This window comes from Ambystoma mexicanum, chromosome 6p, assembly GCF_040938575.1.
Source record: "Ambystoma mexicanum isolate Mex_15411 chromosome 6p, UKY_AmexF1_1, whole genome shotgun sequence".
Lineage (NCBI taxonomy): Eukaryota > Metazoa > Chordata > Amphibia > Caudata > Ambystomatidae > Ambystoma > Ambystoma mexicanum.
Window position 1 is genome coordinate 707,641,728 of NC_090935.1, and position 72,089 is coordinate 707,713,816.

Here is a 72,089-nt window from a genome sequence, read left to right on the forward strand (position 1 = left end):
ACTTGTTTCAACTTTTGCTTTTGTTCCAGAGTCACACAGGCATCAGCTAGGTTGACTCTCTCTTCCACCATCTGCCTGAAGCCTGGAAAGACTTCTGGTTTGGCTATTTCAGCGGCCTCCTCCAGCTGGGTGGAGAAGTCCCTGGTCAGAGTGCTGATTTGGACCGGAGGCTTCAGGTGGGAAAGGCAGCCCTCATGTACCTGGAAGATCACCTCATCCCTCCTGAAGTCACACGTCACATCTTCCTTACCATAGGGGCAAGAAGTGTACACCAGGAAGTTCCCCCCATGCCGGGTAAAGATCCTGTCTGGTGTTGTATTGTCATCACTGTCACTGTCAAAGCAGTCCTTGGGGATTGCTCCTAACAGTTCATTTACAAGATCAATGGAGAAATGTCGGTCATCAACCGCCATTCCAATAATGGTGCCTGCGGCTAGAGTAATACTCTTTAAGTCGCTGTTATCCACCTCTATTAGAATGGTGTCATGTTCTATGTTGACTAATGGAGTTGGGTTTACCCCCAACCCTTGCTGTTGGAAAGAAGCATTTAGATGTATGTAAGCATCAGGGTTTTTCAACTCTTGTCCCCTTTTAACTTTCACTTCCAGGGAGAATTGTCGGGTCCTTTCTGGGATGGTGACTTCCTCTTTAACCTGAATTTCAACTGCATAAGGTAGCAATTGAGCTGACCTAAATGCTTTTTCTGGATCATCAAAGCCCATGGGATTATCCGCTAATCGGGACCAAGCTTTGAAGTTTATTAGGTCCAAACTACTGGCAAAGCGATTGAGAATGTCACTGCCTAAGTAAAAGGCGGCGGGGACGTCTCGCACGACCCAACAATTGTGGACTATGCTCTTGTTGCCAATGGAGATTTTGAGCATACACCTGCTTGGCAGGAGATGTTTTGAATTGGGTGCTTCCAGGTCCATTTCCCACATGTCTATCAGTTTGAAGGTGGGAATGGCTGGATCTTTTGGGAGTTGGCGGAACATGGCTTCGCTGATGAAGCTCTTACCGTTGTTCACACACACTCGAGCGAGAACAGAGTCCTTCCCATCATTTAACTGAACAGGGATGAACAACTGCTCTCCAATTTGCTGAATATCAGCCAGGCTCTGAGCTGATTTCACATCTTTCTGGACTATAGGAGTGGGAGTTTCAGATTGTGGATTGGTATAGAATTTCAAAGTGTTTCCTTCCAGCGTGGAATACCACTTTAGACTGGAAGGAAGGTTGATTTTCAGAAATAGAGAGGACCCCCCATCACCAGTCTGTTGTCCTACTGCTATTACTGTCACGTCTGGAATTTGGCTATTCTGGAAGTGAAATTCTACTTGGTCAGATTTTTGTTCAACCATGTGGCAGGTGCCGTTTAAACTAACATGGTTGACACTCTGTTTTAATTTTATTGGTCGGCTAGTCTGGGTCCAGAGGACCTTGTTTACACAATCTATTAGGGGTGACAACCTTCTCAGGAGGTCATTCCCTAGTACACAAGGGGTGCCCTCTGGGGTCACAACTATGACCGGGTGTTTCAACTTATGTCGCCCAATTTTAATGTCCAAGTCTGCCGTCCCCTCGACGGGAATTTCCTTCCCGTCAAAGTTCTGCAGTTGTCCAGGAAGAGAGGTGAGAGGAATTTGGTAATTCTCTCCCCTTCCTGCATTCAGTTCATCAAAGGCCCTTCTGGACAGAAGGGTAGCTTGAGATCCAGTGTCCACCAGTGCCAAAATTGTACCCTGTCCCTGTACTTGTACCGGGGCATAATATCTTCCCTCCTTCTCCTCAAGGGGGCACAGATAATGTACATTTTTGGACAACTGGTGGGCTAACTTTCTGGTTTTGGACATTGCTAGCGAAGAGATTTGGGCAGAATTCTGTGGAGAGCCTTGGGAATCTGAAAGAAAAATTTGGCAACTGGAGATCAGAGCCATTGTGGGTTCCCCTGGCTCCGGTTCTGGGCCGCCCCCCCCTTTTTGGAGGCAGTCACCAGGATGGGTTTGAACCAGGGGATTTTCTTGCTGTTGGTTCTGGGATGAGATGGTGGGCGGCGGTAGCTCAGTCTCCACATCTCCCCAGTCTGGATTTGCATCCCTAGGGACCCATTTTTCTTTGGAAGGAGTTCCCCCCTCTCTGAAGGAGAAGATCCTTTTCCCAGGATCCTCTGAGGATCCCTCTCCCTCAAATTGGAAGATCTGTACTTCCTCCTCAAACTGAGTCTGTTTGGGTCTTTTGTTTCTCCTACCCCCCCTCTGCTCCTTAGGAGGCAGACTTTCAGGGGCAAGGGATTTTGTTTCCGGTTCCTGGGTTTCCAGGGGCTGTTTACAAGTGAGGAAGGAAGCTTCCTCCAAGGCTTTACACCCCCCTTCCCTTTGTGCCTCCTCCCTGGGAACCGGTGAGTTATCGGGGTGCTGCCCCCGTCATTGTTCTGGAGCACCAGGTCCAGAGTTGGGTGCGTTCTGCGCCGGCACGCCCATATGAGGGTTCTGCTGAGCCCTCAGTATGTGACCCAGATCCCGCGCCATGTTTTGAACCTGGCGCTCTAACTGGGAAACCCGCTCCGGCTGATACGGGGCCCTGTTTTCTCCCCTGGGCTGATCCCGGGAAGGGTAGCTGTCCCTCCTCTGGTAATACCCCGGGTTGGGAAGATTTGGGTACCCCTCCACCCTTGGCCTCCCCTCTCCCGGATTCAGTGGTCTGGGCTCAGGGAATTGGGGAAAGAAGGATGGATGGTTTTGGGGCTGAAAGTCGGGTGGATATCTGGGGAAAAAGTTCTGCCCAGGGTTTGGTAAATTTCTGCCCTCCTGTGGGAAGTTTGGAGGGAGGTTCCCTGGGTTAGGTGCTTGGCTGGACCCCCCCCCCCTTGGGCTGGAGGAGTCCACACATAACCCAGGATGGGTCGATTTCCCTTGTAACGGGGACTTACATAATCAGGAGAGCGAGGGACCCCATTTGTGGGGCTGCCTCCCTGGCTCCCTGTCTGTGACTGGCCCGAGGACCTTCTGGGCCTAGCATTATTAGGTGCAGGTAGGTTTTTAGGCCCCCCCATCTCCAAATCCAAAACGGGGGTGACCTTTACCTCTGCCACCTTGGCAGCAGCAGGGGTGCTGTTGGCTTTGGGGTTTTTCTGGGCATTACTTTTGCTATCTACCGGTTTCTGCACCTCATAGATCCGGGTAGCCTGTTCAATGACCCAGTCTAAAGATCTTTTCTCGTGAAAATCCCTCACGAGCTGGGTCATGATATATTTGGGCAAGGCATGGAAAAACGTATTAATAAATTCCCTGCTATCCGTGCGCACCCTTCTTGTGGTCTGTGCAAAAGCACGCTTTAACTCCTGCACAAATTCTTGTGGGGCCTGATCCTCCCCACATTGCAAATTGTAGGCTGCCTTGCGAGCCTCTTGAGGATTTCTGTGAACAGAAAAATGTTTCAAGATGGCCGCCTTATAGGTGGACCATCTTGAATGATTTTGGTCCTCCAGCCCCGCAAAGAAACTGGAGTATTCCGGGGAGAAGGTCCACTTTACATATTGAATACAGCTTTGGCTGTCCTTCAAATGGAAAGTCTCCATCATTTGTTCAAACAACTCTAAGTGCTCCCAAACAGAATACTTAGCGTTCTTATGGTAAGGCGTGATGACGCTCCTGATCGCCTTAATCTGCTTTAAGGGGTCCTTAAGCAAGGCCCTTTTTGCCTTATTGGCCTTTTTGGTTCGGGTAACCCTTGTCCATTCATCCTCGGACTCAGAGGCACTGCTCCCAGAGGTTCCCGTCTGATCTTCCAGGTTTTCCCGGATTCTGCGAGCCTGGGAATGGCTGGCAGAATGTGGCGACCTGGTCTCCTGTGTCCTGCGCAGTTCAGAGGAGTCTTCAGATTCCTCCTTGCTGCCAGGATTTGATGGGTACCCCCTCCACTGACCTAACTGGGCAGAGGTTTTCAGGATGCCCTTAATGGGCCTACTCTCCTGGGGTTCCCCACTGAACTGTACTGTACTTGGGTGCCCATACCCGGATGCCCACCCCTCCATTCCTGAGTGGTACTGGCCTATGAGCCCCATACTTTTAGCTGGATAGTAATCTGCCATCCCTGTGGCCCTGTGCTCATGTGCACCAGGGGACATGGGGGTGGCAGAGTCCAGGGACTGAGAGGTATGAGGGCCTCTGGTACTAGGGCTCCTGAGGTTATGCTCCGGAGTTTCCATTTCCCAGCGAACCTCATCTCTATCCGCCCCTGCTCCCTGTTGCAATGCAAGAGCCTGCATTTGTGCCTTCAGTTCCTCTGTTAAGGCCTTACTCGACTCTATCAGTTTCTCCTGCATCGCTACCTGTTGCTGGAGCCTATCATTGTGTTGACAGAGGGCCTCATTCTCCCTCTGTGCTTCCTGGTTGGTCCTGGAGAACTGGGCCAGTCTTTGCTGCAGGAGGTTTACCTCCTGGGCAATGTCCCTATTGGCCTGCTCCTTTCTTGCTAGAGCATCTTCCACCCTTCTGGTGTGCTCTACCAAGTTCTGGTTTTCTTTTTGGAGATCACCCAGCCCCTGGAGGGCCAGGTGATTTTCTTCAATTTCCTTTTTTAAGTGGCAGACTTCCTGGCCTATGGCGTCTCTTTCCTGACTAAGAGCCTGCATTTGTGCCGCCAGGTCATCCCTTTGCCGTTGAAGGGCACCAGCTTTTTGGCGCTCCTCATCAAACTCTGCCTGGGTATCCAGGTCTTTCAAGATCAGCTTGTTGCTCTCAACCTTCACTCTATCTAGATGACTTTGCAGGGTGGCGACCTGCTCCGTGCATGCCCTGTTAAAGTCTAATTGTTGCTCCAGCTTTTTCTGGCTCTGCAGTAAGGAGTCCAAACTGTCTTGGTGCTCCTTCTGCAGGGCCAGAAATCTAGTATCCTGTTCTACCTTTTCCTGTTGCAGCACATCCAAATCCTTCTTTATTTTAATGATGTGTTGCCTACTATCATCTTCTGACTCCTGGCTCCTCTGCAGCCTCTGCTCAGAAGAGACCAGGTCAGATTGGGCCTTCTCTAACACCATCTGTTGCCTATTTGCCAGATTTTGGCTTTCAGCACATCTATCCTGCATGTCTCCCATATATAGGTACAGGTATGCTGCTATCCTGGCAATCTTATTGTGTTCCTCTTTGGCTTTAGGAGCCATATATAGTTCACTCAGGGCCACATGTAATGGACCCTGATCTCTCCATAAGTCTGACCCTGTTTCAGTGACCTGTCGCGTGATGGCCTGCAACCAGGCATCCTGGCCCTGCTCAGCTCATTCACCTCTCACAAATAATTTATGTAAGAAGTGCTCTCTGGCTATTTTCATATCTACCAAGGTCGTCATTCTAGAGATTGGTCTCTGTCCTGACTTACAGAAGTTAGTATTTTATTTTTGCAGAACAGAACTTTTCTTGGAGTGTCCCTTTTGAGGAATGCTTTACAGCGTAACACAGCGTGGTGATCCGACCGGATGTATGTATCCCGTCAGTTAGCACACTGTATTAAGCTGCACAAGTGGTATTCTAACCCAAACGTCCGGCCGAGCCCCCAATTTGTAAGAGGATTCAATTCAACACTACAGCTAAGTCAATGCCTAGTCTAGGATACTGAATGGAAACCCTTATTGATATATCTTTATGTCCAGTTCATGCGTTCTGGATGACTACCCCTATATAACACCCCTCTCTTGGACTCCCCCTGACCCCACTGAGCCAAGAAGTAGTTCTGTTTTGCAAGTTTAAAAGGTTTATTTGATAATTTAAAATATATATATATCACACTTTATAATAAATTAATAATTGAATAGCACACTTAATCTGATATGATAAAGATCAACAACGGAGAATCTGGCACTAGCACACTTCTTATAATCACTAATGAGTTGACATGAAATGGATAAGGTAGCACACTGGTAAATAGGAACAAAAGTATAATGTGGTAGAGGATGCTTTATGTAAGATCAGGTGGATGCAATATTCAATGAATGCAGTACAGAAAATACTCAATATGATTTCAACCAAACAATGTAATCACTTTTCTCTGGCAATCCCCTCCCCCCCTTGATGCAAGGCAAGGAAATGGAAGGAAAACACACAGTTCTCAGAAATGCAATCAATGTAAATCAGTTCACCCCAGCAAGCTTACACTACAGAAAACAGATAGGAGTTTTGAAAACACAGGCCCAAATTGCTTTGATATGTGCTGGCAATGAATTGAAAAATATGCTAAAATACTTTTAATTCCCTTTCAGAGGTTCAGGGTGAGTGGTATCTAGTTAATATTAGTCCAGGCTCACACTAGCAAGGATGCAGGGATAGTTAGCAGGTTAAACGAATTTCTGGCAAATGGAAGGCAAGCAGCAGCAGTTTTTACATGTGAAGAAATTTGCAAATCGCGGTAAAATTCGCGGATGCGCCGAGCGCTATTACAGAGGAACCACAAGGACTATCTCTATCGTTTCGGGGTCCTAGGAAAGCCTAGGATCTCAGCTTCAATATGAAAGTTACTGCAAGTCTCTAGCACAAACGGTTGCGGAGATATGAGCGATTAAATAAAGGTCGTTTTTCAGATTTGAAATTTTAAAGTTCCAAAAGACAAGTGCAGCTTGCAACTAGAAATGACAAGTGACAGCTTTACAAATGACAGGTGACAGTTAGGAGACAGTTCTACTTAGATTAAAATAGGATTGAATTATATTATTTTAACTAGGAGATTGGTTCTGCACAGTTTTCTAGGTACTCACACTATATTCTTGAGTGAAATGGGCCTCATCACGGATCTGGTCAGGGTTTTAGACTGGGCTCGGGTCTCTCTCTGGGCACAGCACTGCTTTCTCTCTCTGGTCTGGGTCTCTAGTTCTGGATAGATTGAAGTCTCTAGTTTGGCTCTCTGGAGGTTTGATGGAGGTAAAGTATGGATTTTTCCGGCAGAGCGTCCCGCTGCAGATGGAATTGAAGGTCCCTATCTGTCCTGTCTGTCTGCTTTTATGTGTTTAGAATGTGGGTGTGTTCTAGCATCACTGACCCTACCTCTCTCTCAGCTTCTAATTGGTCAAACTTCCATTTATCATTTGATTGGGGAATGAACTGTGAGTCAGAGGGATGTCATTTTATGGCTTGCAGATAGGACACTCCTCTGTCAGATTGCACACATTCTATATTTGATAATAAAAGACATATTTCACAGTTACACAGTTGCTTGAAATTACACATACATGGTGTGGCTGAATTTAGCCATGTCTCTGTCCAAATATGCTCTTTCTAGGAGCTTGCATTCAAAAATGGCAACTTCTAGCACTTTTTCATGTGCTGAACAACATTGGATCTTCATTAAATTTTATACAACTGTTCCTCACATATCTACCCACATACCAATGCATTTTCGTTTGTCTAGCTGAAACAGGGAGTCTGTAATATTAATAAACAATGGGGTTTTGCCCCAGAACATCACACAAATTCGAGTGTAGGCTTGAATTAAAGGTACATTTTTTAAATTAAAGCTCTCAAAGTTATACATTTCTGTCATTTGATTACAAAGAGTTATCAGTGTTTTTGTAAAATATATATTTTACTTTCAAATCAGTCCTCAGAGTGTTGAAGTCCGCCTCCAAGACTTGGGTGGGTCAGTCACAGATCTCTGCTGGCTGGCAGATCTTTGTTGACAGCAAACATTCAGAATTAACATATTCCTTTCAGAGGAAAGGGTCCTTTGTGTGGTGTCTGGCAAGCTCACATCAGGAGGCCAGGGGGCCACTTTGCATTTAATTAACAGAACCCTGTTATTTCCTGGCTTCTTGTGTTGAGTTCTGAAGTGTCAAGAGTTCTCAGGACAGGCAACCCCTTTGAACCTTTGATGAAATAAGACCCCTTTCTTTGCACTCATGCAGTTTGCAAGACAGCTCTCCTGTCAGAGTTTAGACCGCTAGCGCCACCATCAGGATTTTGTGGTTACTGCATCCATCCTTGGGATTTTTTTCTTTTAGATTGATTCCTTTCAGCAAGTGATATTATATGGAGTAGATTGTCCATGTTCAGGACATGGCATTGGTGTGTTTCTGCAGTAAAGTAATTCTGTGCCCATGATTTTGCCATATTTGACATTCAAGAAAAATGAATTCTCAACAGTATGGGTTTGCTTTTGGCAATCAGCATTGCATCTCTGAATTCACAATATAGGCAAAATGGGATTTTCCTGTGCATTTTCTGGGGAGCTCTGGCCATTATGATGTTTTCAATGCCAGTACTGCACAGTTTTGAGGTAGGGCCCGGATGCATGGGTAAATACATCCCACAATGCTCTCGATGCCAATGATTGTGGCACATATCTCCTCCCACGGCTGCAATTTTATCGGTGACTCTGCTCCTCCACCAGTTGCCATGCCCAGGTTTCTGTTAGCAGACAGTATAATCCTTACGCGGAACCGGAGATCGTCCCACCTTTTCCGGCACTGTCTTGCGTTGTGGGGTGTTGTGCCAACTGCACTGACCTGCTGTGCTACTATGGCCCATATGGCCTTCCTCCGTGCTATCGCCGGTCTTGTCATCTCTGTTGAAAATACGACATCAGCGTTTTCCTGTAGGGTTTTTGGCCAACATGTTGAGCTCCTCCTTAGTGAAGCGCTCCTGCCGCAGCCGATCGCAACTTTTTAAAACAACTTTTGGCATTCTGACGATGGGTGGATGTAGGTGAAGGTTTGTGGTGAGTCTGAGGGTCAGATGTCCACTGGTTGCGGAGGATGGCAATGGATTGTGTTTTTAAAGATGGCCGCCGTGCTCTTTCCCGTTCCGTTGCGGATCCGCTTATTTACGTTCACCGCAAATAGCGGTCACCGCTATTTGCGGTGATCGCTAATATCGGTGGGAGGGGTGGCGGTAGTGCATCTTGCACGGCATACGATGCCGGTAGGTGCCGTTTTTGGGACGTTACCGGCATGGCGCTGATTACATTACCGGCATGGTGCAATGCACATGCCCGAAAGGTCGTAATGTACCGCTTTTAATGGTTTCTGGCCAGCACGGACACGTTAGTTGCGCCATGCCGGTAATGTCCATTACTTACCGCCAGGGTCGTAATGAGGGCCAATGTATAGGGAAACAGACAGGTTTTATAAGAGAAAAAGGAACAAGAGGGAGTAGGGTGACTCTCTGTATCTATATTTTTGTTTAATGTGTTCGTTTTTTTTTTTGGTGTTATATTGCTGTAAAACCAATAAGAACAGTTAAAAAAAAAAAAAGAAAAAGAATACTATAACCTGCATATGCATTAACCCAGGGAGGTATCTGAGATTGTTTAATCTTGTATTGAAAACCCTTGTTTAACTTCAGTGCTATATTACTGCCAGATTTGTTAGCATTGTCCTTTTTAATTGTTGTAAGCACTTCTGTACACGCCCGTTATAAATGACATATTATATCATATCATATCATTGCCACATGACCATCACCTCCCATTATAGATTGTATGGTTCTTCCTCCAATCACAGTAATGCTGTTTGCTTTTAATTATCACAATCTGTTGCTCCACCAGTGCCAATTCTGAATCATGAAGGATAACACATATTGATCTACTTAATTCAGAGGTATTTCATGTATGTTATTGAGTCAAACTACTTATGTTGTTAACCCTGAGTCAGAGATCGATGCAGGTGTGTTTTAGAGGATTATATACATGTTAATGTATTTGTCTTTGTTATGCAGAATCATATGCAGTACCCTTTGGAAACACCACACACAATTAAAATTACAAATGACAGTACAAATTCACCTTTGGTACAAGCCTGTACTACACAGTAAAGTAGTAGCGATGGCTGAGCAGCCAGACTTATCTCAAGAGCAAGTGAGCAGTATCAATAGTTAAACAAAGGACAGCAATTAGTATGATTCAAACAAACAATGACTCAAGGTTTCTGAGTAAAAGAATATACATTTATTTACACATCAGTTGTAAAACAATTCACTAAAGTAAAGCAGTAGAAAAATCACACTCTTAATATATTACACACCACCCAATAGATTCTGCAGAAGTTCAGCTCAAAATGAAGTGTGAGCAAAATGGCACGCCAGCAATTTAAAAGGGAGGGAAAGACAAGGTTAGACAAAAGTTGATCAGCACCAACAAGTAAGTAAGCAGGGCAATCTAGAAAAGGCAACTAGGGTGAGGAAATGAAATCAAGAGGCCTGGGCCAAAGTCAATGGACCAAAGTCTTTGCAGAGGATCACACAGTTCAGAGTAGTTTGTGGTTAAGTCTTTGCCAAGAGTTCAGAACAAAGTTGTTCAGGCGAAAAAGTTACTTTAAAGAATAGAGAAGAACAAGCCCTCAGATTGCCGAAAGATTTCAAACACTTTCACCACGGTCAGACGGAACGAACAACCGGGTTTGAACAGTACCTTAAATGGAGAAGACGGCTGTAGCTGAGGCAGACGTTCCTGGCAGGTCCTGCAGGCCCACGGTTCCTGAAGCGACTGTTGGACTGACATTAAGTAGGAAGACTGGAGGGTCCTGCACTGCCCAGGGGAGAAACCAGCAGCAGAGCAAAGCAACGAATAAAAGGTGCGCTCCTTGAAACCCAAGCAGGGTCCGGTCCTACTGTATATCCGGTTCACTGTAGCTGTGCACAGCAAATTCGACCAGAGGAGGGAGGCATGGCTTGCAGTTTGGCGAACTGGTTGGTCCCACCAGCTCAAGGGGAGAAGATTCCTTGCAGATCTTCCCTGTCGTCAAAGTTTGGAGATTCGGACCCGCATTAGGGCTTCGCGGGGAGGTTCAGTCATAGTAGAGGTCCTGTTCTGTCAGCTTCTCTTCGGTTCTCTTGATTCAGTGGCAACTCTGCCTTTTCAGTCCCAGAGACCTGCTTTTTATACAGTTTTCCCTCATTCACCCAGCCTGGCTGTCAATAACACAGCAGGGTGGCTGTCCTGGTGGGACAGTCACCACAGCCAATCATACAGAGTGTGACATGGGTCTCCAAGGAGACCCTGTGCAGGGAGTCTCAAACCCCTCCCTCACATCTTGTCCCCCTCAGACATTCAGGTGCCTAAGGAGGCCTTCTGTGCAGAAGCCTGCCAAAGGATGGGGAACAAAGGAACCAAAACTGGTTTGGCACGCAGAGTAAAACACGAGAAAGACCTTTACAAAAAGAAACAGCGAATAAACCCAGCCAGAAGTGAATAAAAGTAAATGGGGTCCAGCGGATTTAAGTTTGAGGCTACTAACTTAGCCTAAAACAGTATCAAGGATATTTAAATAGACCGCAGTAGGACAAATAGGGTAGATACCACTGCCACCAGCCAAATCTTAAAGAAAGGGGAACGAAATAATGTTCCATGAGAAAAAGACAAAAAGGGATAACTATTAACCCTTTCCAGAACTCTATGTAAGATAGTTTGTACTGGGTCTGTAAATTGAAAAAGACGAATAAAGTCAGTGGCAACTTTACATGTTCTGGGAGACAGTAGTCAGTCCCAGAAAATGGAGTTTAAAGTGGGAAGTCTGAAAAAAACAACACTGTGTCATTGCACTAAAGGTGCTGTGTAACACACTGTAAAAATGTATGTCTAGGGAGTGGGTGAGGCTCCACAGTCTATGAACAAAAAAAGGTTAAACACCTACAGCAAAACACATGTAAGATTGGGGAAAAAGGCTCACACTCTTACCAGGTGAAAAAAATAAATCCTAGAAATCCAGCAAAGCTGCTGAGGGACTCAGTGGGTAAGGGAAATTAGCCATTCTGGAGAATTCTCCCTAACAGTCTTACTCTTGTAAGCACTTAGAAACTCATATCCATGAAGTAATTCCACTTATCACTTAGAGCCTTAAATTAATCCAGGTAGAATAATGTATCTATTTTAACGAATTTAAACTTAAAATCTGACAATAATATTATTCCCTGGCTTCTGGGGCATCATGCCACCCTTAATAGGTAGCTTACCTTTATTGCTGATTTTGAACAGAAATGGTTGCTATCCTCCCATGGGATTGCAGTACTGTGATATGTCATAGAGGTCTCGCCCCACGGTCAATATGCAGTCCAGCTTTGAGGCAGAATAATCATTAACACAGGCTGATAGGAAGGATTGTCCCCTGTTAATCATTTGTTAATCATTCTAAAATGTAATGATTCAAGAAGAATCAGTCAAAAATGACATCATTTGATTAGATTTTTTTGATCTCACAAGGGAGAGGGTCTATCTTCCATGCGTTATCCAGTGTCATTTTGTCTTCATCTTCACCTAGGGTAGCTGGGCATTCTGTGCTGTTATCTCTCATGATTATGATTGGGTCCTTAGCATTAGAATATTCCCATCCGTCCACCAATTTAAGAAACGTGACTAAATTCCCAATAATTCAGTATTCCATGGCAGTTCATAAAGATTAATCAATAGAATGTAATATATTAGTAGTTAACCTTTCAATGCATTAAAATATAGGGTGTAGGCATTCTCATCAAGCATCTATTTTATTTGTTTTTGTAATATGTTATAGTTGTACAAAGCAACCTTTAATATACAGTACAAAATGCCATAAAAAGACAAAAAACAATTACCAATCAATTAAATTAAAAACAATATGCAGAAAAAACACATCAAAAGAAATAAATAAGAGAGTTAAAATTACCATTTTATAGTGACCAGATCCAATTTACATAACATTTTAAAGACTGCAATAGTGAAAGAAGGCTCATGCCCACTGGAAATGCGACTCCAAAAATCCTCTGTTATTAACCAATCAGAATTTGACAAAAAAGTACCCAATCGTTGGAGTCATTCTGTACATATTCAAACTCAATTAATAAGTGCTTCAAGGATGGAAAGGCTCCTGTTGATTTAAGCAGTGGAAACATGTTTGAAATGCCATTGTGGGATAATTAAACTGATTGTATTTATGATGTTGCTAAAATATTAAGGGCCTCATCATGAGTTGGGCAGCAGCTCTTAAATTTACCGCTCCGCCCAATCTTTAGTCCGGCGTTTTTACCCCCAGCTCAGAGCTGTGGGTGTACACACTGGAAAAATGCTAATTTTCGGTATTAGCACACTGTAATTATGCCAAGAATTCCCCATTGGGTCTAATTGACCCAATGGGGCATGGGGAGTTACGTGTGGCACCCAAACCATGATACGACGGTAATACAGCCATACGGGTGGGCACTAACGGAAATAAATGAGACCCTAAGTCTAAACCATAAAAACATAGACTGCCAATATGCATTTGGAATCTTGCAAAGGTACGAGGGCATAACCCCAATTTGTTATCAACTTTAAAAAAAACTCTGGTATAGGGAATAGCTTTGCATCCCCTCTATGGTAGCTATCTAATTGCCTCGGAAAAAAAGTTTTTGTGAGAGAGTAGGGGAATCCATCACTACAGCCGAAGCTTGATTACTACTAGCTAAGATCCCATCAGAAAAGGATCTAAATTCCTTGACCACATCTAACCTATCACGGCCCATGATCTCATCTAACTCTAAGAAAAGAGAGTTGGTGATCGCACCTTCCTTATTTACTTTGTATGAGGTATTAACATGTAATAATGAGATCAGGTAGGTTAAGGATTGGGGTATCCCTAGGCTAGTCATTTTGTTTCATAGGAGACTTTTAATTACACTGTCAAACACGGCCAATGAGGCCATGTATACTGGAGTGGAACCATTGTATTGTATGCCACCCGGACCCGTGGCTCTGGAAGGATTTAGTTTTCCAATCACCCACACTATGGTCATCATTATGAGCTTGGCGGTAGCCATGCCCTTGATAAGGGCATGGCTACCCCCAAACCCGGGTCTGGGTCCGGGTCTGGGTCCGGGTCTGTGTTCCCTGAATGGGGAAATACCGTGCCATTCCGACCTTGGAGGGCCAGGTATTTCCTCATTCAAGGAACCCAGACCCGGTCCATCCCCATTCCCATTTGAGCACCCATAGGGCTCAATGGGAATGGGAAGCATGCTAACAACGAGTGGACCGTGTAATGAGGCAGTAGTGGGGTATTGGCACCAGCAGCTCTACCGGCGCTGTAAACCCCCTACCGACAGGGTCGTAATGAGGCCCCATGTCTTGTAGGCTCCAATCGAAATTTTGCATAGATGACTTTAGAGGTTTAAGATATGAGATCTCACTGAAAGAAGGAGGGATTCAAAACTTTATGTCTGTGTGTTCTTCCCATACCTCCGCTGGGATGGAAGAATAACAGTCCTCTCTGTGCTGAGGGTTGGTCTGTTTTATTAGAGACCATATGGATTTTGTGTTGTGCTGACAAATGTATTTTATCATGTTTTGGTTTTCAGTTTTATGATATTCAAACTTGAGTAATTTCACCTTGTTTTTGTAGGTTTTTTAAGATGAGTCTTTTGTTTGCATTATATGTGAAAAGTGAGAACCACTGTTCCTCAAGTCTCTTAACTGTTTTTGCAATGTTTTAGCATCTTCAATTTCAAGTTATGCTTGTGAGGGAGGCACCCCTGTTTTTGTTTGCTAGTCAGTTGTTTCAATATTTTGGAGACAATATTGGTGATAGTTTATTCAAATTTTCTTAGGTTGCCATTTTCAAAAACGGAATCCCTCACTTTTTTCATTTCCTGTGAGACCATAACTGTAATTTGGTGGCACAACCTAGAGTTCCATCTTATTGATACATGGCAGCGATCTATTTCAAGCAGTCCCAACACTGCATCCGCTCCATGCTTTGGCAAGGATATGTTTATGTTTAGCTGTATCAAGGAATGATTGCTAGGTTTAATATCGTGAACAACCACAAGATCAGAAACAATGCCAATTGTGCGGAAACTGCAAAGAAAAACAATTAGAGAGCATGCTGAGCCACGCTTGCAAGAGTATTTGTGACCAGATTCTGCTATTTGAACAAACCCTATATCACATTCTGAGAAGTACGCAGCCCATTACCTCCCTCTTTGCTTAGGCAATGTCACGCAAGAGTTAGAGGGTCTTATGAGGGCTTCCTGGTCGTTTTCTAAACAGCATGAGTTGACAATACCCCCAACAATTACATCATAATTAACATTTTGTATTGATGCATTTTCCAAAATTGTGTCTAATTGATTAAAAATGCCCTCCTGAGAAATATTAAGAGGATTCCAATGAAGACTCACCAACAAATAAAACTTCTTTTCCCTCTCCATTGAACAAAGATCGACAGCTAATAAATGTTCTGAGCAAAATATGAGGCTAGTATCACAATTCATTACATTGTTCATGGCAATCGTTAAATCCCCAGAAGGATGCCACCCTTTCACCATAGAGGCTAGAGAACAGTGAGTCGTAAAACCTTCCAAGTGCAATTGATCTACTTTCATAGTTTCTTGGAGTAAAATCTCACAGGGCAATTTTCCAGGTTGAAGTGAGGCAACCATGTTCTCAGGTTGTTGAAGCCACAAGGGTTCCATGATAAAATAGTGCATTTATTGCATAGATCATGCTATGCAGATTTCACAGCTGGTTTAATTATGAACCTCCTGAGATTGCAAGAACTCCTGAGCCTCCTCTTCCCACTTGAAGAGTTGTAGAGTTAGCCCTAAGTCAGTGTAGTCAAATCTGTGAGCCCAGATAAGTTGTAATATGATTGCAGAGTGGTTATTATGGCGGGTTAAGGATATTCATTTAAAGTAGTTATTGTGGCGGGCTAAGGATATCCATTTAAAGTCCCCTGAATTTAAGATTCATAATGAGGGAATTTGTCTTAGTAATTCTAATAGAAATGGACGGTTTAGTCGGGTATTACCCAAAGTGTTAGCATTACCAACCCAACCTATAATATTCAAAGTGGGTTGTGATGCTTCACTAGTGGCAATACTACTTCAGATTGCTCTGTTGGAAGAGTGGCAATGTTTACAGACCCACTTGTGATAAACCCTTCATACACAGCAACCTAATTTGTTATTTCGGGGACCCCAGACATGGATCAGCCTTCTTTCATAGGACTATTGCAAGACCAAGGCAGCGAGGGTTTGACATGTGCAATGTTACTTCTCAACTGATGTGGTTGCGAGCATGGATCAGGTGGTTTATTGTTAGGAAAATGTCCAAGAAACCTGCCACCGGCGGAGGGTAATTGTAGTGTTCACAAACTATGAAAATAAATTTCCGTATTAGAAGGTGTGGTATTTTAATGAATGGTACTACCCAAAAAAACTTGATTGTTGGAAGGAGGCATAGAACAGCCATAGAAAAGGTACATTTAAGCATATTCAAAAGATTTGGGGGTATAGTATTAGTCGATTCAGTTGGTAGCATAGCTGCATTATTAATATTCATAAGTTGACATAAATCTGCATATGAAAGCGGTTTCATATTGAGGTCAACTAAAATGCTTTCAAGTTGCTTGTTTTCGCAAGGGTTAGAAGAGGGAGAACATCTTCCAGACGTTGATGACCTCATTATATGCGACTTCATCCTTCCACTGGGAGGAAAATAATTGATCAGCGTTTGCTGCTTTATTATATCCAACTCTGGCAGTTGTTGGATCGGGCTGGGACCCTCCTCTTATGTTTCTGCAAGTGCTATTCTATGTGGGTTGGTCACCAGAGAATCTGCTTTTTTAAGGCAACCACCCTCCTTATTTTTGGCAGTGCTCAGGGGTTTATGAAAACATTCCTTCAACTGGTTCGATTCACCCTTGAGCTGTAGGTGGGATTTGCACTCTTCACTTAACTGTTGTAAGGCCAAAAGCTCATGCTCACTACTTATCGTGCATAGATTTTTCATGTTAGAATTGTGCATATTGCTTTTAGTCGAGGGCATGTTCTTCATTTGGGACTCTGTTAACTTTTTTCTGTTCGCTCTATGTTTGTCAGCCCTGATTTTATGTCTTCTATTTTGCCGGGAAAGGAAGGCTGAGGAATTGTTGGAAGACACCTCTGCAAGGGCATCTATGTTTTCTTGATCGATAATATCGGTCAGGGCGGAGGGACTTTTAATTAGAACTGCATCCTCTAGAGGAAGCAGACTTACAGCCTCCAATTTGTGGTTGGCCTTCTTTTGTTCATTATCCACCTCCAAACCTGACTCATTTTGCTACTGCATAGTGTTTTTCCTTCAGAGATTGCATTGTGGATTTTATTTCTTTGATGCTGCCAGAGATAAGTGCCAGGGTATGTTGAAGTTCTGATGAGTTATCCAAGGTAGAGGTTATACTGCTATCGGAGGCAATACAAATAAACTGCCCGGGCTTGGAATGCTGTCTATGACTTCCGAACCATCTGATAGAATCTGACATGCTTTATGTCTAGTTGTTATTTGAATTGTTTGTGAATAAACTGAACTACGTGAGGTATTTATAGGACATGATTCCTGACCATTGGATCTACATGTTTCTCTAGCCATAAGAAAGCCTTTCAGACGGTTGATTTTGGAGAGAATTTCAGAGATGGAGAATTTAATATCCCTCTTCTCTAGGTGGGCAACTTCATGCCCTTTGTCAAGTAGGTCTAAAATGCGAGTAATTACAGGAAAATTATAAGGGTCGTGAATCTCAGGAGTAGAAGACAGGTTGAGATTAGATGGGGTTGCTTGAACCTTAGTACCCTTTGGAGATGAGTTGATCTGTCCATTGCCACCAAGTGTAGGAACATCATAGGTGCATTGCAATGACCCTAGAGTACTGTAACCTTTAGTCGGATACAAATAAGGACAGGGGCTAATGGCATTTTTCTTAAATTCACTGCTTTTTAATATGGACAATGCTAGGGTAAACCTAGGAGGTTTGACAAAGAGATTTTTAGCTGAAAATAAACTAATGTCATCCATATCCCTGAAGTGTTGCGCCAGGGGGGGTGATGGGTCCTAGGGAAAGCCTAACACGCTTGTCCAGCTGTGTCATCACCACTGGAGCCAACATCGAGATATCGGTCATTGGAAAATAGTTTGGATCAATCGCATTAAGGGAACTGGATCTCTGCAAAGGGAAGTCCTCATTTTTTGAGTAATTCTGTAGTGCAGACTTTTCAAGATCATATATTTCCAGCAGGGAATATAGCATAGTATCGAAATTTGCTACATCCTTTGCTGCATGATGGACCTCTGCCTGAGTTTGCGCATGTTTATTAATTCCAACCACATCAGTACCATCTTCCATGTCACCATCAGAATTCGAGATCTCGGTTTGATTTTGATTTTTATCAGCTGAAAACATTAATTCTGAAGGGGACCATAATGAAAGACTCTACTAGACACCTACCACTACAAAGACCACCTACCATAGTTGTGAGAATGATTTGTACCAATGAGCTGTATTTCACAATTGAACTTCAAAATAACGGTGTAAGTGGACTTAAACCACCATGCAACAAGTCTGAACTTTCAGAAGGTGAAAACAGAGATATGCCATAAACACTTTATCATATACTTTTTCACAGGCACAGTCTACATAAAAACAATTCTCATGTACTTTTACAAATGAAGACTATTCGAACTGGATGCTCATTATCTTACCCTGGTACCACCAAATAGCAACGTTAGCATTTAGATGGAGCAGAACAGTAACTCACGTGATTTAAGATCGGACACCGTGCTGTAAAAACAAAGAGAAAATATTGAAACTGAGTACCCCAAAAGGAAATACACCGAACACGGGTTACAAAGGAACATACAAAATATCTTTATTTTATACTGAACAGTTTCAAAGGACAAAAGTAACAGATAGCTATCGGCCCTCAGTACAACACAGCAAACTCCAGTGTGGTTCGGTGTGCTCAGTGAGTGGGGCTGTACATTAGAATAGTCGCACCTTTTATACCTTTGAAAACATGATGTCCACCCCCACTGTGGGTTAATATTCATTAATACATTACGGATCTAGGGTTCGTGCCGAGTTCACACATCTATACGTTTAGGGTTTACTTTTAATGTATTCACCAACAAGCCTCAGTGGCTACAGTGTACTTTAGGATTTCTTATATAGACCTTCTCAAACATCTATACAATGTACTTTAAACAAATGTCTCAGCTCAGTATTTGAATACATTGTTCGTAACATATGCTCGCGGATTAGCTTCATTGACACGAGTAACCCTTTACACACAGGTCAACGTAGGACAAGGTCTCAGTTCATGACCCTAACAAGTGGCCTGCAGGCAAGTTACACATTAGTTTATACATAGAGGTCAAGACGGCCATGTTACATTTTCGGAATTACACCATCCACCATTTTAGCTCACATGGTGACTTTGCAGAGAGAACCTAAAATGGCGGTTTGACCTAAAATGGCGGCTTACATTGATTATAAGGTCGGGACCTTGCAACACAGATTTCTTCGCAAGCGGCTTACAAGCAGCTTGGCATAGGCCAATATACAAATATTCATTACAATAGGAGGCATGATATACTTTCCTGTTTGACAGTGCAAGATGGCCATCGGACGGCACTGCGTGAGACGTGATTTAGGTCCAAGAAGTACTCCTGGGAGGTAAAATGAGCAAGCAGATAGAAGGTAGAAACAAAAACTTAGTTTATACTGATAGGAATGTTGTGGCCCATACCCCGCCAATCAGCCAAACAGTACAACAGCACACTTGCGGTGCACTTTAGGTGCGCGTGCTGGTGTGCGTGCACACAACAATTATAGGGCTGCTGGGAGTGTGTGGGCGGTGCCAAACAGTAAATAGAGACGCTGCAATTGAGAAACAGAAGGTGTTCTAAGCCTTTACGAGGGAGACAACAGAAGTCCCAACACGCTAGGCCCAAGTCTCAAAATCAATAGTATTTCGATGTTTAATTAGATCAAACAGCCGACACGTGTTTCGACACACAAGTCATCTTCAAGGCGCGCACCAGTAAAATAAGAGAAATCCTGTAAGCTCCTAATGGAGGGCCGTGAATACACACAGCTCTGTGGACCAAGAAAGTCAAGTAATTGACAAACAAAGGAAATGTCAAGCCGTAATAGCAGAAATGAATATATCGCTCGTCAAATCAAGTGGCACTGAAAGTAACAGGGAAGTCCCAGAAGTGTTCAAAAAATGATGGCTTCCCTTTACAGAGATCCTCTTCCCTTAATGCGATTGATCCAAACTATTGTCCAATGACCGATATCTCGATGTTGGCTCCAGTGGTGATGGCACAGCTGGACAAGCGTGTTAGGCTGTCCCTAGGACCCATCACCCCTCTGGCACAACACTCTAGGGATATGGATGACATTAGTTTATTTTCAGCTAAAAATCTGTTTGTCAAACCTCATAGGTTTACCCTAGCATTGTCCATATTAAAAAGCAGTGAACATAAGAAAAATGCCATTAGCCCCTGTCCATATGAGTATCCGATAAAAGGTTACTGTACTCTAGAGTCATTGCAATGCACCTATGACGTTCATTCACTTGGTGGCAATGGACAGATCAATTCATCTTCAAAGGGTACTAAGGTTCAAGCAACCCCATCTAATCTCAACCTGTCTCCTACTCCTGAGATTCACGAACCTTATAATTTTCCTGTAATTACTTGCATCTTAGACCTACTTGACAAAGGGCATGAAGTTGCCCACCTAGAGATGAGGGATATTAAATACTCCATCTCTGAAATTCTCTCCAAAATCAACTGTCTGAAAGGCTTTATTATGGCTAGAGAAACATTTAGATCCAATGGTCAGGAATCATGTCCTATAAATACCTCAGGTAGTTCAGTTTATTCATAAACAATTCAAATAACAACTAGACATAAAGCATGTCAGAAGTGTTCTGGGACTTCCCTGTTACTTTCAGTGCCACTCGATTTGACGAGCGATATATTCATTACGGCTTGACATTTCCTTTGTTTGTCAATTACTTGACTTTCTTGGTCCACAGAGCTGTGTGTATTCACGGCCCTCCATTAGGAGCTTACAGGATTTCTCTTATTTTACCGGTGCACGCCTTGAAGATGACTTGTGTGTCAAAACACGTGTCGCTGTTTCATCTAATTAAACATCGAAATACTCTTGTTCTGCCGTATTGTAATGGTGTATAGCGCACAACCACCCCATCTTTCTACAAATCATTCTATTTCATTTCCAACCAGGGTGAATTGGTTGGCGGGAGTAGGAGAGCTGCTCGCACCTTTCTAGAACCAATTCTTGACTATAATATAATATATTAGTGATTACTAGCGCACGGATAACTAGCTTCGAATCCACACCTTGACGTTCAAAATCAATAGTTACTTGATGTAGAGTTTCACAGTAGATTTCACCGTGTTTCAGCGTGGCAGTCATTTCCTCTTAAGGACGCATGTTTGATGAGGAATCAGCAGCACCAATACGCCCAGCACAACAGCACACTTGCGGTGCACTTCAGGTAAACCTACAATACTTGTTGTTAAACTTCTTAATGTATCTGGCAAGTTGGGTTGACCTTGTTTAAAGTCAATGTAAAATCAAGCTCTTATTGAAGTTGCATTAAGCTCAAACGCTAGATAGGTCACGCTGTTGGAATAAATGTAGTCTTCCCTATGGACCATGCATATCCAAAGGGCTTATTTTGACTTCTATTGATCTATCTACTGATCACATCATATTTTACTTCACTGATCACTAACTCATTAGTAGAAGCATATGCAACCACTGTGTCAATGTGTCTTTGGGGGCCCCTCAGCTTGTAGTCCGCAATGACCACATCATCGATATATACGCCTACCATGGTACCCTCAGACTACCAATCCAGGAACACACAAAATCTGCAGATGCCAAATGATCACCCAGATCCAAAAGGTAAGGATTGAATGAACACTGGGGCAGGACGCAAAAAGAGTACCATGTCTATTCAACCTCACTTGGAGTCTCATATTTTCATGTAAAACCTGATAATTGATCATAAAGAAGCCAGAATTCCACATGTATTCAGCTTGAACCAGAGAAGACGCTGGTTCATTGTATCAAATGCCTGGCTAAAATGAATCATGGCTGCATACAGTGGAGGGGAGCCATTATACCAGGCATCCTCCTGGAGGCAGCACAAAACAAACCCATTTAACAGCATCCCCGTCCCTCTTTGGAAGCCTGTCTGGTAAGGGCTCAGTTGTCCTACTGACACAGCCCAATCTTCCAGAGCCTTTAGAACAACCAATGTAAAGATCTTACTATCCGCATCAAGAAGTGTGACAGGCCTGTAATTTACATCCAAAGACTGATTGCTCTTCTTGTAAATTGGGATAATAATGTAGAGTTCCCAAGAGTCAGGAGCACACTTAGTCGCTATTATATGAGAGTACAGCAGAAACAAAACATTAGCTCATAGTGTGACATCATTCTTGCAGATATAATTGGACATCCCACTAGGGCCAGCAGCCTTAGACCTGGAGATTTTCCCAATATGTGATTCAAGATCTAGGACATCAAAGTTCAAGGTCCACTCAGTATCCAAGTATACATTTGTCCAGGTTTGATCCAAGGGCCGATACACATTCTGAAAATGTGAAGTCCACAATTCTACAGACACAGAACTATTTTGAAATGTCTGTGAGATAAAGAGCTGATTAATCAGTGCCCACAAAATGAGAGTGTTTATTTGTACTGTCTCACGTAACATACCTTCACCATCTCTTTGCAAGATTGTAAATTTGTGAGCCTTATGTTCTTATATTTTTGCCTAAAACCTTTCCCTCCAATGTATTCAGAGCCACAGACTGAACATTTGTTTTAACCGTCTCAAAGCCCTTCTTAATTCTTTTTTCTTCTCACAAATCAGGGGATCATAAAGAAGTTTTAAAGGGGCAGAGTTGATGGCTCTGACCTTAGAATTAGTGTTGTCTTGCCAAATAAAATACATAAAGAAAGAAACAGACACTGACTTCTTCTTTTCTGCATAGGAAGAGAAATCTAGAAAATGGGTGAACCCAGCATTATTAACCTATTAATCGTCACATCCTGAGATGTTTTGCAATCATATGCCCCCTCTGGGATACTACCAGATTATTACAATTGGACAAGACAGCAGCCTTATCATGAATTAGGAGTCCATCCCTAGGCCATCCCAGACTGCTATGAAATCACTTGTTCCCCAATGGTTATCATTCCATAAAAGTGCATGGATTAAAAGCCTAGAACTCCTGCAGTCCAGAATGATCATGATCCACTTGCTATATATACATTGTTTCAAATGTGAATGCTGCCTTCTATTCCTCAAAAGTACAGTGAATTCAATAAGGCACAATTGTGGGGGTAATTCAATAGTTTTGTTAGGGGTAAAGGCAGCAAACATTCCCATTACAGAACCTCTTTACCCTTCTTCTTATTAGTAATCATTGTACATGGTAACTAGATCTCATGCCCCATGCCTTGTGAACATAATAGTCAGCTTTTGATCACTCAGCTCAGGGTGAGATGCTCACTCTTAAATTCAATGGTGTTGGTTCTCATCCTTTTGGAACTCAGCAAACTCACTTACAGGGTGGCATCACTCTCAATAGGAGCATTAACTACACAATCAAAATCCAGTTTACAGAGTGAATCAACATCGGTGATAATCATATGCAAAACTAATAACCTTTTGAATGTTATCATAGTATTCAAGTCTTAATTATCCTGTAAAGTATCCACTAATTCAACATCTGATGTACTAATGTCTTGTAACTGAGCAATAAAATGAAATAAATCCAAAATGATTCTCTGGTTAAAAGGACTAGATTTGCTCACAGATAATCTTCATCTGGGTTGAAGAAAAGGAAGGCCAATGTGTTTCTGACCTTAGGTGAGATGGAACACTCAATGTCATTACATCCGTAAGGATGGATTTAGATTGTGCCCCCTTGCCATGTTAACGCACCATATTTACTGAGCCTCCATCTTTCAAGCTACTGCTCTCCTTAGGAGTGTCGTGATCTGCCCCAGTGCTGTCTACTAACCTTTCATTGTGTCTTCATACCAACATATTTATTGTGATGTTTCCCCTTTTACAGGATGACATTACTATGTCTACTTTCTGACTTTTCCCTTTCATTTTATCTCTCCCATGGGTTTTTTTCTTCATTAGTACCCGGCGAGGGCTCAATCAGAATCCCTCAGCCGGGATTCCATGGCCATTTTTCCCAGCGGGTGGCTTGGAAGCCCCTCGGCCAATGAGAAGGCTCGAAGCAGGGTTATCCCTGCTCCGAGCATCCACACGGCTGAAAATCTGCCTTCGCCCCCTGCCGAGGACTGAGATATGTTTTTTTCTCCTTTCCTCCCACCTCCCCACCCCACTTACCTTCTGCCTCCTTTGACCACGGCGGGCAGCGTGGCAGCCTCCAGCCGTGTAGAGGCTTTTAGCGGGGGCATCCCCGCTCCGAGTCTCCACACTGCTGGAGGCTGCTTTTGTCCCCTACTGGGGATTCAGGTACGTCTATTTTTTTCTTATTTTTTTCTTTTCTCTCCATCTCCCCACCTCCCCACCCTCCCAACCCCACTTACCTTCTTCTCTGTCGTCTTTTGGGAGCGAACGCGCTGGGAACACTTCTGTTCCCAGGGCGTCCACTCCGGATGGCCGGAATGGGAAGGGGAAACAGACTCTGTTTCTCTGTTTTCCCTTTCCTGGCAGGCATTTTCTTTGTCTTTTTTTTTTCTGTCCCGAAACGCTGCGAAAAAACAGCATTTACTACACCGGTCAGATCTTGCAGGCCGGGATACGGGATACTAATAGCAATATGCCCTTCGCGGCTGGGGCATTACTGAGTCATGTATTGCCTCAGGATCTTCGTTAAGGCCAACGCATTGCTCGTGCCTATAACTATGTGCCCCGGGGCATTACCTGACTCGGTAATGCCCCGCCACTTGGGGCACATTGCTTAATTATTGCCACATTAGTTTTGTTATTTAAATAAAAGATCTTGTTAATTTTTGGCTAGACTGTCAATATTTGTCCAAGCAGGCTTGAAACCTTTTTCTATTTTCTTCTTTTAATTGCACTCTTTCTAATTTGTAAGCTTGGTCACATGGTTTTCCTGCTGCTTTTTCATACTCCCACTGGTTTTTGCTTGGCTCACGGAGAGGGTTCCTTTGGAAATGGTGAAGCAATAAACAACGGTTTGTCAATAGGTGTATGTAACAGAATTGACCCAACTACTTTCTCACTCGGAGCATTTGTATAGAAGGGAAACTTAATTTCTCTGGCACCAGTATACCTGCAACTAGTGTATTTAATCCATCACTTTCTTTCTCAAAGTTGTCCGTTCCAGTTAACTGGCTAAAATCTCCATAAGCCAAATAATTGATTACATGGACAGAATATATTCTCACTATATTGCTCCCTGTGCCTCTTTTCATCTTTAAATTGCCCCAGCCACTAGTTTCACTAAGGAAAGCAGAAGATATTTCGAAAAGAGAGAGAGTGAAAGAGAGGGGGAGAGAGAGAGAGAGAGAGAGAGAGAGAGAGAGAGAGAGAGAGAAGAGTGGTGCAACATAATAATTTACACTTGAGATATTTAACTGAAAGGGAAAATTACTCACCACAGTCAAATCCCCAGTCTGCAAGCGTCAGCTTGGAGTTGCAGATTCAAGTCTAACAAATGTGGTTGTGACTTAGCAGACATGTCCTCTAAAGCCTGATTATATGCATCACAGGTGGAGCTTTCAAGACAGTGAATCCTGGCCACTATTCAATTGAATTCCCCAATCATGAACGGATCTGTAAGTGATGGCATGTTAGTGGAGATATTGAACTGTCATTCTCAAACCTGGCATGTGACTTTAAAGCAAAACAAACATGTATTTTAAATTAAACGCATATGATCCTGCAACAATGCCCATTGTTTTAACAGATAGAAATGAAGCTGTATTAAATAGAGGGAGAGAGGAACTTCTGAGCTCGAGAATTATAAATATCCCATGAAAAGCCTGTTAGATTTCCTAACTCTATTCGTTTACATACATTTAAAATCAGGACTGTTACATGTTTAGGGAAAGGATATTTCTCAATGAGGCCCTCAGCACATGATAGGGTTGATAATATATGTCCTGCTTAAGCTGGGCATCATGCCACTCAGACAGGTGTACTATATTGTACTGTGGTGTATGTGGCAACATTATTTAAAGATGTCTAACTGTGCAATGATGGATACAAATAACGAAATAGTTTACTGCATGGCACCAATGCCTGAATATACAAATGTATGTGAATACAATAATTAAAACGACAAGTAATATCATTTCCACATGTACGAAATGCATGTGGTCATGATTAATCCCAAAGTTACAGGAATAACTTAAAAAAATAGAATGTATCACATGCATATTTGTAATCATGAATATAGAAATTGAATTTCTAACATTTTGTAAAGAATAAAATATTAAAGATATCTAAGAACTGCAAATTAATAACAATTTTCTGAACTTTGAAAAGAGCACTAGTCCAAGACTGGTTTTACTCTGAAGTGGAACATATTCATCTACTAAGTGAGCTTTCTCAGGGCCTAAAAAATTGTGTTTTCATTGTCTAATTGTCTGCCATTTCTTTTTCCAATGCTAAAAATATTCAGCATGTAAACTATGTCGAGCTAATCAACAAATGTAAACTGATCACGCTTCTGTTGATATCCAATAATTTAGCTTGTCAGCAGTTTTGTGGTATTATTTGAAAAAACAAGATGGATGCCTGGCTAGTTAAATATGAATCAATGGTAAGTGCAGTTAACTCACAAGTTAGCCAGCGGGTGGCTCATAAGTGAAGAGAGAAGGAACTGTAGGGTTGCAGATACAGACCCTAAAGTGCTGGGGAGACAGTGCAAGGACAACTGGACATGCAGGGGCCTGGGCCTGAGTTCAGAGGTTGACCAGGTGACCAGTGCATGGAGCAGTCAGGTTTATCAGCAGTGGAGAGGAAGAGAGAAAGAAGAAGTGAATAGGAAGGTCTTGAGCTGCTTCCGGAGCCAGAGGTGGCTCTACTCAAGTTTGAGAGAAGCGAGGAGGATATTCCAGCGCGAGGCCTCAGCGAGAACATAGAACTGCCCCCAAATCTCTGCTTGGAGAAGCGTCTGACCTTCAGAGAGTTGAAGGTGGATGAGTGGAGAGCCTGAGAAGGAAGATGTTTTAGAAGAGAATGTTGGAGGTTGAGCATTCCCAGGCCCCAGAATGCCTTGTGGATGATGCATAGGGTCCTGAACTTGCTCTTTGCAGCCACGGGGAGCCAGTGAAAAGATTTCAGAGTTGGAGAGATACGATCCCTGGGCTTGAGGCCAAGGACAAGTCTCGCAGTCCTGTTCTGAATAAGTTGTAAAGGTCGAAGAGTATAGGGAGGAAGATTTAGAAAGAGGCAGTTGCAATAATCCAGCCTAGTGAGGACCAGAGCTCTGGAGACAGTGAGCTTCTGGGGAAAGTGAAAAAAGGAAGAATACCTCTGCCGAGGTGCAGCTGATCATTTGACTTTTTAGAGATGTCAGAGATGTGAGGAGAGAAGGAGAGGGTGGAGTCCAAGATGACACCAAGGTTCTTAGCCTCACAGTAAGGAGCAGGAAGAGGGCCCAGTGTGGGAGCCCAGAGAGCGAGAGAGGAATGGAGGGAGTGGGTGTCCCAATGAGCAGGATCTCAGTCTTACTGGCATTTTGTATGAATACTATTGCTGTCAGGGACAAATCTACAAAAGTATCTTGCAAAGTCTCCAGTTTCTGTGACTTAATACAAAAACAACAGCATCTGAGCCCGTGTTTCAATTTTGATTGTTGGTAAAAGGTTCAATCTCAACCGCATGTTGATGGATCTCCAGTTTGCATTATGAAATGTTGTTTAAGTTAATTGTTTGTTGGAATGACTATAGGGGCGTTTTTCCTGAAAAGAAGAGGAGACTTAGACATGGACAGTAGATTAGGAATAGGTTGTGGGATATGGCATGAGGGTATGCAAAGGGTGGAGGGATATTACAATGCATTTCTTGCCCAGAGCAGAAGTAGAGCAGTGTGACAACAAGCATGATGGTATATTGTTCATGGAGAGCAAGTGGAAAGGTGGCATAAGAGTGCAGGAGATGCAGAACCACCCTGGGGAAATAAGTTAAAGATCAGAAGGGGAGAAAGAGCAAATGGGGATTGGAGTTAAAAGACAAGAGATTAAAGGAGAGGGATGGAAAACCCTGCCTCAGGAAGCTAATGAAAGGATAGAAGGTATATGAGTCAGTAAAGTGAAGAGACGTAAAGTAACACCTTTAAGATTTGGAAGGCATCACACCTTGTCCCTGCTCCTTCATTTTAATGTAGAGCTCTTGTGTTGAAATTATCGGGGGGCTGGGGGGTGAGTATGGAGGGAAGAAATTTACTGGTTTTCAGTTTCAGTTTCAGTTGCGCACAATGTGAATGTTGGTGATAAACATTGGGCCTCATTCTGAGTATGGCGGTAAGGGATAGCGGCCACCGGTAACGAGACCGGTGGCGGTAATCCCTTACCGCCATACTCCGAGTTCCCTCTGCGCCCTCGCCCTTAACGCCTGCTTTGAGCAGGTGTTAAAGTCGAGGGCGCAAAGGGGCCTCCAAGCCAATAACGGTGACCGTAATGAACGGTCACCGTTATTTGCATCTTCCCCATTCCCATTGAGCCCTATGGGGGCTCATTTGGGAATGGGGAAGAGCCTTGGTGAATGGGGAATTACCGCCCCGCCAACCTTGGAATGGGGCGGTGATTCCGCCATCCACCAAGGCGCTGCCGGTCCGGGTACGGCGTCAACCAAGGCGTTAATAGCGCCATTGGTTAGCGCCGTACTCGGAATGAGGCCCATTGTCTATTCTACATTATCACTTACTTCTTATATGGGTCTATTAAAAGAGTTCAAGTTCTTTGTCCTAGTTTGCCATGTGTTGTGTTGCCATCCAGTTAAATCAGAAGACAGGAGACCTGATTCATGGAATTAGTTGCGCCGAAAACGCTGATTTGCGCGCCTTTCTGCCCGAAAATCCCTGTTTGAAGTATGGGGATTTTCAGGCAGAAAGGTGCGCAAATCTGCGTTTTCAGCGCAAATAATTCCATGAATCAGGCAGAAAATCTCTTGTTACAGTATTTGGGATTCGGGCTTTAGAGAAGACTTGTACGTGATCAATCTTCTGTGGCAAAAGGACTTTATAATGGGGTAAAACTCCTCTTAGTTGAATGATCATTGGACTCAAGAAGGATTTCTTTGGAATATTATTGGGGTATCTGTCTACCCAATGTCCCCTGCCATTGGGGTGAAGATAAAATCTATGTAAGAAGCAAGATCCCACCGCAATGCACTTCAGGGTGACATTTGGAGTAACCAGCTGCTGGAAAAGTCTGCCTGCTGCTGAAACACTGGTATCCAAGATGTTCCCATTATAGTTGGCACAAATGCAAGTAGTCTCAGGTAACCTCCCTGGCTGTAAATGGCAGACAAAGGATTGACCTTTCCTCTGATAGCATGGACAGGGCCCCACAGCAATCCAGAACCAAAAGGAGCAGCCTTGGGCACTGTTTCCAACTTCAAACCACCTCTGAGCTGACTTGACCACGCTCATGTAATTTTCAAGCTCTGACTCAACCATCACTTGCCCTTTCCCAAGCTTTTTCGAGCCAATCAGCACTGCAGAACCACATCACATAAATGGAACCAGTTGACCCAGATTGTCATCAAGACCCATTCAAGCCGTTGAACTCCAAGAATCTAAACGCCATCTATTTCCAAGCTTCCTTTAACTCTCAAACCTATTTCCCCTTGTTCAAGTGACGAGATGAGCCACAAGGAGAATGTTAAATGGTATACCTAGTTGTTCTGTCACACTGGGCTGGCTGCTTTGTAGAGCCCTAGTCACAATTTAGACCCTAGAAACTTACCTTTTTTAAAAGTCATATACTTAAACTGAGCATTTCTGCAAAGACAATTAACTGCACACCCCTGTCTTCATACGCAGATTGCCACTTCCAACTAAAAGTCTGCACATTCTATGTAATTCATTACAGGGATAGGTTTTTAGGGATTTTAGTAGTTTGTCCGTCATTTTAGTCTGCTTAAAATCTTGTATTTTTATAGAACCTTGATTGGCATTTATTTTTTATTTTGTTACTTAGTACTATTGTGGTTTTGAATGCTTCCTTGCTGGCTCACACACCCCTTGAAGAGAATCGGCTGACCTCGGCCATGCCACCTTTAAGTGGCGACAGAGGCATATGCGTTCATATCTTGCCTCTTCCATCTTTATGATTGGCCTCACGTCTGTTCTAGTAGCAGTGTGCTGTTGATTAGGATTTTAGAAACCTCTACTCATCCCTGCACTTCACCTAAATGGAGTTGCCTTAAGGTGACCCCGTCTCCATCAACTCCAGCTCCAAGTAAGAAATGCAAAATATAAAAAGGTCCAAATCATGATTTAGATACTGGTTACAAGTCTGACTGCCAGTAGATGAAAAAGACACGTATTTTGAAGGGTGCGTGGTACTATGTTAAGGGGTTGAATTGTGCCTTCTTAATTAAGGGTGAAGGCGACGTTTAAAAAAAGGGGGCCCCAGGCCCGATTTATCGTCTTGCACGGGTTGTCCGAAGGGACATATCTGCACACATACGACTGTGACAGAGAAGCACACATTTCATTGCTCGAGAGTCTCTTTACATTGGAGCAAAAGAACAACATGGTTCTCCCTGCGGCTCAGCAGAACCTTTAGAAGGCATGTTGTTTATTTAATGGATTTGGAACTGGCAGGCAGGGCCAGGCGGAAGGCAGCCGCTTCCAATGCTTGTCACTGCCGAGCCTTGATTCATATCTTTTAATTACACTGCTCGTATTGGAGCTAATACAAAATGTAAACTTGTTTATCCACAGCAATCCTTAATTAAGAGCACTGCTAATATGTTCTCTGGAAGGCCTCATTAACTGCCTTCATCTTGGCGTTTTCCCATTGTCATTGGCACCATTGGAATTGTGCAGTACATTTATGCTAATCTGGTGTTTACTTGATTTAATATTCTTTATAGGTTGTTTAGCTTTTTTGTGTGAACTAGGACGGTTCAATCATCACCTACCACCACAGCTAGATGAAGCAACACCGGTTTCTTTTTTCTCCTCAAATTCAAATAGAGCCACTCTGTCACCGCGAATGAAAAACCCAAGGAGACCATTTTCACTAACTAGAAAAGAACATTGTTGCCTTGGATCTTAATCCTGATAATAGCCAGTGTTGGTGCAGTGAGATGTTTTGCAAGGTGCACAAAAAGGGCCCTGACTGCTTGCTGGGGATTCTTTCCCTTCATCTGCACCAATCTGCAAAGTGAAGGCAGATGGGCACATATTCTAGCACGAATCTCCCGAACATGCACTTGACCATACATGTATTTATAGTATATTTGCAGGGTGTATTTTGGCAGCACCTTTCCTTGCATTTGAGTATGTTCCAGCGAGCGCATAATGCGGCAGAAGAAGGGAAATGATAAACAGATATTGTTATGGTGGCACTTAGGGCACACACAGGCTTGCAGCATAAACCTGAGAATGAAAATGTGTACCTTGCAAGTTTTTTTGTAGAATTAATGATTTGTTTTTATGTCATATTGTATTATTTAGCTAAAGGGGGGGGGAGAAAATTACACACACACATTACTTTAATCCCAGCTGTCAAACTACCAAAGAAAATCTAAAATAAACTCGGCTGTATGGTATCCATTGGGAAGCGCCCAAGCTCTGACAGACTACAGCAATGTGTCTCTCCGTAGGTGCTGATGTAGGAGTCTGTGATTGGTCAAAAGACGAGAGCTTTGTATAATATGATATATGATATGTCATTTATAACGCGCCTGTACACAAGTGTTTCTAGGCGCGACTAGACAAGGGAGGGAAGACAGAGGAGGGACAAAAAAAACAATGTTACTAGGCCTTGTTTCATTCAAATCGTGCAAGTGCGATAACACAAAGTGCAGGGAGGAGGCAGAAAGGGGGAAGTGCCAGGGAGAGTGCAAGGGGAAGTGCAATCAGGGCAGCAAATACTCTGAGTACGTGCAGCCAGGGCAGGGCAGCTCTGGGTAAGTGCAAGGAGGCAGGGACCTGTGGGGTTACAGTTACAGCACCTAAGTGCATGGAAGCCCCTGAGGTAGTGTAGGGGCAACTGGTCATGGAGGAGCCTACTACCCAGTGAGACTCTGATGGTAGCCAGAAAACCAGTCAGCGCAGCAGACAAGTAGGTCAGCAGGGGAGAGAGAGAGAGAGAGAGAGAGAGAAAACAGAGGTGCTTCCGGAACTTCAGGTTATCCAACTCAAGTTTCAGAGTGGGAGGGAGGCCATTCCAGAGGAGGGCACCTTCAGAGGAGAGAGCTCTCCCCCCCACCTCTTTGTCTGGAGAAGCATCTGACTGAAAGTTGGAGGAGGAGGTAGAGTTGGAGGAGAAGGTAGAGATCAGGTGGGCCAAAGCAACCAAGTAGACATTGAAGAGGGTGAGAGGTTAGAGCCCTAGGGAAAACCACACGTGAAGAGTGAGAGATGGTGGAGAGAAAGGACCCAATTTGGACCTGGGAGGGTCAGTCCAGGAGGAAGGAGATTCCCAGGTTCTGACAGAGTCGATTGATCAGGATTGCATGATTGACAGTGTCAAAAGCAGAGGAACAGTCAAGGATGAGGATAGAAGGAATGCTTGGATCTATATTAGTCAGCAGATCTTCATGGGTGTTCAGGAGAGCAGTTTCCATGCCTCTGGCTGCTCTGAAGCCAGACTGCTGTTCAGGGAGACAACCAGCAGATTCAATCTGGAGAGTAAGCTTGCTGATGGCCAGCGTTTCCAGGAGTTTACCCAGCAAAGGAGTGATATAGAACGGGCGATGGTTTGGGACAGGTAGGATCAGCAGAAGGTCTTTTAGGGAGGGGGTGCACAAGGGAGTGCTTGAGGAGAGAGGGGCAGGTTCCAGTGGCAAAAGAGTCATTGCAGGAATCGGCCAAAGCTGGAGTGAGAGTGTTAATGTGGTCCTTGATATTTCTGGAGGAGCAGGGGGCACCTGTTTTGAGGACACTTTCATAGATCAGACTAGTCTATAAACATTGTCAGGTGTAGTCAGAGAGAAATAGGAGAAAGGACAAAAGGGAGAGGTAGCCGGACGGAGGCAGATAGACGTAGAAGGAGAGGACGAAGTCAGAGAGGACAGGATGTCCTGGGTTTTAGTGTTGCACTGGGAAGCCAGAGCCATACAGAAGGTCTAGGAGGGAACAGGAGAGGTGGAGACGGCAGAAGGATTGGCCAGCGCCTTGCAGATTTAAAGAGTTTGTCTGTGGTGTTAGAGGCCACAGAGGCACTGGTTTGGATGTGGTCTCTGTTCTTTTACAGGACATAGGTGGTCAATATGACCCTGATGGTAGCCGTGCCAGTGAATACTGGCATGGCTGCCACCGGAATCATGAATTTACCTGTACCTGGCAATGGGGACGTACCGGGGCATTACAGCCTTGGTGGACCCGGTACATCCCCATTGCCGGGTACCAGTAATTATTACTCCCCATTCCCATTTGAGTCCCATTGCACACAACGGGAATGGGGAAGCCGGATGCACCGGCACAATTCATGAATAGTGCTGGTGCATCCGTCGTGGTCTGCTCGCAGGTGCCGGTCTGCCCGCCAGGTCAGACCTGGTGACCAGAAAGGCACCCGCAAGCAGAACTTGTAGGTTGCTGGTCCAGTAACAATGGTGCCGGTAGCTTACCGGCACCATTGTTACCGGACGGGCAAACTTATAATGAGGCCCAGAGAGTCTCTATTGCCTTTGGACAAGGTGGCAGGCCAGTTGGTCAGAGGATGCATCCCATGCACTCCACTTCCTCTCAGCCACCCTGCACTTGCATTTCCGGGCGGTGAGGTCAGAGTCATACCAAGATTGCACTTGGAGGTAGGCTTCAGACGGATTCCCATGACAGGGGCAAGTATGTCCAGAGTGTTGGAGATAGAAAGGTGCAGATCAGAGAGGGCCATGTCAGAGTGTGAGTCAGTCGCAGGGGAAGTAGGATCAGAGAAAGTAGCGGCAAAGGCATCCACTGACACATGTTTCATGGGCCGAATGACCGAGAAGGGAGGTGGCAGTGCTGGGGTGGGCATAACCGGGTGACAGAGAGCTTCAGGTGAGAGAAGAGCAGAAAGTGGTCAATCCAAGAGGAGGAGTGGTGAAAGTGTTCGAGAGCAGGATGTGTGAGGAGATGAGACCATCCAAGGTATGCCCGCAGAGTGTCTCGGCCCAGTGGGTAGAATGGAAAGAGAGAGACAGAGTCGCAGAGCTTTAGGAAGAGCCCACAGGAGGGATTGGAACCATCCAAGTGGATGTTGAGGTCTCCAAGGAGAATTTGAGAGGAAGAGGCAAGGAGAAATCAGTTCAGTCAGAGGGGAAGAGGGCGACCTTGGCATGTGACCTGTAAATGGTGGGCATGATCAGAGCGAGGCCAGGATAGATAAAGAGCCTGCAGACCAGACATTCAAAGGAGGTGTACGACTGTGTGGGAATTACAGTAGCAGGGATCCACTCCGGGGATACTGCACCTCTGGGGTGGTTGGTTCTGGGTTCGGAGAGGATGTTGTAGCCATCAGGGAGTAGAGTGTCAAAACCTGTGACAGAGCTCACTGTGATCCATGTTTCAGTGAGAGCAAGGACATCCAAGTCAAGTTCTTTGAGGAGGTGTCAGATTTCAGAGGAGTGTTTGACAGCAGTGTGAGAGTTGATGGTATTGACGTGGAACAGGTTGCCACATTTGAAAGTCTTCTGTGGTGGGGTACAGGCCTGAGGTACACCTTGCAGAAGTGGTAGAGGGGCCCAAGAGTAGGCAAAGATGGTAGCAGGAGGTGACATAGTAGCCAGAGAGAAGGATATGGGTGCTGGAGAGGTGGCGGCAGAAGGAGGTGGCAGATGTGCCAGAGATATGGTAGTAGGAGTAGCAGGAGACAAAAAGGAAGTTGATAAGACACGTGAGATGCCTATTGAAAAGGAGGTGATGTGGCTGAGGGCCCTGATTCAGGGCAGTGCCATTAAGATAGACATTAAGGATGGTCTTGGAGGAGTGGAAGGAGGCCACAATAACCTCCCACTGAATGCTACCATTGATGGGAAAGGAGAAGAGAGGAGAGAGAACAAAGACCAAATGAGGGGTCCATAGGTCTGGCGAGGGAGCGACAAAGAGGATGTTGTGAAAGTCTGTATGGAGGAAGCACTGATGTAGGTATCAGCGATAGGGAGGCCTGAGTTAGAGAGAGGGATAGGATAAGTGAGTATAAATTAGTGAAGATGGGGAGACGGAAAGCACCTTAGAGGTTGTGAGGAGGAAGTATGAGGAGATGGGAGAGAACGATAGAGGAGGGATGCAGAGCTCAGCGCCGCACAGTGCAGGATGCAGAGAGGTGGGTCACAGATTAGGGATCACACAGAGGTAGCAGACAGGTACACTCAACAGTACAAAAGTACCACCAGCGGGGTGGGGATGTAGAGAGTGGGAGAGAGCCTAAGTTAGCAGTACCACAGTTTCTACAATGCAAGACCAGATTCAACTTTCCTAACAAGAGGGAAAAGGCCTAGTTATAGACGCAGCAGCAATGCAAAACCACCCAGATCCAACTTTCATACAAATTGGGAAAACAACCTAGTTATAGACGCAGCAGCAATGCATTGCGACTTTCCTAGGACTAAGTGGAAGTGGCAAACAAATGCAATTACTGAGGTGCTGCAGGGCAGTGTGTTAAGCAGAAATACGAATAGTTGAGGGGTTGGTCAGTTTAGCGGCGTACACAGATTGCTGCCCCCTTGACCACACTGCCCTACCTGGTTGTTTGCAGTAGGTTGACGGCTGCAGGATTCTTGCTTCCCCAACTGACAACAGCAGACACCAAGTGAGACTGCTTCTGGGTGCTGTCTTTTGCCACGGGGTCCTTGGCCGCATGGGGCTGCCATGGCAGAGGCTGCCTTGTGAAGTTGTTTAATTAGGAGAAGAGGGTAGGATACCTCACAAGGCAATAGAATCTGGATCCCAGCCATCCTAGCAGTGATCTCTTGCAGTCCTAAATTACCGATTCACACTGCCTTTGTCAATCCTTGTCTCTCTCTTTGCTTCAAACAGATAAAATGTAACACATGTGCAGCAAATCACACATCTGCAAGTTGGAAGATGTGGACAATGGAGAAGTCTGGGAACTCATTCTCATAAGCTACATGCTAAGGGTTGTGAGAGTTAACAACCTTTGGTTCAGAGAAAGGACTGCTTGAAATTTGAGGACTGCACGCACCAATTCAATGTCCTTAGTAGGTTGGTCACCTTAAACCCGACTCAAATATACTTGGGTGCTGTGCTTAGAGCTTGCAGGAACTTTTGTCTGTTGGGGGCAGCACAAGGCATGTGTCAGGCATTTGTCCATAGCCAGGCTGTCAGGAAAGTGGACATAATTGCTTTTTATTTTTCCCAGAGGACTGACCTGCTGTCTCCCACAAGCCCCAAAGGGTCTTCAAACAGGGCCTACAGCCTAAGGATAATATTAAATTCTTACCACCCCCAACAGCCACAACTCATTCAGTGTTGAGGCCACATCAGAACCATCAGGATTATCTGTTTCAGAGTGATTCAGCAAACCTGCAGAGGGTTTGTAAACAATGAAACAAGGAGCAGAAGTTGAAATGGGGATTACTCAAAGTGCTCCAGGAAGCTAGGCACAGCATCCCTTGGTCTAAACATGGTGTGCTGGCCACACTCTGATGCAGCAACTCACACATTTACTTCAACCTCCTGGGACCTGATTCTAAGTTAATGGGCCTCATTCCGAGTAGGGGGGTAAGGGTTAATGGTCACCGGTAACGTGACCGGTGCCGTTAAACCCTTACCACCCTACTACGAGTTCCCTTTGCGGGTTCTTCCTTAATGCCTGCTTTTAGCAGGCGTTAAGGACGGGACCCGCAAAGGGACTGTGGGGTCAATAACGGTTCCGTAATTTACGGTACCGTTATTGCCGCCTTCCCCCTTCCCATTGAGTCCTATGGGGGCTCAAATGGGAATGGGGAATGGCCCTGGTGAATGGGGAATTACCGGTCTCTCCAACCTCGGAATGGACCGGTAATTAATCCATTCACCAGGCCGGAGTTTGGACGAGTTCGGAGGCAGCCATGCTGCAAATAGCGGCGTGCTTACCTCCGAACTCGGAATGAGGACCAATCTCGGTTATGGGTTGAAACATTCTATTATGTGTCTTTCCACCACCTGGAACGTTAGCCAGAGCAGATGTTAGTCAAAGTATTGCCATAGCTCGCTCAGTTTAAGATTGAACTGCTCCAATGTCTAAAGTGAGTTGAGTAATCTCTCGACATAGACATAGGGCCTCATTACGAGTTTGGAGGTAGCCATGCCCTTAATAAGGGCATGGCTACCCCCAACCCAGGTCCGAGTTCCCTGAATGGGGAAATACCAGGCCATTCCGACCTTGGAGGGCCCGGTATTTCCCCATTCAGGGAACCCGGACCCGGTCCATCCCCATTCCCATTTGAGCCCCCATAGGGCTCAATGGGAATGGGGAGCATGCTAACAAACCGACGGACCTCGTAATGTGCCGGTCCAGGGTTAACGGCTCAGGCACCTTTACCGGCGCCGTTAACCCCTTACCGCCCTCCTCGTAATGAGGCCCATAGAGTTGTCCCATGTTAATTAACCATCCAAGTACACAAAGTGGCAACTTTCTACTAGTTTTGAAATGTGGGCTGTGCCACATAGTAGTGATTTGTGAAACAAACAGTAACATTTTGTGACCAGAGTATCTATAGGTGTGTTTTTGTGTATCACAGGCTATCCACAATCTTCTTGCAACTTCGCAAGTTGCTTGCCTTTAGATATAACACAGCATGTTTGTCTACTGAACTGAATTTTATGTCTGACAATGTTTTAAATTCCCAGAATATAATTTCCAAATGTTGATGTAATTACATTCCCATTAGACAGCTCACTACTTGTTTACATCTTGGACAATTGTTTAACTTGTATGGCCTTGCCTTGTTGAGCTTGTAACCTGGAAAGCCTTTGTACTGTTGAATACATGCCATTGGATGTCTCACTCTCTGATAGAGTTGGTAAAGGTTAATGTGCAGAAAGCAGATCTTATAAGTCTGGTTTCGCATTTTGATCCCCATCAGCTCATTCACACACATGCTTCTCTTTCCACAATAATATTAAACAGGATGTTGACAAGGCACAGCCCTGTTTTAGTCTACATGTAGATTGGATGTGTTTGTTAGATGCCCTCAACTGCGACGCCCTAAGAATATGGGTAAAAGGATTTTGTGACATCTGTGAATATTGATGGAAAGTTTTTCTTCAGCACTCATAGGAGGTATTTCCAAGACATCATATCAAAATCAGAATCCAGAATGAGAACCACTTCCAGAGAGATGCTTGCACTGTGATGCTAGATAGCTTTATGCATTTTTTGCTCTTTTGTGACCTTCAATTAAGTCAGTCTGATCACTGGTGAGAAGGTGCATGCAAACTAATTCTAAGCATGTCATAGGGATTCACATTAAGTAGTCCAACATTTAACGGATATAATTGGCTGTAATTGCTCCATAGTTTGGGTTTCCTGTAGCCTTTAGAAATTGCATGGAGAATCCGCATCAGCTCATTAATCTGTAATAACCCATTGGAAACCTATCTGAGGAAACATGGACCGTCATTGATAAGATGACTTCAGGTTCTCACCTTCTGTGATGGTGTTGTCTAGATTGCGAACAGTGTAAAGTACTGTTGTTGGTGAATATGATAAACCTGTGCATATCACATTTTGCTTCTTCTTACATGTCACCATTCAATTAGGACAAATCATTTCAGATCTCCCAGTCACTGACTAAGCCCTTTACCTTGACATGTCACACTATGTATTATTTACTTGTCTACTCAACAAGTTGTGGGTGACGGGCTAGCAGTCTTCCATACATGTTTATTCTTTAGATTCCACACATAATTTCCCATATTGTTCATTTTAGGAAAAAAGGATGTGCCACATCCCAGTAATAACGCCCTTTAAAGGGCATTAAGAAGGGCGTGAAAGATACCTATGGCATGAATACCTTATTCACCGACCTGAGCAGGCATGTGGACTGAGTTTTGTGTAGTAATGAAATGGTCATTCTCCACCACACACCATTTTTTATAACACTAGTTAGGGTGATATTCAATACTGATAGAGCATGAGGAGAAAGGTGTATATTGACTCTATTTGTGCCCCATATGCCATGGTATAAATTGATACACATTAAGAGGTCTTTTTTCCTGTAATAACGGTTATGTTTGTGAGTTTTGGAATAAAATGCATGTTATCTGCCCTTGGATGATCCATAGTCCATGGGTCAATTAAAATCGTAGGTTTAGTTTAGACGATACAACGTGTGTCGGATACTAAACAAAAGTGGATTGATAGAGCTCTTATAATGGCAAAGAAACAAATGCTATATTTATGGAAAAGTAATGCTAAACCCTCCTGTGAGGACTGTTTACACAGTTTAGTTATCCTTTCCACTAAAGAAAAGGTTTCCTACCAAAGACACAGTGCAATGGAAGATTATGCTGAGATGTGGGATGTATTCAATGAACTCCATGGATGATTAACTTATATATTTGATGCATGTTGTAGACTTGACAGCTTGCTACACCATATCCCTATTATTCCCCTTATTCCCTCCCCCTTTGTTCCTGAAAAATCTAAAAAGTGTTCCTTTTGTAAAAGTATATAAATATTTTTTTTATTTATTAAATGAAAAAACTTTGTTAAAGGGATGTTATGGTTAAGTTGCGCTACTAAAAACCTGTGCAATTCAGTAAAAAAACTTAGTTAAAGGGACGTTATGGTTCAAAGTAAAACCGGAAAACCCCTGAAATTCGCTAGTTATGGTAAGCTAAGCAACCATATCTTGTGCCACTAACGTGCATTGCTAAGACTAACATCCAGGACATCAAAGATGACATCACAAATGTCATTGATGACATCACATGTCTGACTCACTCTCTTTTCCTTTAGTGATATATCTTGGCCAGTAATAGTTATGAACAAAAAATTCAAAAAGTACTATATTTGTAGACTTATACTTCAAAAAATGTTCTTACAATAATTCACTTAGCATATGAAACATATGCATGAGGAAAATACGCACTTGAAATACATCAATGCTTTCTGTGTATGAAGACAATCAGTAAGGTTATCAACACTTTCTTATTGTTCTGCTGTTTTTTTATTACTGTATTTTTTCTAGCTATGCTCATATTTATATTCACATTACATTCTTTAGGGTGCAGTCACATCATGTGATAGTTATAGATAGGGAAGTAGTGGGTTTGAAGCAGAGCAATCATTTCTGTGCATAAAGATAATCAGTTAGGTTAGGAACACTTTCTGGTTCTATTGCTGCTTTTTTATGTACTTCACTTTCCCTTATATACTCATATTTGTATGTGTTGTTTTGTCTTTGTGTTTTGTATGTAATAATGAAATAATGTAGTAAGTGGGTTTTATTAGCTACTTATTACATGTTGCACAGTACACAAAACTCTATAAAGAAAGTATTTATCATTTCACTATTCAACATGGGAAGATTATGATTATTGCACCTCCATCATGTATGCTGCACACAATGCTTGTGTTTATACATGAGTAGCTTACTATACTGTACAGAACTTCATAAGAGAATGCTATTTATATCAATGCATTGCTTAATGCAGTACATAGCTCTTGATATACAATAAGTCAGTAGATAAATTGTAATAAAGATCGGCTAGTGAGACACATTTCTATTATGTTTTCGAAACAGGTACATTCTGCCATTCTGCGATTGTCATAGATTCCAGGTGCCAACTGACAGGTTCTTTAACCGGCAGTTGCAGATACGTGAGAACAACTGGATATATTTGACTCTTTTTTGGGACGATCGCCAAGGGCCCATATGCCCTTACGCTGTACTAGCGATTAGGAGCAACATAACATCCTTAACGGTGGTCTAGCCCCAAGTTGATGCACAAGCCCTGGAATTCACTGTGCGACCCAAGCGCTTCTTTTACCCAAAACGAATACCTTGTGTACGCAAAAAGAACAACGCGTGACTCATGATAAACATTTTCGGATCGCGAGCAAAGAAACACATTTCCAATTTTATTGAATATGGCAATAGCCGGATGTTCTCGGAGAGTTTATTGTGAAATAAAAGTACTTTACAAATTGTACAATCTTGTTGTTTCCTTTTAAAGTACGGTTTAATATTCCGAATTGTGACGTGCTGTGTTGTGAGACGATGTGTTTTGATTTTCGGGTTCTGCGTCACCTCACGTAGGTGATAACTGGGCGCGTTTGGCTACGCTCCACAGGAACGTCACCGAGAAAGGTGGAGAATATCACTAGGTTTGTTGATGTGAGGCTCAGGGGCGGGGCATATGATTTAGTGACGTTAGGGAAGTTCACCTTAGGCCGATGCAGCAACGAATAAGATTAGCACAAGATAGCCACGCCCTGCTGCCAGATTTTGAATGTGTACAAAATAGGAAAACTAAGGTAATGTGCATTGGAAATGTTTGTGCGATCAATCAACGTATGTATAAAAATACATGCCCGAAACCTCTGGCCAATAATATTTTCTGAGTGTTGCACTTGTCAAACTTATCAAATAATCTCTGGGGAGGTGAGGGGTGTTGAGGATGGGATGGGATATTTCTGACATGATTCTGAATGAGTTTACAAAGTTTGGTGGAATTCTATCATGAGGGGACAAAATTAGAGGGAGGTCTCAAAATAATGTAAAGGCTTATAAATGAGGTGCCATTTGACCAATATACACTTCATTTGGTAAACTGATAATAGATCAAGATATGCATGTTTTTACGAAGTTTGGTGGGATTCTGTCGAGAGGGAGCAAAATTAGAGTGGGGGTCCCAAAATAATGTAAAGGCTTATAAATGTGGTGTCATTTGACAAATCTACACAAAGGTTTTCAAATAAATTATAGATCTAGATTTAGATGTTTTCGTAAAGTCTGAATAGATTTTGTCAAGGGGGGGCTAGGTTATATGACAATTGTATGTGCATACATTTGACACTTTTGAAAAAATAAAACATGGGTGGATTTCCAGCAAACTTGGTATGGAGCATTGGCAAGGACCTACAAGCATGGTTTTGCAAATATGCCAGTATTTTATTATTTGACAAGTGTCATAATGTAGCTACAAAAAAATAGCGGTATACTTTAGTGACTGAGGGATAGCATGTGGCCATGGGCAGTGGCCAGATTGTCCGGGTCATGGAAAAAGGTCCTATTTCATAGCACCCCGGGTTCCTGCTGTGGGAACTAGGGTGCTAATGGCCTTCATCCCCCATTTCAGGGGCTGGAATGGGGGGATAATGGTACAGAGACCTTGTTATCCACCCTCGCTTCGCTTGGGCTGATAACTTGGGTTGCTTGGCCGGTATCCACCAGCCCAGTCCCTGGAAAAGAGGATGAACGCCACAATATTCCCATTAGCATAACACAAAATGCAAATGGAAATGTTGGAAAATGTTATTTAGTCTATGTACTTTACTGAGAAATATAAAGTAGATGGAGTCTATACATTTTTTTTTAGTTCTATTTTTCAACTGTGAAAGGTGTTTCCTAAAGGAATTTGTCATTTGTTGTTTTTGGATGTATTTTATTTGGCAGGAGAGCTTAGAACGAAAGGTGGGGAGGGAAATGAGGGAAGAGCAACCAAACACTAATATTGAGGGATAGGTGGACAAGGGAAAATGTAGTGCGTGTGTTATTTCTAAGTTAGGGGCACTGTTTCTCATGCTCCTTGATTACGGGAGTGGTGGTTGGGGAGGAAGTACGATATCAGTAAGTTGTAGGAAAATAGCATGCACTGGTAAAAACCTATGAAATTCAATGAAAAAAACTTTGTTAAAGGGACGTTATGGTTAAGTTGCATTAATAGAAACATATGAAATTCAATTAAAAAACTTTGTTAAAGGGACGTTATGGTTAAGTTGCACTAATAAAATCCTTTGAAATTCACTGAAAAAACTTTGTTAAATGGATGTTATTGTTCCAAGTAAAACCAAAAAACCCCTGAAATTCGCCAGTTATGGTAAGCTAAGCAACCATAACTCGCGCCACCACTGTGCACTGCTAAGACTAACACCCAGGACATCAAAGATGTATACAAATGAATTTTGTGTTTGAGGCCTGCTCATTTCCCCATGTATGTGCACCATGAGCTGAGACCAAACCCTAAGGAAAGTACTTAAAGAACATATGACAAGGTGACATTTAGATATATGACATATGACATTTAGATATATTGCACCTTTTTAAATGTTATTATTCTGACTGCCAGTGAACAAAACCACCTGGCCTATAAATGTCAAGGAACAAAAACAAGTGGCCCAGATATGTGGTGTCATCAGTGATGTCATCAATGACATTTGTGATGTCATCTTTGATGTCCTGAGTTTAGTCTTAGCAGTGCACAGTGGTGGCGCGAGTTATGTTTACTTAGCTTACCATGACTGGCGAATTTCAGGGGGTTTTCGGTTTTACTTGGAACCATAACGTCCGTTTAACAAAGTTTTTTCTTTGAATTTCTTAGGTTTTTATTAATCCAACTTAACCATAACGTCCCTTTACCAAAGTTTTTCTCAGTGTATATATATATATATATATATATATATATATATATATATATATATATATATATATATATATGAAATAAATGCTTTTCAAAGGAAAGGCAGCGAGTGGAATGCACTCCAGAGAGCAGCTACAACAGGAGAACAGTGTCCTTGCAGCAAATAAGTGGAAAAAACTCCTCAGCATTCCTGGAAGCAAGTTTTCTTTATTATTATAAGTGCATCAGGAAAGGGAAACAAGAAAAAAACGACGCGTTTCGCGGTACACAGACCGCTTGATCACGTAGGTTTACAAACAACACAGATGATGGACTGCAATATATCCCCAAACAACTCTCTGATTTCACATAGAGAGTGTCTACCTACTAAAAACCACTCATTCAACGTGTTTTAAAAGGCAGCCATATTGGAACGATTCGATGGTATATAATTACTCATAAGAGAATACAGACCTCTTCCTCTAGCATTTGCGACATGGATTACATTCATAATTTGCAAATACATGTTGAAAGGGCAAAAACAATATATGATGCCACTTAGAATACATCAATTACACAAAGCAACCATGTGTCTTTAAAGTTCAACAGTATATCATGATTTAAAACGTTCCTTTGTGTGTCCATAGTACGTTGACATTGCAGAAAAAAGGAGGAAGTAGTCAAATATAGCTCTTGGCTGCCTAATAGTAAAGTGGCAATGGTAGCCTTTATAGAGTGCATGTGACGTACAGCAAGCTTGAATGATACTCGGACAAGATGCATGTAGGCAATGATTGGAATTTGTGCAAAAATGCAAAAGATAAAGAATTTGGATGTATGTGCAAATAGCGTTTCAGCAGCAAAAATATGTACATAGCAGCGATTGAATAAAGTGCATAGTGCTCTCCGTCCATGTATATACCTCACCTATCCATATAGGGCTCTTTAGTTAATACTTTAATGTATGGATTTAATATCCTATTTCTATCGAGTAAAGAAAATCTCTGTTAGTTTATATCTCTCCCAGACTCAGAGGTAAATACATGGGCTTCTCATCTGTTTTTTACAGAAAAAGTTTGCTTTTTATAAAGTGCAAAGTGCGTGCAAATGTTGCTTGATTATAAAGTGCCAAGTGCATAAAACATCCAAATTCATAAAAAGACCTATAAGTCATATAAAAGATAAAAAATATCTCTTTCATATAGACCCATATACATGCATCGTAATGTTTAAAAGGAGAGAAGTATTTCAAATGCAGTGTAAAAAAAACCTTTTTGGTGTTCAGTCCATATAGAATTATCTCCGATTTGACGCCACAAAGCAGGAAAAATCAAGTCCAAAAGTCTCTATGTTGTAAGAGCCACTTAAAATAAGTATCAAAACCTATACAGTTACAGTTTAAAAACAAATGTTTAAAAGCTACACCAAAACTGTGAGAGCAGAACCCCAGACCAGTATTATATAAATAAACATGTGATAACACCATATTCATCGAAGATTTAAGAAGTATGAAAATGAAAAACATGTAGTAGTCAGAGAAACATTGTGCGTTTCATTACTCAGGGCATGGCACGTATTATTCGTGTGTCCTAGTCTTTAACTTAGAAAGAAAAGAACAGGCCTATGGGACATGTGCTGCCTGGTCAGAGCAAGTATGAGACATTATCTGCTTGAGCTTCATGTACCCAGGAAGGTATATAGTTCTTCATCAAGGTTGTGACCCCTGGGTTTTTTTGTCTCTAGGTCTAAAATACATCTGGTTTCTAACTGTCGTAGTGTTAGTTCACAATTGCCTCCTCTTAGTGGTTTGGTAATGGTATGTATGCCAAAAAAGGTAAAGCCCTCTAGTTTGCCTCCATGTTGATTCTTGAAATGAAGGGCCATAGGGTAAGTCGGATCAGCATTCTTAATTGCCCTAATGTGTTGTAGCACCCTTAATTTGAGTTGTCCTTTGGTGCTACCGACATACCACTTGTTGCATGGGCAATTTAACACATATACCACATATTCGGTTTCACAAGTAATTCTAGACACAATCTTAATGTTCTTCCCTAAAATAGGATGTAAATAACAACTGATGTTAACAGCATAGGTACATGCTTTACATTTAGAACATTTTTGAAAGCCCGGTCTCTTGATGTTCATCCAACTGGCTCCTGATTGATTAACTAGAGGACTCATGAAACTGGGCACCAGTGTATCTTTAAATGAAGGCGATCTACGGAATGTGATGTTGACTTTAGGTGCCAGTAGCTCACCCAGATGTTCATCTAGTTTTAAAACATGCCACTGTTTTTGTAATACTTGGTGAATATTTTGGGCCCCGTTACCAAAAGTCAGAATCAAACGTGTGTATTATCCGTGATCTTCGTTTGTACAGCATTGGAAACCAGTAGTAGGGAACGGTCCATGTCCCTAGCTTTTAAAAATGCTCTTTCCAGTATTTTAATTGGATAGCCTCGATTTTTGAATCTCTGGGCCATCCAGGCACATTCGCTGTCAAAGGTGTTAATGTTGGAACAGTTTCTACGTATGCGTATAAATTCCCCATACGGGATGCTCCATTTTAAGGCTGTGGGATGGCTGCTCTTTGCATGTAATGGAATGTTTGAGCTGGTTGGCTTTCTATATAGGCTGCTGGTAAGTTCGCCATTGGCCACTGAAACTGCGATATCCAAGAATACTATATCAGTCTTGCTATGACTCTCTGTGAATTGAAGGTTGAGCTCATTGATATTTAATATCCACACAAAGTCTAGCCATTCTTGATCGCTGCCACCCCAGATCAAAAACAGATCATCGATGTAACGTAGCCACAATATTATTTTGTCTGTATGTAGGGTGTTGCTCGGATGCCAGACAACAAACTTCTCCCACCAGCCCATTGTTAGATTCGCATATGAGGGAGCAAACATGGTGCCCATGGCAGTGCCTTGAAGTTGGATAAAGAACTCCTTATCAAACAGAAAACAGTTGTTGGTCAGGCAAAATCTAATCGTCTCTAATATCATGATGCCATGTTGCATAAAGTTCATAGATCTGGTATGCAAAAAATACTTGCATGCTTTGAGGCCATCAGAGTGTCGAATTGATGTATAGAGAGAGATCACATCTAGTGTTGTCAGCAAGTAAGAAGCATATATATCTTACTTTTATAACCTAATACATTTTGTTTAAAAAAGCAATTGCTGCTTAATCACTTCTTATGTAGCACATCTATCTTGCATATGACCTAATGACCTAATAATGACCTAATATACAGCTGGAGCTCCTTTATAAGGTGTCAGGTGGGCATGCTGGAAATTCCTCCATGTACAATGGAAGGGCATCATAACGTTTGTGGGATCTTATGAAGGGTTTGCCACAGATCATGCTTTGGGAAGGTTTACCTTGGCTAAGATAGTATGCTAGTTATCAATATTCTGTTGTAATATTGAGAACCTGCACTGTGGCCCATTAAAGTCCCTAATCAGCTCTACTTTCTTTCTACTTTGTATGAGAACACCTAGACTTCTTGAAGCTGTGCACAAGCAGAAATTGCATCTTGACCATGCCCAAGAACGTCATATATCATTGGTGCTCTGCCCCTGTTTCCCCAGCAGAAACTCTACCATCATGACTGAGGACTGAATTTGTGGTGACATGAAACACAGTGATCTGAGATCTTGGAGGGGTATTGGAAGCCATGAAATAAGAGTTAATGCACTTCTCTCACCCCAATGAGCCACCTCAGCTCTCCAGATGACATTCTCTGTTGGGCATCATGAGCCCTCCAGGTGAGTGTGAAATGAGGTGGGAGGTGAAAAGAGATCCTCTTGGAAACTAGAGCCAAAGGAAACACTGGATAGATCAGTGAATTCTGCTGTGTTGCCTGTGGATTCTGAGGGGCAGTTCCATAGTGGGGGCTACACTCCATGTGTATGTGCAGTGGTGCTGGGTGGTAAAGGCAACGTAGAGGATACCGTGGACTGGCATAATCAGGCATCCTGACTAACCAGAGGTACTGGCTCAATTTATCATGGCAAAACTAAAGGAAGAAGGGAAGAAGGGAAAAGCTATGCAGGTATCAGAAATCCGACCATAATGAGCGCCCACATGGGAATAGACGTGAGAGGATGTCCCAGGGCAGGTCAGGGTGGGAAAGTCTGATTTCGGATTCCTTGGTGAGATTGCATAAAAAGCAAATGTTTAGGAAACTCAAATGACACCCATGAGGTCCAAAATGGAGACCTGTCTTCTAGACTAATTGGAAAGTAAAACTGTGTTTGTCAACTTGAGTTCTGATCCTGGAGGTAAAGTCCAAAGGCATGTGAAAAACACAACCCATGCTTCTTTTCAAGAGAATGCAACAGAGCACATATACCACATGGAAAATAGGGGTGAATCACTCAAGAATAAGGGGCATACTGGAATACTGCAGGTTTTGGGGATACCTGCTGAAGGTCGAGGTGAAGAACAGCATGGTTTCATCCCACCACTGCAGTTCTTGGAAGGGTTAGGCCGGGAAGACCCTTTGTCTACAGTAGAAAAGACAAAATCATGGTTGTCTCCCTAATAGGGGTCACAAAGGCTGTGTTAATGGATGGCAGTTGCCAAGGAGAAACGTATGCTGCAAAAGGATCAACAAATTCAGATTTTGACAGGATATGCTTATTTTGAGTAGGACACTGTTTTATATGAGCTTCTTCCCGGCACCTGCCAAAGCTTAGGATCATGGATAGGTAATGCTACAGATTACAAGTAGGATGCTGCAATGAAGAAGATGGAGAGAGGATAATGCCACAGACTATTAATGGAGTTCTATGATGAGGAAGACGGAGTTGGAGGTAATGGAGTACTGGGATGAGGAACAGGGAAGTTGGAAGTTGGGGTAATGTAAGGGATTACTAATAGGGGACTGGAATGAGAAAGAGGAGTCTGGGATCTTGGAGTGCTGGGATGAGGAAGAGAGAGATGGTGATAATGTAAAAGATTGCTAGTGGGTTGCTGTGATGAGGAAAAAGGACATGGGGCAATGCAACCGATTGTGAATGGGGCACTGAGACAAGGAATGGGGAGGTAGAGGTAATAACAAGAAAACTATTTGGGAATGGTATGAGAAAGTGGGTGGTGGTGGTGGTAATCTAATGGTTTACTAATGTGGTACTGTGATGAGAAAGATAGGGACTGCTGGGAGTAATGTAAATAATTACTAATGGGGTACTGTGTCAAGGAAGGAGTAGGTGGAGGTAGTGCAACATATTACTATTGGGATGCTGGGATGAAGAAGAGGGAGTTGGGGGTAATACAACAGATTACTCATGGGGTACTGCAAGGAACTAGATGGGGATGTGAATCTTGACACAGACTTCTAATAGGGCACTAGGGCGAGGAAAAGGGATCTGGGGGGTTACAAAATATTGGGATGAGGAACAGCAAAGCAGTGGTAATGTTGTACTAGGATGACGAAGAGGGAGGTTGGGAGAATGTAATGGATAACTAATGGGGTACTGGGAAGAGGAAGAGAGGGTCTTGGCTCTTGGAGTACTGGAACAATGAAGAAGGAGGTGATGATAATGAAGTAGATTAGTGATGGGGTACTGGGACCATGAAGAGGGAGGTTTAAGTAATGCAGCCGATTAGGATGGGGTACTGTGTCTAGGAAAATGGAGGTAGGGGTAATGCCACAGTCTACTAATGGGTTACTGGGACAGTGGTGGCTGCTGTCATAGGGCGGCCGGGCGCCGCCCCCCCAGAAAAGAAAGAGAGAAGAAAGAGGAAGCTAAAAGAGATTCAATCAGAGAAATTCTCTGATTGAATCTCTTTTTTAGCTTGCATTTCCTTTGCCAACAGCGTGGGGGCGTTGTGGCAAGGCACAGCACAATACTAAAGGCCGGGCCCGGCTGCTTTCTCAGCGGGGCGTGTCCCGTTTTACGAGTAACTTCTTCAATAGTAGAGTGCGTGGAGCTTGGAGCTCCACGCACTCTACGTAAGCCCCTTAATTAGAAGGCTGGCGGGGCGCTTCAGGGGTGGCCCGCCAGTCTAAAATGTGTGCAAACAGCGCACTAGGTCAGGAAATAAATGAAATCCCCGAGTCCCTCCCCTGCATGGACACAGTAATGTCATTGGCTGTTTGCCAGCCAATGACAACCCTTGCATTGGCTGGCAAACAGCCAGTGACATTACTGTATCTATGCAGATCTCGTGCTGGTGCAGGGTGTGTGGGTGCGCCTGCGCCACCTTCACACTCTCTCCCCTGGATTCTTTTTTCAGACGACGGCAGGACAGGAGTCACACCACGTGACGCAAGCTCAGCCTCAGTTGCCCTGCCCTGAAGACCACCAGCCCAGCAGAGATGGCCTGGACCACGAGTTGCCAGCGGGTAAGTACCAGGTGGTCCCAGATGTTGTTATGTTATCTGTTTTGGGGACATAGTCCACGGCCCCAGTCAGCAACACTGAAAGACGTGTAGGCCAGGGCCTATGTCTTTCAGTGTTGCTGACTGTGACTGCCATAACTTGGGGCCTTGTGTCTCTGCCTTGGTGGTAGCGGGCCTGGGCCCACCTACCACCAAGCCGGGTGCCAAGGCGGGGGCCGCCTGGCCTGGGCCTTTCTTTACCCCGGTCCCTGGGCCAATGCCCAAGGCCTTGGGCCACGGACAGCAAGGCCCAGGCAGGCGTGTTGCAGTAGTGCCTGCGTAGCACCTTCTCCAACTGACTCCATCCAAAATGTGCCGTTTAATATTTTCGGCATTTTTAAGTAGAGCCCTGGCAGCGCGAGGGAGAGGCCTGGCACAGTGGCACCACCACGGCTGGTGCCTGTTGGCCACTGGCCAGGCCTAGCATGATTCTGGAGGGGTCGCGGGCCGCGGCTGCCTGTGTCAAGCCACAGAGGAGACTGTGAAGAATTGCCTGAATCTGTAGGGATAATAGATCCGCCCCAGGTCCATGTTAGAAGGGAAAGAAAGGTCAGTTTCCTTATTGCTATACAGCGGTCAGGCCAGTATGATATGTTATGGCATTTATAACGCACCTGCACACAAGTAGCACACCTTAGTAAGCCTGGCATCCACAGCTAGGGTGACCAGATTTTCCAGATGACAATCCGGGACGACCAACACCATAAAAGGACAACCACCCCCACAGCCCATCCCCCAACCCCGAACCACCCTCAAACCGTCCCTGCCCTTCATCGCGTCCCCTTCTGCCCCACAGTATTTTCAGCACCGCTCCTTCTCCTATAAATTGCGCACTTTTGACTGTGGATATATGCTTATTAATAAGAAAAAGCTTTTGCTTTGATACGTGTTCCAAGCCTTGCTGTTCTTTCACTTAATGTGATGCCATTGCCTAGTACCTATATGGTTAGGAGTTCGAGGCCAGCCTGCCATGACACAATTTTGTGTGTATTTTGATATATACGTACTTTATAATTGTTGCCGTACCTCCCTTTCCACAAAAACAGGGGCTCGCACGACCCTCCCCCCTTCCCCCAAAACTGTGACAGGGTTTTTAAAAACTGTCGAGATGGGGGGATGGACAGCTTAATTCCGGAACTGTCCCAGCAACACCAGGAGATCTGGTCACCCCATCCCCAGCCCAGCGGCCCGGTTTCATCACCAACTCTACTCCTAACTACAAAGGTGTTCACAAAGTACATTCTAGGTAAAACATCATTTCCTTTATAAAAATGTATTTTGAAGGTCCATAGAAACAGCACTTGCGACTATTTGTGTGCTCCGTGTTTAATAAACCAAGTGTGTGAAGTGCACACAATTCTTTGCTGACAGTGCATGACAAGGACGCCTCCTCACCTTTGCTGGCTTTTGCCTTCGGGTGGATAGCTCAGCGGTAACGTGCTCGCCTTGGAAGCAAGACGACACAGAGCAAATCGTGTTCGATCTCAGAGCCCGCGCTTACAAACCTCAGGGTATTAAGCGCATTATAAATAACCTATCGTATCAGGGTGTCCAGGAAAACATTGCAGCGTGCTATGTTTCTGCAGGATCCCACATGGGGGTCTGGGCATCTTCTGAATTTCTATCAAGAAAGTTTGGGGGTGGTTTGATTTTATTGCGTAAATAGAAATTCCATTATTTATTAAAACTCATGTGTCGCAACTGGATCCAGTAAAAGCCATGTCTTAGATGCCAGTTAGATATTTCACTAGCATGAGCCATTCATGGCTGGCAAAGTGCAACTTGAAACATCCTGCTCCTGAAAGCATCCTTTGCTGTCTAATTTTTTGTTGTTGCTTGAAGTAGAGTGTCTTGGTGGACACCCCCCTCGATTCATTCCAAATGATGTCAGCTGGATCCATTTGCAGACATACAGCTTTTTGGGCCTCTACTGAAGTTGTATTCTGTCCATCCACGTGCACTGCACCACCCTCCTTATCCCGTCCGTGCATCTATAGGTGGTGCCATGCAAGCGCCACTCTTTCCCTCGCTCGTCACCAATTTCTTTCCCTCCCTCTTCTGCGCCTTTCTTTCCCTCGCCACGCCCTTTCCTCTCACAACCTCTCTTTCCCTCAGTGCCCAGCCTTCTCGCCTCACAGACCATAATTGCAATGCCTACACCAAAGGAAACACTGTTGGCTTTGCCAATGCTTGTTTAGCATTTATCTAGCACTTCTTAAGGTGTAGACTGTTACATCCACCCCATTTGGGACAATTAAGTGGGCTGAGGCACAGAGAGAGAGGTCAGAAAATGCCTAAAATCCCACCTTAGTAAGAGGATGAACGCATGTGAATGCCAGTAACAGCATGACAAACATATGTTTCCATCATTACTGACTATGGGCCTCATTACGACCCAGGCGGTAAGTTACCGCCTGGGCCGTGACTTTACCACCATGGCGTAAACTACGTTTACGCCATGGTGGTTGGCGGATTTACTGCCCCATTCCAACCTTAGCGGGGCGGTAAATCCCCATTTTCCCATTTACCCTTCCCCATTCCCATTTTGCCCCATAGGGCATAATGGGAGTGGGGAAGGTGTTAATTACGCCACCGTAAATTACAGTGGCGTAATTAACTCCATGGTCCCTTAGCGCCATGGATTTTAACACCTGCTAAAAGCAGGTGTTAAAACCTCCATGGCGCTAAGGGACCTCGTACTCAGGCGGTAAGGGTCGGCGCTGTTTACGCCGCCGTAAAACCCTTACCGCCTGAGTCGTAATGAGGCCCTATATAATGAATTTCTATGCATACACCATAGTACCAGCTATTCTCAATACAAGCTGCTGTAAAATACACCATCACACTTGCACACGTAAGAATAGTGTACCACCATTAATATGTGCTGCGCGCGCTCGCTACTACATTTACCCTGGGAAATTTACGCCCCACCAGTTTTCAAACTCACCAGCCGCCATTGTACTGGGATGAGGAAGAGGGAGGTGGGGGTAAGGTAACGGATTGCTAATGTGGGACTGGATTGAGGATCAGGGAGATAGCCATAATGTAAAAGATTACTAATTGGTTACTGGGATTTGGAAGAGGTAGGTGTGAGCAATGCAACCAATCATGAATGGGGTACTGTGACAAGGAACATGGAGGAGGAGGTTATACAATAGATAATTATTTAGGAATTGGCATGAGGAAGATGGTGGTGGTAATGTAACAGGTTACTAATATGGTATTATGCTGAGGAAAATGGAGGTGGGGATAATGTCACTGACGGCTTAAGGAGTACTGGGGTGAGGAAGAGGGAGGTGGCAGTAATGTAATAGATTACTAATTGAGCAGGGTATTGAGGAAGAGGGATGTAATGGTAATGTACCGGATTACTAATGCCTCTACTGGTACAAGGAACAGAAGTTGGGGTAATGACGTAATCAAACGAGGGAGGTGGCGTAATAGCAAAAGGAAGAGGGATGTTGTGATAATGCAAAAGATTACTATTGGGGCACTGGAACGAGGAAAAGGGAGGAGAAGAAATGGCATGGGTTACTAATGGGGTACTGGGATAAGGATGTGAGAGGTCAGGGTGATGGAGTACTGGGATGAGGAAGTAGGAGGTGCCACTAATAGGACACTGGGATGAAGGCAAGAGAGTCAAGGTTAATGGTGCTGGGTTGTGGAAGAGCTAGGTGGCAGTTCAGGAACAGATTCCTAAAGGGGTACTGTGTTGAGAAAGGGGGAGGTGCAGGCAATGCAACATATTACTCTTGGGGTTTTGGGATTAGGAAGAGAGAAGTGGAGGTAATGCACCAGAATATTATTGGGGTACTGGAATGAAGACGATGGAGTTGAGGATAATGCCACAGACTACTAATGAGAGGAGATGGTTTGGGATGTAATTTTCAATTATGGAATTTGAAAGGAGGACTGTAGTTTTTGGTATTGGTTGTTTTTTTAGCATATGTCAAAGTAGCGGACCGTGGGGATTTGGCTATCTGAGAGTGCTTGCTAGAACATATTAGAAGTTATGAAAGTGTTCACACATTACCCTGGAAATGCCAAACTATAAGCACATGGGAGATTTGTATTCACCTTGTGTGTGCTAATCAAAAATATTTATGTTGCAGTCAATAAGTAATGGCGTTTACTTTATTCTCATCATTATGTTTTCAAAAGATGACAGAGAAAGAACAGTGCAATTTCCAGCAAAAATTTGTTTAAAAAAGAAACTCAGTGTCTGGGAGGGTTTCGTTTTTTGCTGCAACCGGTTATTTAACATATACAAGAGAATATGGGTACTGGGAGGTGGAAGAGGCAGGTAATAAAACTGATCACTTTTGGTGTACTTAGATGTGAGGGATTGGAACTCCATTCCCCCTAGGGCATCAGCAGATGCTAAGCCTGTTTAGGCCTGTTTGTGGCCAGGTGCGGGGTCGGTGAGAAGTGCTGTTCAATACTAATCCTTTTTCATCCAGTAGGTCATACCGGTAAACTGGTAAGAGAGTGGTATGGGGAGAAGGAGAGGCAGCCCCCTTGCTGCCTAGCAGAGATGTCCTGATGGCACTGATAAGCAATGGGTCATATTACACTCCTGGCTCTGAACGAGTTAAGTGTCTTGGGACTTGAGAAACCCATGTGCTCTGTTCAGAGAAAAAGGAATAAAGCACCACTCAAAGCGGCCCTGCTCAATTCCAGGTCAGCTGTAAAATATGCTTACCAGATTCATGATTTTATTGAGGACCGTGATTTAGATGGCATGTTCCTTATGCAAACTTAGTACATTATTTTATTTATTTATTTACACTACACTGCTCCAGACCGGGGCATCTGGGAGCCGTCAAACATTTATGATCTTACATTGCTCTAAATGTCTGCCTCACACACTGGTAGCCACTGTCTTGGTGTACTGTTATCTAGAGGAGTTTGCACTACAGTTATGAACACCTTATCTATCTCTTGGTCAGACTATTTTTTCAGATTGTTCACCTTGGGACAATCTGTCACAGGGGTGTTACCTATGGGGATACCACACAGACCTGGTTTCATAGACTTCATGAGTTAGAAAAAAAGAGTGGTGTAAAGGTGAAACATGTCTTGGAAGTAGTGGACGCTGCACAAGATTCAAAAGAGTTTTTCGAATCAGGCACTGCAATTCTGGGGAATACTGGTAAAAAATAGCCCCATTGAGACAGGGGTAGGTTGAAAGAACAAAGAAACCCTGGTTCACTCAAGACCTTGCCCAATTGTAGATGTCCTCGAGAGGCATTGACACGAAGTGGAGGAAGTGTAGATCCATTCCCAACATAGATATATTGAAAGAGATGTCCAGAGAGTATAGACAGGCCTTCTTTAGAGCAAAGTCTGAATTTCTGAGAAACACAATCAATGATTCAATCAACAAACCTAGAGAAATGTTTTCTATCATTACTAATTTTGAGCAACCCAAATTAATGTTTTCATCAATGGAAGCCTTTGTGAGCCTGGCTAATGTGTTCAACTCGTTCTTCTCTGAGAGGATTGAGCTGATCCCAAAAAATATTGCTACAGACAGCATACTATTGACAGACGAACAAGCTGGTATCAACGATTCCATAAAGTAGCCCTTGATATTCCATAACGAGAACCGTTTTCTTTTTCTGAAGTCATGGAAGAGTATGATGTGGGTCTTTTGAAAAGCTTGAAACCCACAAATGACCTTCTATACCCCATTCGTGCAAGGGTGGCTAAAAGACTAACACTGCATATCACCCCGTTTGTGACATGTTTTATCAATAAGTCCTTACTAACAGGGGTTGTACTGTCACTGCTAAAAAGGCTACTGTTTCCCCACTGTTGAAAAAAGCTAACCTGGATCTGGGGGATTTGAAAAAATATCGCCCTGTGGCAGGTCTTCCTTGGCCGGCGAAAGTTTTTGAAAGGATTGTGACTTTGCAATTTTAAAAATACATTAAAAATGAATCAATATTGGATCCCCTGCAATCTGGCTTTTGCCTGGGTTTTTTGACAGAGTCTGCACTGACAGCGGTGTGGGATTACCTTCTTGAGTTAGCTGACCAGGGGTATTTGTCTCTCTTGGGTCTGCTACATTTCTCTACAGCCTTTGATACAGTGGATCACAATATCTTGCTCAGAAGGCTTAGAGAGATTGGTAACATCTCCAACCAAGCTAGTAAATGGATCACATGCTTCCTCTCAGAGAGGCAGAAATCGGTTAAGATGGATGGTTTTGTTTCAACCCCCCTTACTGAAAATTGTGGAGTTCCTCAGGGGTAATCACTATTTCCCCTGCTATTTAATCTCTATATTGAATTGAATTGAATTGTTTATTTGTATAGCGCCTATACACAATGTGTTTCAAAGCGCTTCAAGGAGGGGAGGGAACAAGGGAAAAAATACAATGAACATACTTTCAGTCTTTGATACAGTCAGAATGTGAAAAAGAATAAAGATAACTATCATAATCGGCCTGACAATGTTTCAGATAGTGCAAGTGCTAAGGTAGTGGGGAGGGAGGGAGAGTGAAACGGACAAGCAGCTAAATTACTATGCCTGACAGCAATTGAGGTAGTGCCAGAAAAATAACAGGAGGAGGGTGGGGCGGGGGTTTGAAAAAGAGGGAGAAGGAGAGAAACAGAACAAGCAACAATTTTACTATGTCTGACGACAATTCAGATAGTGCTGGAGGGGGGGTCCGAGGGGAAGAGCATGGGAAGGGGAGAACAAACAAGCTGCAACAGATAGGTCTGGCAGACATAGCGGAAGAGAAAAAGCAAAATGAACAGTGATTGGGTGGAGGGGAGGTCAGGGGAGTAAGACAGACAGGCGGCTACATTACTATATGCACTCAGAATGCATAAAGTCAAATTTCATTCATACATGGACGACATTGAAGTGTTCATAAAATTAGGGAACAATGATGAGACTTTTTTTTTTAGATGATTGAGAACTGTCTGGTGATAGCGAGAGCATGGATGTCTTCTAACTGGCTTCTGCTGAACGCAGGAAAAAAGGAAGTTGCATTGTTCGGTCCAAAACATGTTTTGAATCACACCAGGTGGCCGGACCCACCACGGTTTTTAGGTGCAGATTTATTGTTTGCCCCAAAATTAAAAATTGTGGTTGTATCTGGCAAGAAGATTTAGGGGGTACAGCCCAGGTGGCTGTGAAGGTACAGTCTGTTTTTTTATACCTTACGCATTCTACGTCAGACCCTTCCTTTCATACCAGCAGAGGACCACCCAGGTATTGGTTGGGGCTATTGTAAACTCACACATCGATTACTGTAATGGACTGTTGGCAGGCATTCCCTCTTCTCAAATGCATTATATGCAAAAAGCCCAAAAGAGTTAAAGTTAGCAAATCTTCCCCAATCTCCAATTTCTGTCGATCCTTGCATTGTCTCTTGGTGAAGGACTGGATAGATTTTAACATCCTGTGCCAAGTGCTTAAGTGTGTAAATAATCTAGCACCGGCATACATATCGAAAACAATTCAGTTGTATAGGCCAATATGGCAGCTGCGATCCAGCGATTAGTTGCTATTGGAAATTCCTGGGTCAACTCATGTGTCTAGAGGTGACCGAAGGTTTAGTCTGTATGGTCCCAAACAGTGGAATAGTCTACTGTTGGAAATTCAGGCCCAGAAAAGATTACCCCCGTTTTGTATGGCAATGAAAACTCATCTATTTGTATATCTGACCTTGGTTGGGCACAGTTTAATTATAGAAACAATTCGGACACGGGTTTCAGTAGTGCTCTAGGTTGTTTAGGGTATCTGATATTGTCTCAGCAGCCTGTTTTTCATAGTTCAATCTGTGCCCAGGTACAGGCTTTCGGGCAGGTGTGTGTTATAAGTAATTCAAATCAAAATTAATGGGGTACTGGACCATGGAAGAGAGAGGTGGAGGTATTGAAGTACTGGTTCAAGAAACAGAGAAGCAGAGGTTATGGAGTAATGGGACGAAGTAGAGGTAGGTGGAGGTAATGTAATGGATTACTAATGGTGTACTGGGATGAAGAAGTGGGAGCTGGAAGTAATGGGGTACTGCAACAAGGAAAGGAGCTGAGACAAGGAAGATGGTGGTGGCAGTAATGTAATGGATTGCAAATGCGGTACTCTGTCGAGGAAGAGGAAAGACAAGGAAGAGGGAGGTGGCAGTAATGTAATGGATTACTAATGGGGTATTGTGTGTAGGAAGACGGAAGTAGAGGTAATGGAACAGATGACTATTGGGATATTGGGACGAGAAAGAGAGAGGTGGAGGTAATGCAACCAGCTACCATTGGGGTACTGTAACAAAGAAGATGGATGTGGGGATAATGCCACAGATTACTAATGGGGTACTGGAATGAAGAAGAGGGAGGTGGAGTTAACGTGGTACTTGAATGCCGAACAGAGTGGTATGGAAATGTGATTGTGTTAGGAAGGATTTCTCTTTTAGGCAGCTTTTTTGCTATATTTTTTGTTAGTACATTCGTGTTTACTGTGTTTGGCTACTAACAGTGACTGGTGGGTCAAGATGGCTGTGCTACGAGATTTTTTGCTTGTTCTTTTGGCCATGTTGTTCTTTTTCCTTCTTCCTGCCTTCTCAGGTCAGGAATTCCCTTGTATGGTCATGCAATAGCCTCGGAATGCAGATGTTATATTGGGCTAGAGCATGCCATGTGTGTATGGGCTCAGGAAGTGGTTTTGGGACTGTCTGGTACGAATCCACAAACTGGGGCCAGTGTGTCTAGTGTGCATACATGAGTCCGCCCCAAAGTGGTTGCTGATGGTGTGTAGACAGATGATTCTATAGGAGGGCTGAATTTGATGACTCACCTTACAGCCATTTTAGAAGATCAGATGTGGAGTCAAGTATCTTGTATAGCTGTGCAGATGGCGGAAGACCCGACCATGAATCCTGAAGAGGCCTGGTAGCCATTCTTGCTGCTGTTCCCGTGAAGCCCTGCTGGACTAAATGATCTCAGAAGACCCTTGCTGGTGCTCCAACCCTTTGGACCAGTGGAACTCACCAGTCGCAATGCCTTCTTACGAATCTGTAGCCTGGAGCCTTAAGAAGTGTCCCTGGACCACCTGGTGGACTGACCAGCTCAATATTGGGTGACCGTACCAGAAGTGTCACCATTCTGTGGTTTTGCCCATAACTTGGGGGTATCCTGCTAGTCTTACAATTCAACTTCCTGCCAAGTTTCAGCATCCCACCATTGACAAGTTCTGTTCTGTTTGTTTGTGACCGATTAGATGACCGATGAGATGCATGCTGTCACCTGTGTGCAGTGAATGTCACTGGAACCAGCCTTCACCATCTGGTTGAGTGTCCTTAAGATTCCTGCAGCATTGCCTGCTGCATTTTCCTTGCACCCACAGCTCCTCGGTCACTTCTACTGGATCCAACAGCACGAAACCCTACCTCCAGCAACCCTCATTCAACCTGCCAAGTCCTATGGAAAAATCAGAGTAAAGGCAGTGAGTAGTCGCAATACTTAACCATGCCCCTATCTCCTCCACTATAACATTTGTGAACAACTTTGATTTATATTTAATTTCATTGCTTTTTAAACGTTTTGAAAAATCTGCTCTAGAAGCTAGAAAAAGTACTTTACTTAATTATAGATCTCTTTGAAAGTCTCCTTGAACAATCTTCACATACAGAGGAACATTTCCTAACTTTGGCCCATCTTCTAAACTTTTTGGGCACAAGGCCCCATTCAACTTTGGGGGAGGACTCCTAAAATTGGGGATTCTATTCATGTGTACTGGTTATAAAGTTGCTTAATTGCTTCCCTTCCCGTTCGGGTTTAATGGTGAATTGAGTGTGTTGTATTAAACAACTGGCACTGTAGATATGTTTTATATTCATAGGGGGTCATTATGACTCTGGAGATAGCGGCTGTGCCGCCAGAGTCATTTCATTTCCCCATTCCCATCAAGTCCGATTGTACTCAATGGGAATGGGGAGGACGGATGCACCGGCACTGTGTGCAACAGTGCCTGGGCTATCCGTCAAGATCTGCCAGCGGGTTCCGTTCCGCCCGGCAGGTCAGACCTGGCGGGCTGAAAAGCACCCATTCGCTGAACTCGTAGTTTGCCAGTCAGGAAACGACTAAACTGGCAAGCTTACCGCTGCCGTTCTTTCCGGTACGGCAAACTCATAATGAGGCCCATAGTGTTGTGAGATATTAACACCTTCTTGATTCATTTTCATAGTGTGTTTTTGGGCCTACATATGTATTTTTGGGAATTGTACGATCAGACCGAAAAAAGGCCTGACTGTACAAAAAGTCCGAAAATGCATACCACCAAAGGTCCGAACACCAAAAGTTTGAACCTTTGGTGGCATGCATTGTAGGTAAGTAACAAAAAAAAACGGGGGCTGCGGGGTTGTCCTCCGCAACACCCCGCTCACTATACTGTGTGATATAGTGAGCGGGGTGTTGCGGGGGACAGCCTTGCAGCACACCCAAGAAAAAAAAAATGGGGGCTGCAGGGGTCTCCCCCGCAACACCCCACTGACTATACTTTACAGTATACTGCAGCTGCCCATAAACAAAAATAAAAAAAAGAAAAGGACCCTGCAGTGCCGGTTCCCGATCACGGAAGTGAAAGGGAACAGGCACCGCAGGGACACAGCGTGAAGAAAAGATAAGTACGGTTTGTTCACTTTGGGGGTGTGGGTGAGGGTGTTTTGAGGGTGTGGGTGGGAGGTGTGTCGTGGGTGTGTTGTGGGTGTGGATGGGGGTGTGGATATGTAGTGATTTGCAGTATTTGTTCGCATGGGAAATGTATGAACCTTTGGTGGTGTGTATATTTCCCAGGCAAACATTTCTGTCACAGACTTTTCTGTGACAGAAAAATCATGCAGATCCGTATTTTTGTACTTACTGTCTAAGTGTAATCATTTTAGATTTCACTGTTAGACCCACCGTGTACCCCTGACCCCACTTGACCACACTCCATGATTACTTTGATTAGGTTTGGCTAAACTGCCAGAGTTCCCCTGTTCACTATAACTAGGGCAGCCTCCTAAAATAAGTCCACCAGGCCAGATTTTAGAAATCCATCTTAATAAATGGAGTACTAATGGGGTATTGGGAAGCAGAAGAGAGTCTGGGATGTTGGAGTACTGGGACGACAAATATGGAGAGGGCAATCTAGTGATAGATTACTAATAGGGCACTGGGACAAGGAAGAGGGAGGTGGGGGTAATGTAATAGATTACTAATGGGGTACCGCGATTAGGAAGAGAAGATATTGGGTCATGGGGTACTGGGATAAGGAATAGAGAGGTGATGATAATGTAACTGATTACAAATGGGTTACTGGGACAAGGAAAAGGGATTTTGAGGCAATGAGACAGATTATGAATGGGGTACATGGACAAGGAAGAGGGAGGTGGAGGTAATGGAGTACTGAGAAGTACGAGAGCAGTCGGGTAATGCAGTACTGGAATGAGGAAGTAGGATTATGTAACATATTACTAATCGGGTACTCATATTACTAATCGGGTACTAAAATGACAGAGTCAGAGATGTGGGCATTGAAAAATAGAATTATATTAGGATGATTGTACAGGAATATATTACATGGCTTTACTTACTTTTGTCTGGAAATCAATAAGACAGAATGCTGGTATTTCTTGCAAAATTTAACAAATATATAATACATGCATGTTTTCCTACAAACGATATTTATATTAAAAAATCGAAAGAACTGTCTCTGCATTTCTCCATAACTTCAGTATATCATACCTTACAAACAGTAAGCCCTCCATTCAAGAAATTCATGCATCTAATTTGAATCAGTTTCAGGTAGCATTATGCACAAAACACACCAATAAGTGCATGATCATTCCCAAATATTAGCGGACCCGTTCCTAACCTCTGCCAGGTCCCAGTTCTACTTTTCATTTGTGCATACACATCAAACACTACTGAGCCTGGATATTCAAAATGTAAAGAGAGACCAAACAATACATTATCAATCCCATAGAAGAGTAAATTAATATATTGCCTGGCCTCTGGATTACTTTTCAAATGTTAATTCATAGCAAACATTGTATCAACATGGCCGGGGAAAAATGGGCCCATGGTCTGGCTTTCATCCAGGTCCCGGGCTCACATTCCCTGGCCCTATTTATAACAAAACCCACAGCATAAACATGGTCACAAAAAATAGCCTGAATATACTTTATAGCTTCTAAGTACTCATTTACTGTGTAAGCGCCCCTGCTGTTTGGCTATCCAGTGATACAACATAGCTATGACCACCACCAGGGAATACATAATAGTATCCACATATTGACTGAAGAAAAACCACCCTACTATCAGTCAAATATATACATTTACTTCAGACGTCAGATACTGGCTGTCCTGCTTAAGCAGACAAACAGCTTCTCAAGCCAGTCACATAAATGTCCCCACTAATATGCTGTTTGCTCCACTACCCCTCTGTCATAGATAAACCTAATTGTGGGTTGCCCAGTGGGAGCCTAGGGTGCTCCTGAAGTTACTTAAAGCGCTCCCCTCCATTGAAGGTCTTCAGGAACTGCATAACTGGATCTAAAAGGGTCTGAGAAACACTTCCACTCTACCCCACCCTGGCAGTGCTCTCTACGTCCCTTACTAGAGGAACTGTTAAAGATAAATCAGAGGTGTCCATAAGAGACATGCTCCAACATCCAAAGCCACCACCAGAATGGTCACCAGCATTAGAGGAAGAAGCCCAGCCTGCCACTAAAGGTGACATTCTGCACCTATTTCAGTCACTGCGAAAGGAGATGGCGACTACAGCAAAATATTTGAAGAGCTCCTTTCAAGAACTGTCTCGCAACATACAGCAGAATGAGTCTAAACTAGATGACTTTTAAATCAGCCTTCTGTGAACAAAAACACTTGCATGATCAGCTTGAACGACAAGTTCTGGCAGTGGAATCCTACCGAGAAACAGTGGAAGAAAAGCAGGAGGATGCCGTAAATTGTTCCAGCAGGAACAATGTGCGCTTCAGAGAAATTCCAGGAGACGTCCAAGACCAAGACCTAGAAAAGTATGTTTCCAGGAGATACTCGGAGACAAGCCAGTGGATCTCACATTGGACCGAACACATATAGTATTCTCCAATTTCCAGATGTGACAACATCTTCTCCTGGATGTCCTAGTTTGTGTTCAGTGTTTAAAAACAAAATACTTCATCTTCCAGAAGGTCAGAGCAATGGGGAATCTATTGTTCCAGGGATCAACCCTGCAGCTGTTCCAGGACATTTCCCAAGGGACAGATCAATGACGCAGGCTAATGAGACCTCTGACCAGATGGATCTTTGAAAAGGGATCTGTTATAAGTGGGGTAATCCAGTCCGAATCATGTCCCAGATGGATGGGACCCAGTATCAATTTACATCTCTCTGTGCAGTGGGTAAAGCCTTAAAAATCCCTGAGGCGGAAGTACACTTGCCAGATGAATGTTCCCCCGAGACCTGAGCAGCCTAATGGTCACAATCGAAGTCAAGGAAGAGCAGATGCTGAGAACATAGAAGGCCTTCTATGGACAAAAGGGAAAGGAGAGACACAGAGGCTCCAGACTGAATGGCGAGATTGGTGGTCTAAGTCAATGTTGGCTCTCACTGGAGCCCCATGATGAACTTGAGATGTTGAACACTTTGGGACTAGGATGTTAGGTAGCTGGGTGCTAGCGACAATAATTGTAGAGGCTGAAGCAGACTGTTTAAGTTGCAATCATTCATACATATAGGGGCATTAGGAGTATATGCCCCTTTTCAAAGCAGATTGCTTGATGTTTACCCTGCACGGGGTTATTCTGTTTTTGTTTTTTGTTTTTTTTCTTTTTGGTGTTTTGTTATACATCCAATACTGTTATGGGAGGTGATATACGACTGAGAGCGTGGACATTGTATGATATCCCCCTGAGCCGGGATGGTATTGCGGGAACGTAATGCTGTCTGGTTCTTGCCTAAGGTGGAGAATCCGGGGTGGTGGCCCAAGCTGCCAGCTGTCCTTGGAATTTACCTAAACCACCACAATGTCTAATATAACATTTATTTCCATAAATGTCCAGGAGCTCCCAGAGGCAAAGGAAAGGTTCTTCTCTCCAAATTAATAAACTTCAAGTCAGACATTACCCTGCTTCAAGAGACCCATCTATTGCAACAAGACAAGAAGAGATTGAGATCACGTGGGTTCCCACATCATTATTTTGCCTCCTCATCAACTAAGAAAGTGGGAGTAGCCATCTTGATAGTTAAGACTCTACATTTTGAGCAACTGAGGGTGAAGAGGGATGGGGAAGCCTACCCCTTTGTCCCCCACCTATGAAATACATGACACAGAAGAAGGTCAGGAAACACTGAAATCACCCATTCTATCTCAGATGAATTCCCAACGGACCAATGGTTGACAAATAATGCGAGTGATTCCTCTTCGCCAGCCATATGCCCACAGCTAGCCCTACAGACCAGGTGCAGTACAAATGTACCCAGGAGTGGACGAGGAGCCCAAGGCTGCAACTTCTAAAGACACCTCAATTGACAGTCTCGATTATAGCACCAAGAAGCCATGTTGCTGATTTAGCAGCGTTAGACATGAAGCACACATGCTATCCGCACTCCGGGACATAAACACACATTCGAATACATGAAGAACACGAGCATGCAATTCTATAGTTAGAGGACAGACACATATACATACTGTCATTTCTGTTATTCTTTTTGCAATTAACGAAATGCAGCAATGCAGAAACCGCAAAAAGCAAGAGATCTTGAGCAAAGCTTGAAGATGCTTGAAAATGCTTACATGCGAATAACCTTATGAAACTGCAGGAGCACCTATGTGTCCTGACAGAGCAAAGTGTGACTAACCTATGGAGAATGTATTACAGCACGAACATGGTAGAAACCGCATTAGGAAAGGTACAGCAGGCCACAGGCCTCTTAGCAAGAGCCAAGCTGAGCTGAATTCAGGCTGCGCAAGGAGCAAAACGTTTGAGGCAGGACCCACTGCTAAGGCCACAAGATGCGGATGACATTCCATTCCCTGGACGACAAGACATCAGCTGCAGTAAATATGAATAATTCCTCATAATTCAGAGTTGCACAGTTCAAAATCATGGTCTCGGAACACATGACCCAGCCAACGCAGAGAATGGATTGTGACCAGCGCTTGGAAAGGGAGACAATCTCAGGCTACCAGACAGAAGACGGCAACAAAAATGCTACAATGTGAGGCAAGTGTTGCACTGAGCCAAAGAGCACTCTAATAGACTAAGGTGGTACACACAAGTTACAATGCAGGCACATAGTCATTCTTATTACCTTGAAAAGGTACACTGAGAGCTGAGAACATTTGCAGATCCCAGGCCTGGGGACGTCAGCTCTAGCCAACCACAATTTAGTATCCTAAGGGTGGATAGCAATGGGCAGGAACCAATGGTAAGACACTCACACTGAAACATTGTTATCGATAGTGACTTGGGGATGGACCAGGCCAGCCACCTGACATGTGAGAGCCAGCAGAATAACATATATAGGTGACCATATAGGTTATTAGGCTCCTGACGGCCAATCCCATACATCAATAGGTTTTTGGAGAGAGGCCCAAGTATTGACAGAGTAGTGATGAAATTTTGCATCAAATATGGCCTGCGAGCCAGGAGGAGTTGAGTGTCGCATGGATTCCTCCCATTCCTGTGCTGATCCCTGTTGGTTTTGTCTGTAATAAACTACAGTTTGAACTTTCCGTTGACTGAGTCCTCCGTTTATCCTGTGGAAGGTGTTGGGCCTTTTGAGAGTCTGCAAACTCCTAGTGGCCCTCTGGCATACCTGGGAGTTTGTCCCAACAAGTTGGTAGCAGAGGCATGGCTGGCTGCACCAGCCCAGCAAAAGGTCATCTACTTCGCCACCAAACTTGAGAGGCTGAAGGACTCTCACATATTTCAAGAAGATCGGAAAACATGTGCCCGTGCACAGGTCGTCAGGGGCCCCTTGTGAATCATCCTGCCCGAAGTCAGCGAGCTGGCCAGGCAGACCAAGACAGGTAGGTGAGAACCTTGACGGGTAGCCGGCAGCAGAGCCACTAGCAAACCACTGAGTGTAAGTACTCACCCAGTCTAACAGCAACTGTGGGTTTGAGGGAGGGTTTCTAGTATTGTAGAGTATTGTTGAGTATTGTCAAGTATTGTTTAGTAGTGTTCTAGTGAGTTGGGATGGGAGCAGAGGTAGAAGTCCCTTTTCTATGTTTAGGGCACATTCGGTCTTATAGGTAAAAGGTTCTGGTGAATAACCTAGATTATTGACTTGAGAGCTTGGATGACAAAGATATGTAAATAGTGCTATTCCTGTGGGTTGAGCATTTTAGCTGAGGTCATAGATAACGGTATCCCTGTGAGGGTTAACAAGGGAGCTGGCCTAGATTGCGGAAGTTGAGTCGACTGGTTAAGTCTCTTGTAGTGAGGCGTTTCACACGCCATGCGACGCAGCGAGCGCAGTTCGATCACGAGAGAATAGTGGTATACTCTATCTGGAGTGCAGGGAGATAACTGCAGGGGTTTTGTGTGTTTTGGGAGTAATTTGATATACCTATGCTGTTCTGCTGGCTTGGTGACGTCACCCTTAGGTTTGCACATAGGACTCAGAGAGCTTAATGCAGTGTGAAGATTATATTGGAAACTTGGGATTGGCAGACGAGGTGAACCAGTGGCCGTGCGAAGAAGGTGCTTGCACAAGATTCTGGGTGTGCCTGTGGAGGCAGAGGTTGTGAAGGAGGGGCGGTGTGCGGAACATCGCCAGACAAGTTGTGGAGCCAGAGAGGCTTGTAGAAACTGGAATATATTGTTATTGCATTGTGCTTTTCTTCCTAAACAGCGGACTATTGAAACCCTCAACTTGATGTCAGGTAAAGGTATTAAATGGAATCAAGGCAAATGCAGGGTGATACACCCCTTTCACACCTGTGTAAGACACTTCCACCCTATAGGGAAAATATTTGTAAATATAGCATAGAATGATCCAAAGGTACCGAAGGAAAACTAAATAAACCATGGCCACCTTGTGGAAATTTCTACAAGTCGTGCAGCAATCAGAAATTGACAAAAAGCATGGCACATGTTACAGGAGGGCGAGGGGGACGCAGCAAGGTGTCAGTGGATGAAAAGTCAGCAGGAGGTGAAGGACCAGGGGACCCATCCCTCTGCACCTCCCTCTGACCATCCAAGCATAGCATCCAATGATACAGACTATGAACAGGAAATGTATCCGATGAGGGAACTCTGGGCAGCAGAGGGGTATTGAAATCCGACATATAAGCCACCACCATATATGAAGGAAGAGAAGCTGAAAGGTGCAGGGCAGCCAGCTAGCAATGCAAAGGTGAGCAGTGAGGCGCAGCAGGGCATGAAGAAGGGGCTCGAGGGCATAGCAACAAAAAGGATTGAGGGGTACACAAGGAGCATAAGAGGGCAGAAAGAGAGATGAGGGAGAAGAAGGAAAGAGAGCTGGAGAAGGCAGAAAGATGGAGAGAGATAGCAGAGCAAAAATAACGCAAGTTAGCAGAGAGGGAACAGAGGAAGTTGCAGTTGGATAGACTGGCAGGGGAACGAGCGCATAGGGAGGAGGAGGAGCGAGCAATAAGAGCAGCAAAGACACGAGTAGCACTAGATAGAGAAAAAGATAGATTTGAGGAGGACAGGCGGACAGAGCCAGACAGTACATACTCTTAGGGCAGGGGCGCAACTGAGAGAGGAGGAGCCGGCTTAGGGGCCTGGGCAAAAGGTAGAAAGTGTGACCTCAGAGACATCCATCTCAGCATGAAGCCCAACCCAGACTTGACATCAAGGAAACTGAGCTTTGCAGATGATTTCTGTAGGAATCTGGACACGGGGTTGGAAAACGAGGACAACTACAGTGGAGACGAGATGGGGAGCAGTATCAATCCCAGTCAAGAGGGACGGCGACAGACAAATGGGTGTCATGGGAATGTAGGAAGCATACACAGATAGAGGGAGGAGGTGGCTCGGGGGAGCAAGTACAGCAGGTGGATGACTTTTGAACCACACACAGCACCTATATTAACAGACTAAGGGATCTCCCAGGCCAAAGGAGAGAAGAGACAGCTATAGCTTGTTCAAGGGTACGATTGACTAGGGCTTATGAAGACAGCAGGAGAGTGCCCATATTGGAACCAGTAGATGTATGCGCAGAGGGGGGGATCAACAAATTAGACTGACTAGAAGGACACATGAGGAGGAGGTTGCATTTACACAGATGCCCTTATTGAAGAGAGGAGGAGTGAGACCTCAATATGTGCCATGGAAGCACACAGACACGGAGAATGTGAAGTGCAGACTACCATTGTTGAGAGCGGGGAAGTGGATTTATGAGATGGAGTAAATGATAGCTGCCCATAGGCTAGCAGTAGGGGACATAAAGGGACTTCTAATATCGATATTAGGAGAGATGCAGCCGATGATGTATGGAAGAGGATGGGTTTCCCAGGGGTGACAACGCAAAACACAGCACGCAACGGGTCACCATTTGCAAATTGCAGGGCAGCAGTATGGCAAGCATTGAGAACACAATACCCAGACACAGACATAGCGGCTATTATGTCATGCAAAATGAGGGAATTAAAATCCTGTGCAGTGCATTCAGGAGATTCAAGAGCTTTGCACCTCAAAACTTGAGAGCCTTAGGACAAAACAGTGCAATATGCTACCACATATTAGTGCAGGGACTACCAGAGCAAGTTCAGAAGAGTTTGAGGAAATTGGTAGGGATGGAATCGAAAGGATGGCCAGAGATACAGCTCACGATGTGCATCATTGTAGACTATGGCAGGAGAAAGTTAAGCAAAAAGCAGAAGACAGGAAAGCAGGTATAGCAAAACTAGTGCAGAGAAAGCGATCGAAGTATGCGATGGAAGGGGCGGTTATAAGCAGCCCTACCTCACAGGAGCTAAAGCAGCCAGAGCATCAGCAGCCACAACAGTTTGCACCACCCATGAAAGGAGGGTTTAAGGGGCTGGTGGACTGGTGGACTACAGCAAGGGTTCTGAGGAAGCAGGGGCCTAGAAAGGGGGTGTGGCTTCGGGCCACAGATGCATCACAATCAAGGAGGGGTTTCCAGGAGGGTTTGGGGGATATGAGCAACAGATGCAGCAGAACCCAGGGGAGTACCCAGGGGGTTTCCCAGGGCAAAGGCAGGAGCCACCACAGTGTTGGACCTGTGGGAAGATCGGACACATTTCAAGGGTATGCAGATCCAGGGGGATGCAACAGAATTGGGGAGGGCAGGGCCAACAGCCATATCAAGGGGATCAGGATGACTATTATGCACAGGACAAGCAATAGCAAGGACAAATGTAGGGTACATACCAACAAAAGCCACAAGCACCACCAGCACAGATACAGGTACGACAGATGCCAGCACCAGTACCACAGTATGTACAAGCACCATAGATACGAGGGAGCACACAACAACTAGTCCAGATACAGAAAGATGACACACCAGCACACGTGGACACAGTGGTGACAGTACCCGTCAGATGACTGTTGGGAGTTATCATGGTAGGGAACAACCCCTTTACAGAAAACGGGTTGTCCCTGTACCCTCAATAGGACAGCCCACAGACTAACTTGATGTGTCCCTTCCAGTCAATCACACCCAACCCTGTGGGTGAAACTCACATAGGGGTGGCGATAGGTGACAAAACGTTTTCCTTTCTTGTTGACACAGTGGCAACTAGGTCATGCATTAGGAAAGGAACATTTACGTTTACAGGCGATGACATGAACACTCAAGGGTTCTCTGGAACTCAGGAAGTGGTTCCTTTTACAGATAAAGTGTCACTATCTATAGGAGATCACAATCTATAACTACCTTTACTTTACTCTCGACAGATACCTGTAAACATACTGGGACAACCATTATGAGCAGACTGAACATGACCATCTCATTCATGAACAAACGCATAGTATGCTCAACACCAAGCATACACATGTTAAATGTAAGGCAGATTGTCCAAGCATATTGTGGACGCATGGTACAGAGGGGGGTATCAGTGTGTAACAGATTTTATGACAAGGCACACTCCAGCCAGGGACCTCTTCCAGTGACACTGAAGGTGGCGCACAATAAAAACGCTTTATTTTTTATTTTATTTGATTCCTGGATTCTTAGTTTGAGCAGGCCCCAACCCGTCTCACACCCACCTTGACAAATACCCTGTGTCACAATGGACCATGAACCAGACCAGTGTGTAACAATGAAATATGTATTTATTTTTAGAATTCCGTGAAAAATCAGAGCAAAACAAAATTAGGGCAGCAGCCACCACAGTGTGGCAAGACAAATGCAACATCTTATAATACAGTTAATTCAACTTTCTAACATCATCTACATAAACCTTTAATAGAAAGCAGAAACAATATTATTTTTCTTCAAAATGATAGATGGCACAATGGTTATGCACTCCCCGTGCAACACTTCCCCAAACACCTACTAACGAAATTCTTCGTGGATGGAAAGATGTGGCAAGGAGTCAGTATAAAGAGGGAACATTGATTTTTAAATTCAACCCACCACCCCAGGATGGGAAGCCAGAAACAAAATGAAAAACTTGAAACGGAGCAAATTGCACAGGAAAACACACGCGGCAGAATTGCAATTTCTTATTTTACACAGGCTTTAAAATGACAAACAGCTAAGAAAATGGCCTTAGCAGCCAAAATCAGAAATCGGATTTTGGGATGGGAAACAAAGGCACAGAACAGATAGAATTCTAAGGGGGAGGGATGATTCTTTATAGGATGATAGTGGAGGTTTTTCTATGGGAAATACAAGTTGGATTTTAAAGAAAAGCAAAATACATGGGCACATTCGGTTTTGTTAGCACAATGACTAGTTCTACTGAGACTATATTTTAAGGACTATAATTGTTAAAGAAAGGCACTTGACAGGAGGTGGTTGAGCTCGAATTGCAACCAGCTCACCGTGGATCTCTTTATAGGGGAATTAATTAATTAATTTCAAAATGGTACTAGGGATTTACACAGATAATTGAAACAATTAGAAAATAAATATGCTAACAGATATAGGCTAACACAGATTCTTCTAGGGAAAGGGTAAACAGATGATACTAGCAATTTGGGAAATTACTAGGGTTTTATGGGATTTTAATAGGATATAAGGGTGAAAAGAGCTGGATATGCAGTTTTTGGGTACTGGGTGATATGATAAGATAAGATTAAGTTTGGTAATTTGGACAGCCAGCAAGGTCTCTCGACAGCAGGGCCAATGATCTGGTCACTGGGGCAGTGTGGCCAAGAGATCTGGTCACTGGGACAGCTGGGCTTTCCTGGATGGGAACAGCCAGGCAAGGTCTGGTCACTGTGGACAGCGGGATGGACCAGCTGGGCAAGGTCTGGTCACTGGACTCTCCTAAAAGGGATCAGCTGCCTGTTTCCCTGGATTATTGGGTATGCCTGTGTCTGGATGGTCCTGCCTGGATGGAGTCAGCTGCCTCTAGATCTGGTTTTGGACTCCTTGAATCTTGAATATCTCTTGTGTCTCCCTGTCTCCCCTTTACATAGCCAGAGTGACATCATAGAATTTTACAATCTGGGTGAAATACTCTCGTGTTGCCCCTCCGCTGGGATAGGCCAAGCTACTGGTGTCCCCTCCTCCCTACGGGCTGATTGGTTAAAGGCAAGTGACATCACTTTATGTGTGTGCATTTTATGACTCCCTTTGTCTCAAAAGTCTATTTTTAACAAAAATAAGTTATGGAACAAAACTTCAAATCCATCCTAGTCACCAACATAAGAAACAGATATGCAGATTCCATAGGGAGGGTAATGAGAAGGGAATCGGTGGAAGGGGAACGGGAACACAATGCTACAATCAGGGCATAGGGGCACACAACAGTAAGGCACCAGAAATGAACGGCCCAGGAGGGTGAAAAATAGCAGCAGCTCACCTCAGAAGCCCCAGATGGAAGAAGCTCTCCAAAACAATGCCGGCAGCTAAGCAAGCCAGGGGGAGAACAGAGAGCCAATCACAGGTGAAGGGCAGGCTCGGAAGTCTGAGGAGGGAGGGGAAGTAGAAGTAAATAGGTTGAAGGGGAACAGGAACACAATGCTGAAAGTGGGTCTGGGGGGCACGCAACAGTAAAGCACCAGGATTAAACGGCCCAGGAAAGTCAAAAACAGCAGGAGCTCACCTCAGAA